Here is a 72089-nt window from a genome sequence, read left to right as displayed (position 1 = left end):
CGGTGCCTCCACCACCTCCCTGGGCAGCCCATTCCAATGCCAATCACTCTCTCTGTGAAGATCTTCCTCCTAACATCCAGCCTAGACCTCCTCTGCACAACTTGAGACTGTGTCCCCTTGTTCTGTTGCTGCTTGCCTGATTAATTCAGTTTTGATTAATTCATTTTTTTAATGTTAATAATGTCCATTTACATCCTCTGAAAGCACAGTTCTGTGTTTTCTCCTCCCTTAGGAAGTCCTGACATATGCAAAAATCTTAAGCAGAACAGCTGGAACAAGACAAATGACAAGGCTGTAATACCATTGCTTTCTCTCTGGTTCATAAATGCACCTCTCAACCTTAAGTCCCAGATCTCTTATATGCAGCTATAAAAACCAAGTATTTGAGAGTCACATTTATAGCTCACTTATACAATAACACAGGACTTGGATGAGGCCTTGAGCAAGCTGCTCTAGTGGGAGGTGTCCCTGCCTGTGGCAGGGGGTTGGAACTGGATGATCTTTGAGGTCCCTTCCAACCTAAACCATCCTATGATTCTATGACTTGAAGCTCCCAGGTATAGGCTGACAGCAACCAAACCAGCCAGGTGTTTTAACGTAGGTGTTGGGCTGCAGGAACAGGGCTGCACAGTTTCAGGACTGGCAAAAACTTGAGTCTGGCCAATGTGAATCGTGGGATAGAAAGTCTGTTGACAGCTCAAAGTGAAATTCAAAGCCAAGAAATTGTTTCCATGTTTAGCTGGAAACATCTTTAATGTTTGATGTGGAGGGACATCTAGTGGAAAGTGCTTTTGTTTGCAACAACAGCCCAAATACAGGCCCTGTTTTACAACGCTCTGAACAAAGGCATCTTTGCCTGTTAACATCTCCAAAATGCAGCTTTTCTTTTCAGAGGGAAGGCTTCCCTGCTGAGGCACTACAGCATCCACAGCAGAGCCTTTGGAACACAAAATCAAGTCTGTCTCGCCACAGGATCCTTTACAACAAAATGTGCATTTCCTACTGACCTCAGGAGGCTTTCCTCAAAATAAAGGGAAAAACAACCACAAACAAGCAAAACCCACCAAAACCCCAACACGATAAAACCAAACCAAACGAGCAAAAGGTCCCCACCAAACAACAAACCAAGCCCCCATTTTCAGTTTTTGTTCTTGTTAATACAAGTGCAGCACAAAGCTCAGTGATGCTCTCAGGCAGCATACTGTGGTGGTGCAGAAGGGCACGAGCATGTCCCTGCACTGTATCTCTGGTATTGGACTGGACTGATGAGACAGCTCTGCTGGCTGATACTCTGTATTCTTTTTCCACAGAAATAGCAAGTGTTCTGAGTGAGATTCTCTGGTCAAATGACTGTGATAACCTAGAAAGTACTGGAGTCACTTCAGAGATGTTTACATCAATTCACCCAGCTACCCATCTGTGCAGCAAAGAGGGTGAGAAGTAGAATTTATAGGAGTTGTAGCATTCCCTATAAACCCCACTGCAAATCTGGAAAACAATTAGGCTTTCCAAAAGCATGGAAAAATCTCTCCTAGTTAGGTTTTTATTGCTTTCTTATATTGTATTTCCTACTGCATTAAAGCTTATAGACAATGACTGCTTAGCAGAGGGGTTGTTTTCACCACATAAACAGTTCAAGCACTGTGACCAAGTCTATTTTTCTGGGACCTTGTAATCTGTGGTTGATCAACTGCTTCCAGTATCTAAGATGCTTACTTGCCTGCAATACTGCTTTTTTCTCCTGATTTCTAATAAAAATGGAGTTTCCTTTCCAGCATTTCCCCCAGGGAGGTATTTACATGCCTCGTCTCCCATCCAGTTTCATGAAGCCATTTAAAAAAGAGCAGTACTCTCTCACTAGCACAGGTTAGGATAAATGGCCAATAGGTGTAGAAGTTATTCAAAGGGAGAAGTGGGCAGGTATAAACAACAAGACTTCATAAATCTCACTGATTTGGAAATTAAACTGAGAAGAAGTTACAATATTCTTAGTAATTTTCCTGTCAAAAATTCCCTAGGAGGGTGCAGCAAATTACTTCATTCCATGAAAACTGACTTTGGATAATTAGTTCTTCTTTATTATGAAGCATGTTAAAATGCAGCCATCTGAAATATACAAAACAACAACATGCAGTTTCTGAGAGTGTAGTTCTTTAACCAACCAGCAGCTCTCTTATAAGCACAATAAGTAATATGTATCCCACAAGTCAACTAGCAAAAGGAAAGAGCCCAAAGAGTTAACGGAAACAGTAAATCCTCAGGTTTTTCTGTCTAGAAATATTTCAAATGCTTTTAAACCAAGAGCTACTCTTCCTGGCTCCTTTTGATTCCACTTCCCTTCCTCTTTTGCACAAGTGTCCCTATATATGCACTGTCCACAAGCCAGGGAAAAGTCAGAAGAGACCCTAGAGCTGATATGTGGCTGTCTGCAGCCAACTTGCTGCTGCACCAAACCAGGCAGCTCCTGCATCCCACAGAGGCTCCAGGTGTATAGGCAGCAGCTGTGCTACCCTTCCTTTGACCATGTCACCACACGGCTGGGCTGTCAGCAGTGTCACCCACAGCTCTGAGTGGGGGTGCTAGAACACAGACAATAATCTGTTGCTGGGACGCTAAAATGCTCTCCCTCTCCTCACAGAAAGTGCTGATGATTGCCATAGCCTGACAGGCATATCATCTCCACGGAAGGCTTTTGTCCTCCTACCCACAGCTGAAGATGAGACTTCTGAACTAAAACACATATTGCTGATCAGCTCATTCCACAGCCTTGAAGACTAAAGGGATGTGACAAGCTAGCACCTTAATAATCAGAAACACATCAGACATTTCAGGGGGAAGCAGCAGCACACATCAGACAAAAACCAAATTCACAGCTTCAAATGCCTGCTTAGGTGTTGATTAAACAGGAACATAATATTATTATCAAGGAATCTAAGAGCTCTGATCAGGTTGTCTTGGGAGCACTGTGCCTGGCACAAGGCACACACACACTCACCTGGGAGCGATTCCTGCCTAGTCCTCCCCTCCTTGCTGTGGGCAGCAGTGCTTGTGCGAAGAGGGCCACAGGAGTTCGGAGGTAACCTCCTCCCTGACTCATGATGCTTTGCATACTACCTGGCCTCTTCTACTACCTAGGCATTGCAGCACCTTGTTATTTTAGGTAATTTCTAATTACTGGGGCAGTGCTTCCCAGTCTGGAGAAGGCTAACCTGGGTTTGATCCATGCTGGCATTAGGGAAAAGACCTGTAACAAGAAAGAGCCAAAGGCAGAGAAATCTACCTCCTCCGGCTCCAACCATCAGCACTGGCACCGCTGTGACTGATTTGCAGAAGGTCCACCATAGAATTCCCACTCTGCACAACGTCAGGAGAGGAAGCAGTGTTTCTTGTACAGAAGGCTGTAGGCTAAAGCAAGAAATGAGGAAACCAAGGTCCCTGTCCTTCTGTCACGCTCATACCATTTCTGTGACAACACACACCTACGTGTGAATCCCAACTTCATTCTTGACCAGGCAACTCATTTAATGAGCTGAGAAAGAAGTTAACTTATTTTGTGGCTGCCTTTTGTCCATGTTTCACAGCACTTTTGGCTTTTAATAGACCAGGCTCTTTTAAACACTCTCAAGCTCCAAATGACTGGTTACGTAGCTATGACCATGCAGCCAGCAGCACTCCTCACTTCATACTCTTTCATACACCTTCCATCCAAGCTCTGCAACTCCTCTTAGCACAGTAACATCCCAGCATGTAAAGGCCTTTAAAGGACCTTAAGGTGTCTGATTTTTCACAAATATTTAGATTCTCTTAAGGTGTTTCAAACCAGGTCCCTAGAAACAGAAGTATTACAAAAACACTTGTCCTTTCCAGAAGGGCAGGCTGGAAGGTGAGAAATTACCATCTAAGTATTAAGGCTCAAAACCAGCTCTGAATCTCTTTTCCCAGATGAAGGCACCCTGTGTGACAAGTTACCACCCCTCTCAACACACTAAACCAAAGAACAGAGGGTCCACCCCATCCTAATACCACGCCAGTTGCATGGCCCCAGCTGAGCTCAGCTCCCAGCTTCCTGTCACCCAGCCACACCACCCTGGCTTGCACTGGCACTCAGCTCCCAGCTGGAAAAAGGCTACTGCACATTTGTAAGATAAACATGTAAGAGTTTAATATGCTTGAGTACTGTCCAGGCATATCAGATGGGTTAGGCACATTAATAACCACTCTGAGAAAAATCCAACAGCTGGGAGAGAGGGTTTTGTTGCAAAGCTATGCTGACAGCCAAAGCTATGAAAGGATAAAGCCCAAAGAGTAGTGCACAACAAATCAGCCCTCTCTAAATAGCCTGCCAGCTAGAAGACTCATAAAATGCCATATTTTAAACCTGATGGTAATTAGTGTAGCTACAAACCAAATGATGGCCTTGGCATTGTCAATACTCATGATACATTAATGGAGCACTTCTTGAGAAGCTCTTCTTTCAGTTTTACTGCTTTATTTACTGTAATTGTAAAAATATAGCATAGGTCATATTTCACTACCCTAAGAGTCTTGCCTGTAATGCCATACTCTTACCACAAACATCATTTAACAACTTCAAGGAACACAGTCAGAGGTTTCACCTTCCAGCTGAGCTGGCAGTTAAGGCAGCAGCAGGCAGTCAGCTTCAGCAGTCAGCCGCTACCACCTAGCACACAGGAGGCAGGAGAACAACACAACCACCACTAAACATTGCTACATTGCTTCTAGGTTTGCTAGGAAACTCCATTTTAAAGTGTGTCTTTTATTCTCTTCTGAGATGTATAACTTCACAGAATCACAGAATCAGGTAGGGTTGGAAAGGACCACAAGGATCATCTAGTTCCAACCACCCTGCCATGGGCAGGGACAACCTACCTTAGACCAGGCTGGCCACAGCCTCATCCAGCCTAATCTTAAACACCTGAACATGAGCCAACAGTGTGCACAGGTGGCCAAGAGAGCCAGTGGCATCCTGGCCTGCATCAGGAATGGTGTGGTCAGCAGGAGCAGGGAGGTCATTCTGCCCCTGTACTCTGCACTGGTTAGACCACACCTTGAGTCCTGTGTTCAGGTCTGGGCCCCCCAGTTTAGGAGGGACACTGAGATGCTTGAGCGTGTCCAGAGAAGGGCGACAAGGCTGGGGAGAGGCCTTGAGCACAGCCCTACGAGGAGAGGCTGAGGGAGCTGGGATTGGTTAGCCTGGAGAGGAGGAGGCTCAGGGGAGACCTCATTGCTGTCTACAACTACCTGAGGGGAGGTTGTGGCCAGGAGGAGGTTGCTCTCTTCTCTCAGGTGGACAGCACCAGAACAAGAGGACACAGCCTCAAGCTGAGCCAGGGGAGATTTAGGCTGGAGGTGAGGAGAAAGTTCTTCACTGAGAGAGTCATTGGACACTGGAATGGGCTGCCCGGGGAGGTGGTGGAGTCGCCGTCCCTGGAGCTGTTCAAGGCAGGATTGGACGTGGCACTTGGTGCCATGGTCTGGCCTTGAGCTCTGTGGTAAAGGGTTGGACTTGATGATCTGTGAGGTCTCTTCCAACCTTGGTGATACTGTGATACCTCCAGGGATGGGTCCTCAACCACCTCCCTGGGCAACGCATTCCAGGCTGTCACCACTCCCACAGTGAAGAACGTGTTGCTTTACAATGAAATCTGGCTGCGACATTGCCACTAACAACATAAATCCAGCACACAGATTTCTTTCCAAGATGTATGTTCCTCTGAGGAAATCAACTGTAAGCATTTCTAACTGCACTGTTACCAACTGCACTGGCGGTGATTTTGAAGGCTTCCCTTACCACCCATCTTCCAAATGTTCTTTTCTTTGCCTGCATGTAAATTCTGTCTGGCAGACAAGTGGAATTATCACAGTATCACCAAAGTTGGAAGAGACCTCACAGATCATCAAGACCAACCCTTTACCACAGAGCTCAAGGCCAGACCATGGCACCAAGTGCCACGTCCAGTCCTGCCTTGAACAGCTCCAGGGACGGCGACTCCACCACCTCCCCGGGCAGCCCATTCCAGTGTCCAATGACTCTCTCAGGGAAGAACTTTCTCCTCACCTCCAGCCTAAATCTCCCCTGGCACAGCCTGAGGCTGTGTCCTCTTGTTCTGGTGCTGGCCACCTGAGAGAAGAGAGCAACCTCCTCCTGGCCACAACCACCCCTCAGGTAGTTGTAGACTACGTTCAGCAAAGGGCTACTGGTTGCAGTTAGCTACCTGACTGTGCCACTCTTTTTCCTTGAGGTCCTTCCAGCTACACACTCAGAGGGGAGTTTTTCTTTCCTCCTGCATTTGGTTAGGTTAATTCTCCAGTCATCACAGCAGCATCTTCCTTAGCAGAAGCTGAAAAGCTTTTGTTTATAGGTTGCACTGACATGCCAGTGGAATATGCATTTGGGCCCATAGGCCCAAAATAGGCTTGCACACGCTTGGCCTTGCCTGGACATGTTTTTCTGCCCACACCAGAGGTGAGCACACAGACGGACAAAAGGGGCACAACAGACCTGGCGCCATGAAGCCTGCCCAGGGCCCAGGCTGTGTGACGCAGTAGTGTAAGCCCAGGCGCTAGCCTATGGCCCAGCGGGTGCAGGGCCCCTGCTCCTCCCACACCTGGGGCAGCCAGGCCTTGGACCCTGCCTAGTTTGGCATGTTTTGGCTGACTGCTGATCGGATGATACCGTGGCCAGAGGACCGTTCATCTCTGCCCACGCCTGATAAACAGGACAATCAAAGCAAACAAGATGCGCACTGCTCACCTCTCCTTCCTGCTGCCCGGGGCTGCTGCCTTGGTTTGCTTTGCGATCCAGCGGACAGCCGAGCCCCGCGCTCCCGGCCGGCCTGCCGCTCCGCCTGCCGCTCCGCCCGCCGCGCCAGCCCGAGGGCCAGCCCGAGGGCCGCCTCCCTGCTGCACGAGTGCGCTGCTCCGGCCCGCAGCCCCGGCGCTGCGCTGCCCAGTGGCTGACCGCCCGGAGTCCTCCTCGGAGCCACGGGAGACCCCCCTCGTGCCCGTGAGACCTCCTCAGGCGGCGTGCTCCAGTTTGAGCCGGACTGGCAGCTCCACGTGAAGCCAGCCACCTGGCTCTCACCACATCTATTGTCCTGGTTTGGCTTTCGGAGCACCGATGTTGAGACTTCCAACTCGGGAGTACCTGAACTCTCTTTGTGCGAGTTGCTAAAGACTTTCACTGACTGGGCCGGCAGCAGCTTGAGACGCAAGACTCTCTAATCAGGAACGTTTCTTTACCAAATGGCTTCGTTTGGCTGCGCACAGACATCCTGCAAAACAGTTCCACCAACCGCAGCACGGAATTTGTGTGGCTGAGTCGTGTCTGAGTTTGGGGCAAAGTTCTCTTTGTATATGTTAATAAATTATTTCATAACTTTTATGTCGGCCTCACTGTATCTCACCCCAAGCCCAGACTCAAACCCCTCCTTACCAGTCACCCCTCATGCTTTGTGCTGAATGATTATTTCTCCTTTGAGACAGGGAGCATGCCAGTGGCAGCGGCAGTTCAATAAACTGGAGGTGTTCTTGTCTCAGGTGGACAGGTGTCTGTGACACCTGGAACAGAAAACCTTAGGAAAACGTGCCTAGTATTTAAACATTTCTATAGCCTGGCTCCTGAGGCATCGTTTCCCTCCCAGGTGGTGCCTCTGATCTCTAGAGCACTGGAGTTCTTCATGATTTGGTGAACCAGCTCTTCTGTATCACACACAGTATCACACAGTATCATCAGGGTTGGAAGAGACCTCACAGATCATCAAGTCCAACCCTTCACCACAGAGCTCAAGGCTAGACCATGGCACCAAGTGCCACGTCCAACCCTGCCTTGAACAGCTCCAGGGACGGCGACTCCACCACCTCCCCGGGCAGCCCATTCCAGTGTCCAATGACTCTCTCAGGGAAGAACTTTCTCCTCACCTCCAGCCTAAATCTCCCCTGGCGCAGCCTGAGGCTGTGTCCTCTTGTTCTGGTGCTGGCCACCTGAGAGAAGAGAGCAACCTCCTCCTGGCCACAACCACCCCTCAGGTAGTTGTAGACAGCAATAAGGTCTCCCCTGAGCCTCCTCTTCTCCAGGCTAAACAATCCCTGGAGTGGTTCTTCACAGCTGTTAATGCAGCTCATTTTCCCCACCTTGATTTCATAGGTAAGCACTTATCACCTGAGAGCCTTTTGTTTAAAGGACAGCGGCAGCTATTTATTTAAGGGCAGCCACTATTCTTACAAGCTGATGGAGAAAGGTCCTCACCATTTTCTTTTTTACTTAAAATCTCTTTTCTTCTTCCTTCTGAATAACAAACAGTTCACCAGCAGTCATCCATAGAATCATGGAATGGTTTAGGCTGGAAGGGACCTCAAGGATCATCCAGTTCCAACCCCCTGCCATAAGCAGGGACACCTCCCACTAGAACAGGTTGCTCAAGGTCTCATCCAGCCTGGCCTCGAACACCTCCAGGGAGGTTGTGGAGCACAGAGGCACCCAATGTGATCTTCGATCACATTGGGTGCCTCTGTGCTCCACAACCTCCCTGGGCAACCTGTGCCAGTGTCTCACCACCCTCACTGTAAAGAACCCTTTCTTAACATATAGTTTGAATCTCCCCTCTGCCAGTTTAAATTCATTGCCCCTTGTCCTGTCATTACAAGACCTTGTCAATAGTCCCTCCCCAGCCTTCCTGTAGGCCCCCTTCAGATACTGGAAGGCCACTATAAGGTCTTTTCTCTTCTCCAGGCTGCACAGCCCCAGCTCTTGTAGCCTGTCCTCATAGCAGAGCTGCTGCAGTCCTCTGAGTATCTTCGTGGCCTCCTCTGGATTCACAGGGTCTGAGGAGAGCAGAGCCAAGGGGCAGAATCCCCTCCCCTACCCTGTGCCCACACTGCTCTTGCTGCAGCCCAGCACAGGGTTGCTGTCTGGGCTGCACTCACACTGCAGGCTCCTGTTGAGCTTTGCATCACCCCAGACCCCCCCATCCTTTTCCTTAGGAATGCTCTCAGCCATTCCCCACCCAGCCTGGAGTTGTGCTTGGGATTGCACCCACCCAGGTGCAGGACCTTACACTTAGCCTTGTTGAATGTCATGAGGTTGGCCTGGACCCACCTCTGCAGCCCGTCCAGGTCCCTCTGGATGAATCCCTGCCCTTTAGCAAGTCAACTGTGCCACACAGCTTGGTGTCATCTGCAAACTTGCTGAGGGCCCCAGAACAAGCAATACTGAGAACATGAATAGTCCCATCCTGGAGGCATTTGTCACTCTTCCTGCCCTCAAGGGCATCAGCATTGGCATTCCAAAGGCTGGCTTGCAGGACAGCCAAGCATTTTAATACCAGTAGTGGAAGGGGCTCTTGCAGCCTTACCAGCTCCACCTCATCCCCTTGGCAGCAAATAGGGCAATGGAGGTGCTCCACAGACAAGACAGGCACATGTTGTTGAGGTGGAATCACTTACAGAAATCTGTGAATAAAAATCCTTCTATTTCCTTTGCTAAATTGTGATGTTTGCAATCCTAACTTTTGCAGCAGAGACTAGCAAACCAAGTAACTGGATAGAGTGTAATCAATTAACTTAATGTAAGAGCTGAGAAGTAGGCAGTTAAGCAGCAATAATTGTTCCCTTCAACCTAGGGCAGTCTTTTGCTAGCACTCTGGAGAGAAAAAGCCCCATATCCCATTACCAATTCTCTGCAACACAAACCCAAGGAATACTGATAAGAATCCATAAATAATTAGGCTTAAGCTGATGTTAGCAGAAAGCTCAACTGGACTGGGGATGTTAGATTTATCCTTAGCTCACTGGTAGGAAATAGCCTGGGTCAAATTCATTCTGCAAGTGCTTCCTTGGAAACAAATAGAGCTATCCTAGCCAACAGTTCTGTTCTGAGCAGGGTTAAGGAATCTGCTACATTGCTCCATGACAGAAAATAAGAGAGAATTTTTCCTTTTTGTGGGTTGCTCATGTTAATAGTTTGTCTTCAGTCACTCAATTTAAACACTTGCTGCCCACACTGGGGAGATGCAGGCTTCCAAGTTACAGTATCACAGTATCACAGTATCATCAGGGTTGGAAGAGACCTCACAGATCATCAAGTCCAATCCTTCACCACAGAGCTCAAGGCCAGACCATGGCACCAAGTGCCACGTCCAGTCCTGCCTTGAACTGCCCCAGGGACAGCAACTCCACCACCTCCCCGGGCAGCCCATTCCAGTGTCCAATGACTCTCTCAGTGAAGAACTTTCTCCTCACCTCCAGCCGAAATCTCCCCTGGCACAGCCTGAGGCTGTGTCCTCTTGTTCTGGTGCTGGCCACCTGAGAGAAGAGAGCAACCTCCTCCTGGCCACAACCACCCCTCAGGTAGTTGCAGACAGCAATAAGGTCACCCCTTCCTCTAGAAGTAAGGGCCTACTTCCTCTAGAAACTCTTTCCATACTGCCCCTTATGTGGATTTTCCTCCTCTTTTCCCCAGTCCTCCTCACTGGATACTAAGGGTCCCTGCTGCCCTATCTTTGCCATGCCAGTGACTGTACACTCCTTAGCCCTGCTTCTTCTCTTAAGGACACTCTTCTTATTCCCCATGCATAGGGCTGTGTGCTTCTGAAAAACAGATGGCAGCTGTTCCATGGGATCCTCATTTACAGTTTTTCTGATTTTTCTTCCCTTTTATGCCCAAAATAATTCTGGACAGACCAAATTAGTCAGAACTAATCAGCGAGGATGAACCAATCTTTGGAACTATTCAGAAGAGAAAAAACCTCTACTGCAAGGCATTAACACTACTATGGCTCAGCTGCTATTTGTGACACTGTGTATTTATCAGTGCATGCAATGAGACTGGGATTTAGGCCATTGCAGGCTATGGCTATGAATTACTACAGCCATGGATAGCTTATGGATAGCTACAGCTATGGGTGGTCAATGGATTTCTCTTGATGAAGGGAAATAAAAGGCCCTACAGATGGAAAGCTTTGTTCATATGAACATCTTAAAGTGAATATCCTAAATCCTGGAGTTCTTGCATAGCAAAGGCTGCTTCAGCTGAATCACCACGAACCAATTTAAGGCTAGTTTACCTGAACCACCATGAGCTGGCTTGGGTGTTTTATCCAGGTCTAGAGTGATCTTCTCTAATTCTTCCAGTAAAGAGACACTAGGTGCCATTTTTTAGAACAGAGATATGTAGAGGAAAGCTTTCTCACTTCCTGAGGAGCAGCCAAAGCCTACCCTAGAGACAGCAGGTGCAGGAACTACCTGAAACACTACTGAAGCCAAGTGATTCTCCTGGCCAAGTCTCTCCTCTAGATCCTTGGGGACACCCTGTCTTACTGAGCTTGAGTGAAGTAGGCATCAAATGCAATTTTAGGTGTTACCTGTCATCTGTTTCTTTCTCCACATGCCATATTTTGGTACATCTTTTCTGATGTACCTTTAATGCCTACACTTCAGAGTTCAGAAACTCAGCTTAGAAATTGTGTGCACAAATAATTTTCAACTAAAAAAAATCAGCCCCCTAGTTTTGCTAGGTTTGCTCAGACAATGATCACACCAGCCAGCAGGCTTGAAGCAGCACCAGAAGTGACCCTCTTTCCAAAACAGAGTGCAGAGTGGAGGTTGTGAAAAGTGAGATCACTGCAGGCCAAGTACTACCCCAAAAAACTTGGTGGCTTCACCTACCCAGCATGGATAACAGCTTCCTCCTATATTGATACAAATACAATTTGAGCTTTTAACCAACTAAATGCCAAGAAAACAAAACCAGACCAGAGCAATGCACCAACCAAATACAATAGCTGCTTGATTAGCTTCATCTTAATTCCCAGAGCTAATTTCCAATCACTCCAATATATCTAGCCCCACGTTGGGAAAGCCAATTAAAAAATGTGATGGTTTGGGCTCTTACCCGCCCCCCCCCCCACTTTGAATTTGCCCCAGCTAACTCAGACGGACCCTGGGAATATAGATGAAGCAATTTATTTACAGCTAGCAGAATTTACAAGCAGCTATTTACAATCTATACAGTTATATACAATTATATACAGAAATATACAAAGGATAAACAATATAAAAGCACAACTCCCCTCCCAGAAACCTGAGTCCCCAGGAGGGGCTCTCAAACCACCCCAACACCTCCCCCCGGTCCTCTCAACCTTACCCCAGTTCTCAGGAAGAAGAGAGGTGCGGCCAAGAGGTTAGGGAGCAAGGTTAGTGGGAGCAAGGTTAATGAGATGTGACCAGGTCTGAAGGCAAAGGCAGAAGAGAAAGACAAAATGGAGAAAGTTTACTTCTTCTTCCCAGAGCTCTCAGCGAGACTGTGAGAGAAGTTGACATCAATTGTTTTCATTTCACTGCCTGTTATCTAGTTCTTTTACCAAAGCATTCCAGCTTGCTTCTAACTAGCACAATATTTCATGCAGAATACAGTTCATTCTAATTAATGTGTTTTCTCTCATGATTGGTCTTAATCTACTTGCCTGAGCTACTATGATTCACCCACAGCTTGCTCATTCCTCCCACCAGTCTTTTGGTGAAGGCACACAAAGGCTTTCTACGTTTTGCAGGTTTGACTGAATGCAGGGCGTTTTGCAAGATGTAACTTTCCAGTCTCTACCACCAGGGACACCCGGGTGGCTTTAGTGGCTGGCACTCAGAGCAGGAGCACTCTGTTCTGCCTCTTCTAAGGCTAGCTGGCTGGTTTTTCAGATTTAGAAGTTTAGACAAGACAAAAGTTTAAGCTCCTTCCCTCCCAAATCTCCAAGGTTCAGCTAAAGCATGCTGTGAAAAGGAAGATGAGAGCAGGCAGCAGGTTGAGGCTTTTGTTTCCTTTCTGCTGTCATGTCAGAAGAGATCAGCACTCTGACTGGTGCACCAGCCCCAATGGGGAGGGCAAGCTTAGCTTTTTTCATACCGAGTTGGAGGATTTTCTAAACACCTGAACAAGCTTGCTCTGTCTCAGTCATCTAAGAGCTGCTTGTTCAGTACCTTAGAGCCACCGTGATGTCACCCCTGTGTCAGAAGGGTGAACTGCCCACGGATACGTCATTCTGTAGACAAGCCACTGCATTAACCCAGATACAGCTCTGAACTGCAGCTCACAGGAGAGCTACAGAAGTGGATTAAGCCACTGCCTCATGGCACACACTTCTGCTTTTCAGAGGCTCCTATTAAACCCCCAACAAAGGTGTTCCACCAAGCAGAAAGGGGAAGTGTGCTAGTTTGAAGCTAGCTACAATGCTTTGCTGAGAAGAACTAGATTATAGGCTGTGAAAGGAAAACAATGGTGATGTCAACTTCCCTCAGAGTCTTGCTGAAGAAGAAATGAAAACACTAGGTAACACTCTTGCCATTTTTGTCACACTCTGCCTTGAGCTTCTGACTGAGCTGCATCTCCCTAACCTCACCTTCCACTCACCTTTGCTTCCTAACCTCTTGGCTGAACCTCTATTCTTCTTTAGGACTGGGGTAAGGTTGAGAGGGGTAGGGGGAAGGTGCAGGGGTGGTTGAGAGCCCCTTCTGGGGACTCAGGTTTCTGGGAGAGGAGCTGTGTTTCTGTATTACCTTTTACCTTGTCTATTTCTGTATATAACTGTATATACTGTAACTATCTGCTTGTATATTGTGCTAGCTGTAAATAAATAGCTTCATTTATATTCCCAGAGCCGACTGAGACTAGTCTGGGTGATTTCCAAAGTGTGGGGGGGGCAGGGAACACCCAAACCATCACAGGAAGACGTGAGCTTTGAGAGGCTGAGGTAAAGGACTCAGAAGAGAGGTAATGGGGAGAAATAATCAAGACATGATCAGGCTGGAAGCCTTCAAAGGGAGAGGGCTGGGGCAAAGCTTCATGCTTTTGTGACTTTACTGCTCTGGTGTTTGCAGTAGTAACAAACTCATTTCTATAACAAAGAAGGGTGTGAGATCAGATGTTAGCTTCACTGCACACTGAAGCAGAAGCCAGCCTGAATGTCGGGAGAATACGGTAAATTGTGTCTGTTGAAGGCAATAGGAGGCTAACACCAAGCACTCTAACTCTGAGCAGCACAAGCCTTCACTCTCTCACTTTACACCACTTTGTTCCCACATGCAATCCCTTCTGACCTCAGCATTAACAAAAGCCCTACAACGAGTGGCACAGTCCAATAATTTTGCATACACTGCTAGCTTGAGAACATATTAGGACTCCTTTTCCTGAATCCTAGTCAGAAACAAAAAGTATGTGAGAAACAAAATGAATCTGGAAGTATTCCTTCCTATTTAATAAGCAGTCATACAGAGAAAAATGCTGGCTCAGGACTCCTAAGCTTACCTTCTGAGCTTTTTATTCCTTAGCAATGGAAGCATTTCCATGGCATCAGGCAGATGGCTGAAATAAGCATCTTTCCTACATCAAGTTACATATGCAAGCCTAGAATCTATGCAAGGTACGAAAAAGCTACAAGCAGGAGAAATGAGGGGGTGGGGATGAAGGAAGGAGGAGGAGGAAAAGACAGGGGGTGGAGAGTAACAGTGGAGAGCAGCAGTAGTCCAGCCCCTCAGAATCCGAAAAGCATCACAGCAGCCTCTGGATAAAGATCAGCCTCAGCAGGAAGGCTAGGAAACAGGATTCCTGCTCAGTGATAAAAGATGGTGAGTAAGATTTTTGTGATCTGCGTTATTCTTTGCTCTGGCACTCGCAGCTACTGCAAGGGACTGTTATTTTGGGGTGACTGCTCATTTCTGAAGCATTGTTTTTCACTTGTTTTTCCTTGCAGCTGACAAGAGTGTGCCTGTATTTATCTAAATGCACACCCTATTGCCTTTTAAAGCAGTACCTCACTGCAAACAGCCAAAGCTGCCAGCATTAACACTTTGCTGCCTGGTACCAACAGGCTGCTGGACAGGGCAAGGAAAAAAATGCCATGTTTCCTTCTCAGGTCCTTAGCAGAAATTTCTGTTCAGCTGCCTTCTCCTAGACATGGAATGATGCTTCCACAGCTCCCTGCGCCCGAGTTTATGCTGCCCTTTCACACGGTATAATTGGCAGGTTTCAGGCGGTTCCATTTCTTTCAGCCTCAGGTACAGAAGAAAACTGAATGAGGGGTGCAGGGGTTTTGTCAGAGAGGGAGCCTCCTTTTGTCATGGTCTCAGTCTCCTGCCGCACATCTCAGATGGGGCTGGGGAAGCAGTGAGTGCCCCACACGGGTGGGGTGCCGCTGTTCCCGCAGGGACCCCTCCTGTTGTCACGCAGCAGGACAGTATGCGGGGAGTAAAAACGTGGTTCATTTTACTACGAAAAATCCTGAGCTCCACCGAACAGTTGGCAGGGCTTGAAGGAAGGTTCAGGCTTCTCTATAGCACATTGCTAATAAGATTAATCGTTTAACTGCACATCCTTCTGCCGGGGAGTGTAAGATTTTGGTGGTGTGCTCAGTGGAATGCAGGTTGAAGCACAACACACCAATGTGCTTGCTTTTGCCGGTTCTTCCTGAGAAAGCCATCGCCTGACCTAAATGTCTATGCAAATAATTAGTCACCCCGGTTTACTCAAGAGACACCGATGATTAAGGGGAATGATAAGATCCAGCCATGAACGACGACGAGAGGAGTACTCCCAACAAGAGGCATGATCTCAATGCAGGTTTGTGTGTCACACAGGCGGCTTTAAAAATAAACACTCTGCTGTTTCCTGAATCGTGACTGTCCCCGATTGCATCCTCCACCCTTCCCACTCTGCTCTTTTCTCGTTTCTAATGGAGATGAAACGCTAGCAAGGTAATCAGTGTAAGTGAGAAGATGAGCCCTGCTTTAAAATCCTTTCATTTTCGACCTAAGAACTGTTAGGTTTGTTTGCTTACTAAAAACTGCGTTCCCATAACCGCAGGCAGGATATCACCACTCTCTAGCAGGGAAGCATTTTATTGCTTTGCAATTGAAAATCCCATTAATAAAATGGAGTATGTCCCCCTGATTATTAGTAAATATTTCCATTATTAGCTTTGATCATCTGAGATAGACAATTAAGGGGTTTGACCATAAATAAAGAGTCCTCTTTCAAAAAATACTCCCCCTCCCCATGCTTTCCTGGCAGCACCAGCTGTTCTGTATGAATTGCTAATTGATTAGATCCTAAGCATTAAAAATCAGTACTGTCCACTGACTTTACAAGTAGCTGCCACCTCATGCTTGCTTGTTTTTGCGTTTTAGGATTTCCAACTGGTGCCCAGCAAAAATCGTCCCGAGGCTAACCAGACATTGGAAGGGAGAGCCTCCTGCAGCATTCCATTCTTTTTCTCTATCCCATTATACAATTCCTGCTTTAAATAGAAACATTCCACCTTAAAGTGCATGCATTAGCAGTGCAATACAGATCCAAATGCCCAAACCAGATATACCTTTTCAGGAAATGTAATTATGCTACCATTTTTGTTAGGAAGAACAGGGATAACATTCTCAAAGAGAACTGCAACACTCAGGAATTTAAAAGCCTGATTGATATGAAGCCACTTGTGGAGAAGGTATTTTGGACTCACTCCAAACTTGTATTCTAAAACATAAAAGCAATCCAAAGGGAGGGGTTTTTTTCCCCTTTCTTTTTAAATTGAAATAATAATAATAATAATAATAATAATAATAATAATAATAATAAAGAGTATGCAATGTTTATCAACTCTTCCATTTAGTAAAAGATGAACACTTGGAGGGAGGTGAAATGAAGGCTCCAAGTAGCATGCTGAATTTTGCTTAGTAAAACATCTTAGTAAAAATCCCATCCCTGGAGGTGTTTAAGGGCAGGCTGGATGAGGCTGTGGGCAGCCTGGTCTAGGGTAGGGTGTCCCTGCCTGTGGCAGGGGGGTTGGAACTAGAGGATCCTTGTGATCCCTTCCAACCCTGACTGATTGATTCTATGAAAAGACAGCAAGGTACCATCTGTGTAACCTGCCACTTTCTTTTAAGAGCTGCCTAAATGTAAAGAAGCAGAAAGAGCACTTCCACTTCCTCTGCAAAACGACTCTATTCTCTCTTTTGCATATTTCCATCTCCAAGGCAGGACAACCTTAAATAAATTACACATCCAACAAGCAAGAAAGAATGTCAAGCAGACAGCTGATGAGATTTTGAAAGAAATTAACCTTAATGATATTTTTTCCTCCTTAAGCAATAGTCAACCAAATCTTAATGATATTTTTTCCTCATTAAGCAATAGTGAGCCAAACCTTAATGATATTTTTTCCTCCTTAAGCAATAGTCAGCCAAACCTTAATGATATTTTTTCCTCCTTAAGCAATAGTCAACCAAATCTTAATGATATTTTTTTCCTCATTAAGCAATAGTGAGCCAAACTTGCCAAAGACAGAGATTTCATCTAAATTTCCTCTTCATAATACTGTTATTTCTGTCCATGAAACCTCACTAAAGCAGATACTTCTACTTTCCCAGTAGGATAGTTTTCCTAGAGTTACATCCAGGAGGTCAGCTCTTTTAGCTCTTGACACCTACAGCACAATCTGTTTTGCCTTTTCTTTGAAGATAACCTAAACAAACCTTTCTACTGTGAATTAAGCTAATAAAATATCAGATAACAACTTAGACACCGACCCAAAACCCAAAGCATTTGTCCAGAGAGGGAAAAATTGTAGACAGCTCAGCCTGGAAAAAAGCTGTGGAAAGACAAATGTGACTCCTTTCTTCTCTGACCCATGTGACAGAGGCAGCATTTGGACTGTTTGCATCCTCCCTCTACACATCTTCCTCCTGCTTCCTAATAAACATCCAGTTCAGCAATACTGCACATTTCTTTGGCCACCTTGCCTGTTGACCTGTACTTAGGTAGAATTTAGGCCATCTGAATACACCTCTTACTAACCAGAACAGTTACCTAACTCAGTCATGTTCAGGTTCTTTTAACCCAGAACTAAAAGCAATTGCTTTCCATTCAAAGTCTTCCATTTACTTTCAGATGAATCACAGACACAGCAAACCCTTCTGTTTTTATGAGAAGTCTGTCAGACACCCTGCACAGATGGTATTTGTTCAAGCACGAAGCATCTCTGTGTTTTGTGAGCAATATTACACAAATTCAAACCAAAAACCTTATTACCATTGCAGCATGAGCCTGAGCTCAGGATCTAATTGTAAAATCCTAAAAAGGAGCAGCTCATGTGATCAAGACAGGTAGAAGTACTGTTTACTGCAAATGAGAAGTCTCAGCACTCCTATATTGAAGATCACAGTAGATGATAATTACAATGTAGCCCAGTTTAAGATTTAAGGCTGTCCTCTAATTAAGCATTCATTCCATAAGCAATTTCACAGATAGTTAAAAAAGAGGTCAAGTTGCACTATCAAAGAAAACATCTACAGCCTCTTGAAAACAGAACCTACCCTTGGTCGACTGCTACTTTTCACAGGTTTCTGCTCTTTACAGTGACTTAAACTGCAAAAGAGATTTCCTTTGCAAAGGTGGAAATCCCTCCCTCAGATAACCTTTATCCCTGCAAATTCAGTCCAGGAGAAGAACAATTAGAAGCGAGCAGAGACAGGCAACAGTGAAGCTGAGTGCATGGGTAAGGAGATCCCAGAGCAAATGTGCCAATTTTTTAATGCCTGGAATAATTTTTTTTTGATCATTTTTATTAGTTGTATGTAGCCACTGGAAGGTAACTTACCCTTGTAGCACTTTAATCTGTTCTGACTTCACTAATACAGTCTCTGGGGTTGTAGATATAACTTGGGGCCCTGTAGAGAGAAAAAAGAAAGTATAGTGGTAGAGTTCATTACAAACAAAAGTGCTAGAAGTATTAGTAGATACAGAAAGGCTGCAGCATTGCATGGGTATTTCTGTTCTCTGTGTGCAAAGAAACTTATGGAGGAAGAAGAGGAACTCACAGAATGTCAAGTTACATAACAGCATCTACAATGACTGTTTGCCAAAATCTGCAGGCTCTGGTTGTCTGCCCCTAGGGCTCTCCAAGAGCTGATTGAGGAGATCTTCCCTTTCTTGGTGTTCATTTTTAATAGGGAAGATTCCCGAAGCTGTGCCAGTGTTAAAACAGAATAGGCAGGATGACACAATGAACTAGATACTAATTAGTCTGGCATGAATGCTGGGGGGAAAAGAGAAAAGAATATATGAGATTAAATAGAGCTGGTGAGGGGCCTGGAGCACAAATCCTATGAGGAGAGGTTGAGGGAGCTGGGCCTGTTTAACCTGGAGAAGAGGAGGCTCAGGCTTGATCTTATTACTGTCTACAACTACCTGAAGGGGCATTGTAGCCAGGTGGGGGGTGGCCTCTTCTCCCAGGTAACCAGCAATAGAACAAGGGGACACAGTCTCAAGTTGTGCCAGGGTAGGTCTAGGCTGGATATTAGGAAGAAGTTCTTCACAGAGAGAGTGATTGGCATTGGAATGGGCTGCCCAGGGAGGTGGTGGAGGCACCGTCCCTTGAGGTCTTCATGAAAAGCCTGGATGAGGCACTTAGTGCCATGGTCTGGTTGATTGGATAGGGCAGGGTGATAGGTTGGACTGGATGATCTTGGAGGTCTCTTCCAACCTGGTTGATTCTATGATTCTATGATTAAGCAATTAGAATGCAAAGTTGATGCTTATATGCATAGCAGATCTTTAAAACAAGCAAACACACAAACAACAGCAAGGCCCAACCAAATAACACCTAACATTTTTTTTCCTCATCAGAGAAAACTGGAGAGGTAGCATCAGTGTGTCTGATGTTACTATGCCACATGTTTTCTTGGTAGAAATATTATTTAGTCCATTGGTGCTTTCACATTAGATCTGTTAATCCAATTGGAAAAAAAGGACAGAAGAAAAAAACTTGAAGTTTCCAGACTCAGTTATCAAACTGGTAGTCCACTGTGTTTTACCATGGAGATACAATTCAGATCAAAGATTTCTTTATTCAAAAGGTTATCAGATGAAATCCTGAATTCTTAGCTTTAGTAAGTTTCATACTTGACAATAAAGCAAATCCACCACTCTGAACATGAGCCAGTAGTATGCCCAGGTGGCCAAGACAGCCAATGGTATCCTGGCCTGGATCAGGAGCAGTGTAGCCAGTAGAACAAGGGAGGTTATTCTGCCCCTGTACTCAGCACTGCTCAGGCCACACCTTGAGTGCTGTGTCCAGTTCTGGGCTCCTCAATTCAAGAGAGATATTGAGATACTGGAACGAGTCCAGAGAAGGGCAGCAAGCCTGGGGAGGGGACTGGAGCAGAGCCCTGTGAGGAGAGGCTGAGGGAGCTGGGGGTGTGCAGCCTGGAGAAGAGGAGGCTCAGGGCAGACCTCATTGCTCTCTACAGCCACCTGAAGGGAGGCTGTAGTCAGGTGGGGTTGGGCTTTTCTCCCAGACAACCAGCAACAGAACAAGGGAACAGAATCTCAAGTTGTGCCAGGGGAGGTCTAGGCTGGATGTGAGGAGGAAGTTCCTGCCAGAGAGAGTGATTGGCATTGGAATGGGCTGCCCAGGGAGGTGGTGGAGTCGCTGTCCCTGGAGGTATTCAAGAGAAGAGTGGATGAGGCACTCAGTGACAAGGTCTACTTGACTGGATAGGACCAAGTGCTAGGTTGGACTGGCTGATCTTGGAGGTCTCTTCTAACCTGGTTGATTTCATGATTCTATGTTACTATACCAGATATTTTCTTGGCACATTGGGGCTTTCATTTAAATCTGTTCATCCAATCATAAAGAAAAGACAGAAGAAAAAAACTTGGAGTTTCTGGGCTCAGTTGTCAAACTGGTAGTCCACTGTGTTTCTTAGCATGGAGATACAATTTGGATCAAAGATTTCTTTATTCAAAAGGTTATCTGATGAAATCCTGAATTCTCAGCTTTAATAAGTTGCATACTTGACAATAAAGCAAATCCACCACTAAAAGCCTTTTTAATGCACCCCCAGAAAGACATCCCAGATATGCAATTTCCTACACAAATGACCTTTGCCTGGTGCTCAGAATGGGCAGAAACTGCAGGATTTCAAAGAGTCCTACATAACACTGCTGTAACAGTAGCATCTGCCACATCACAGCCCTCTGAGCAGCTTCTCAGCAGCAAGACTTCCCCCAGGGACACAGTACCTTCTTGCAGAGGACTGAGATGTCAGACACCTTACTTTGGGGATATAAATACTTGGCCTTGTGTCAGCTGCTTCTAATCATTTTCACAACTCCGCCGGAGTTGTGCGCACTGAGTTTCTTCTCAATCACACCTTGCTCTTCAGAAGAGGAGTAAAATCATGTCCCAGTGACCTATTTCTCAATATGCAAAACAAAGTTTCTCGCAGCATCAGTGAGTGCAATACTTGGCAGTGTAGTAAAACGTTGACTGGCTTCCATTAGCAATGCTCTGCAGTGCTGGTGTGCAGCCTCAAACACAGACACGTGTGCCAGCATCGCAGTCATACTGACAGCTGCCCAGCGATCGCCACCCACCGTGTTTGCCACAGCATTTATACTCCTGATGTCAAATACTCCCACTTAACCCATGTGTTTGCTGCCTTTTGGCACTGACCTACAACTAGTTGTAAATACTGCTAATCACAGGGTAGTTAGCAGTTTCTGTGAGAAGCAGGCTGTCACTGACGTGCCCACGGCAGAAGTGCTGCAGGTGACACAGCTTCCAGATACACAGAGCCTTATTTTGTCAGGTGTGGTCAGTGTTGCTGATCCCAGCAAGCCCTGGCAACTGAAAAGTCTCTGGAGGCTACAGATAGCTGTTCCTGGTCAAGGTAGACTAAAGACTGCTTTAAGGTGTATTTTAAGAGTATGCAAAGTCTAGGCTTGATGCTGAATTTAAAATCTCCTTGGCTGTCTTTGCCCTGGCAGCAGTCTGGGGCCACCAATCTGATGTGAGATTGTTCTCAAGGGAGTATTGGCAGCTTTTCACTTCATGAGAGCCATTACTGTGTAATGGTTTGTCAAGGAGCACTAGAGACAGCACTGTGTTGATTTTGTGTGTTGCAGAGTTTAGTGGCTCTAAGAGGTTTTAGTTATATCTAAACAATTGTTTAGCCTTGAGAGGAGGAGGGTCAGGGCAGAACTCGTTGTTGTCTACAGCTACCTGAAGGGAGGTTGTAGCCAGGTGGGGTTGGTCTCTTCTCCCAGGCAACCAGCAACAGAACAAGGGGACACAGTCTCAAGTTGTGCCAAGGGAGGTCTATGCTGGATGTAGATAGTAGGCTGAAGATGAGCCAGCAGTGTGCCCAGGTGACCAAGAGAGCCAATGGCATCCTGGCCTGTATTAGGAACAGTGTGGCCAGCAGGATGAGGGAGGTTATTCTTCCCTTGTACTCAACACTGGTCAGGCCACACCTTGAGTGCTGTGTCCAGCTCTGGGCTCCTCAATTCAAGAGAGATGTTGAGATACTGGAACGAGTCCAGAGAAGGGTGACAAAGCTGGTGAGGGGCCTGGAACACAAACCCTATGAGGAGAGGCTGAGGGAGCTGGGGGTGTGCAGCCTGCAGAAGAGGAGGCTCAGGGCAGACCTCATTGCTGTCTACAACTACCTGAAGAGAGGCTGTAGCCAGGTGGGGTTGGTCTCTTCTGCCAGGCAACCAGCAACAGAACAAGGGAACAGAGTCTCAAGTTGTGCCAGGAGAGGTCTGTGCTGGATGTTAGGAGGAAGTTGTTGGCAGAGAGAGTGATTGGCATTGCAATGGGCTGCCCAGGGAGGTGGTGGAGTCACCATCCCTGGTGGTGTTCAAGCAAAGACTGGCTGAGGCACTTAGTGCCATGGTCTGGTTGACTGGATAGGGCTGGGTGCTAGGTTAGACTGGATGATCTTGGAGGTCTCTTCCAACATGGTTTACTCTATGATTCTATGACTCTATGAATTCAAAACAAGATAAGGTCTCATTAAGGAAAGATGCATTCATATTCCTTCAAGAACAGGACTTGGAGGTTTTGTCTTCCTTCCCATCCATTAAAAATCTGGTTGCTCTAACAGCTTTTAGGAAGTCCATGCTTCTTTCCTGGCCTACCCTGATGTAAGATCATTGATTTAATCAGTGTTCAAATAGGTATAGGGCAGGAAAGGATCAGATGCATCCATGAAATAACTGCTGGAAAAACAGAAGTGTCCTGGCTAAAATGAAGAACAAGTAATCAGATGTACAGTAACATAAACCAGATGCAGTACTAAACCATAGAAGCAGAGACCAAAATTAGCCCTGACACAGAGTATTTTTAGAAATAGCCAATCAATGCACAAGGCAGATCCAATGTGGCAATGCCTCAGTGGACTATGCTGTAGTCCACTGTAAATCAGAAACTGTCATAATTAATGAGTGACTTTCAGTGTGGCATTTTGGACCTTCTACAACAAAAGTAGCAGTGCAGAAAATGATACATGATACTCAGGAGGAAACTAACCCAGAAATTCAGTGCCAGTGTGCTTCCCAGGGCAGTACCAAGGTTTATGGATTGTCTGTTCACAGGTAAGGATTATTTTAATGTAAAGTGAGCATCATGTGTCAAAAGTTTGATCCATTTTATCAGGATATTTCCCACCCTGAGCTCTTTAACCTCCTCAAAGGCACAGACTTAAGAACTGCTGCTTCCCTGATGCACACACTTGCATGTTAAAGCTTCTCAGGTATGGCTTTTCACTGATGGCTCTTCTGCTATCAGAATAGAACCTCTGTCTTGTTTAAAGCCATAACTGTGGTGAAACACTGAAATGGGTTGCCCAGGGAGGTGGTGGAAGCCCCAGCCTTGGAGGTTTTTAAGGCTGGGCTGGATGTGGCTCTGGGCAACCTGATCTAGTGCAAAGTGTCTTTGTCCAGGGCAGGAGGGTTGAAACTAGACAATCCTTGAGGTTCCTTCTGATCCTGACAACTCTGCAATAATCCTAAATCCCAACTCCCTCATTTCTAACAGATAAAACATTCTCTGAGCCTTAGCAGCCAACCCATAATATGTGTTGTCTTCTCCTTGCTGGACCTTCCAGTCATAGAATCATAGAATGGTTTAGGATGGAAGGGACCTCAAAGCTCATCCAGCTCCAATCCCCCGCCGTAGGCAGGGACAGCCCCGACTAGAGCAGATTGCTCGAGGCCTCATCCAACCTGGCCTTGAACACCTCCAGGGAGGAAGCAGCCACAGCCTCCCTGGGCAACCTGTGCCAGTGTCTCACCACCCTCACTGCAAAGAACTTCTTCCTAACATCCAGTCTAAATCTGCCCTCTGCCAATTCAAACCCATTACCCCTTGTCCTGTCATTACTAGACCTTGTCAGCAGTCCCTCCCCAGCCTTCCTGTAGCCCCATTCAGGTACTGGAAGGCCACTATAAGGTCCCCTCGAATCCTTCTCTTCTCCAGACTGAAGACCCCCAACTCTCATAGCCTGTCCTCATAGCAGAGCTGCTGCAGCCTTCTGATCATTTTGGTGGCCTCCTCTGGACTGGCTCCAACAGTTCCATGTCCCTCTTGTGTTGGGGGCTCCAGCACTGCACACAGGACTCCAGGTAGGGTCTGAGGAGAGCAGAGCCAAGGGGCAGAATCCCCTCCCTTGCCCTGCTGCCCACACTGCTCTTGATTGCCAACATACCTTCAGTATCACTTGATCTGTTTCTCCTCAATACCTTGACTCAGCAATAGAAGCTTCTGGTGACAAACAGACTCAGTTGGATGATGCTTACTCTCTGTCTCTCTGTTCTCTGGTTGTTTTCAGTGTTCACCCGTGCTGGCCACTAGCCTCACAATGTTTTTATTCTGCTGTTCCCATTACAGAGACAGATGTGAGGAAGCAGCATGGAGCTCAAGAGAGGAAAGACCTTCATAAAATACAGTGTGCAACAGGAGAAAGTGCCCCCAGTACACACAGCTCCTATCAGCAAAGACAATACAGGGCAAGACAGGAAGGCAGCTCCGGAGGGAAGCCGAAGTGTAGCTGAAGTCCAGCTGGCATGTTTGGCCACGCACAAGAACTACAGCTTTCCTACCAGAGCAGCAAGGAATGGAGCTGGTGGTCACAGCCTGGAAAAATCATCTGTGTCCTACAAACTCGTAAGGAAGAGTAAAACCCATGAGTGTGTTGCTGAGGCTGACAAAACGGAGCAGTGCAGCCCCAGCAGCAGGGCTCCTGAGGAAGGCTTTTCTGGAAAGAGCAAGGGCCGCCTTGTCAATAGCCTCAGCTTCTCAGGCATGTCCAGCTCCAGCAGCAAGAGAGAATGTGTGGTCAGCCCCAGCCAGTCTGCATGCAGCAGTCAGATGATTGATTACAGGAACTTTGTGCCACAGATGCCTTTTGTACCAGCTGTTGCAAAAACCATTCCCAGGAAGAGGATTTCCCTCAAGAGATCTAAGAAAGGGCTCAGAGATATATTCCACATTAAAAAAACCAAACCAGAGAGTCTCACATTCCTGGTGGAGAAGGACAAGAGTCTGTCCTCTCCGGGCTGCAAGAGCGAGTTGTCTGCGCGGCTTGCGAAGTACCTTTTCAAAACTGGAGATGCTTTTGCAGCTGATTGCTTGTCACAAGAGTGCTCAGACAGTGAGCTGCAGTCTGACTCCTCCTATGACTGCTGCAACACGCTGTGTGAAGACGTTGCCTCCCTGAAGAGCTTTGACTCTCTCACTGGCTGTGGGGAAATCTTTGCTGATGAAAGCACTGCTCACCTGGAGCTGGAGAACAGCAAAGAAATTCTGCTGAGACGAAGCAAGCACAAAGACAGCCCTGCCATGGGCTCTTTCCAAGGGGGGGTGGAGCAGCTGGCCTCTCCTGGCCAGAACGAGACTGCTGAGTTTGCAAAGTTTTGGGACAACATCAACAAATCAGTGAGGCTACATCAGAGTGCTCTGTTTGATAAGAAGTTGCAGAAGATAACAAGTCCTGATGTGGAAAAGCCTAGAAGCCAGGCTGCTGCATCTGTGACAGACCCCCAAGTGCCACCTGATAAAGATGGTGATAACTCCAAACAGGGCTCCACAGAAACAGAAACACCAAAAAGTGACAACCAGGAATCCACATCCACAAGTGATGAAGGCTACTATGACTCTTTCTCTCCTGGACAAGAGGATGAAATGAAGGAAGCACCAACACCTGGGGTCCCAGGTAAATTTCCAAGAGACAGCTACAGTGGCGATGCCCTTTATGAGCTCTTCTATGACCCAAACGAAGTCAAAATAAACCCAGGTCTAGATGATGAATTGTGCACATCTGAAAGCATTTCAGAACAAGCCATTGAAATCCCTTTGTCCATTTACAGCTTCCATGTTGGAGCTGAGGAGAATATGGCCTCCCAACCAGCCCTAGACATTATTAGCCAGGGTTTTTTCCACAGCACATGGAAAGGCAAAGAATGTTTGCTAAAGCTCTGTGATACTGAGATTTCACTGACCATGGGGATAATAAATTGGCTGCGAAAACACTCAGGACTTGTTTCCTCTCCTGATTCTCTTCAGAGCCCTCAGCCACAGGCAGAAAAGTCTAACAATTTATCAATCCCACCCAGCCCCAGTACAGAGCAAAAAGTGAGCACAGAAGCTCAGCAGGAGAAAGTAAGCAAGGAAGAATCTAATACATTTAACCCACAGGTGTCTTTGGATGAAAGCAAGCACACAGCTCAGGCCTCTTGGGTAAATGTTGCTGAAAGAGATCACAGCCTGGACTCTTGCTCTAACACACCTAATTTGAGCTTCCCAGGAAGGGAAGGGAGTCACCACACGGGTTCATCTACGATGCCTGAGACTGTGGAAACCACCAGAGTATCAAGTTATGCACCACAGCCACAGGCTAATGGAGACAATCTGCTGATATCTGTGACTGAGGATGAGAAGGTGACAGTTTCAGAAGAATGTGAGACATCCAGAGATAAAAACCCACTGCCAGAAAAGCTGAACAAAGAGAGTGGCTCCCAGAGCTCTGAAACTCCTTTGTTGGATGATAATCATGAAGTAGAATCGTGTTACTCCTACAAGACTGCTGCAACCTCACTCCTGGATCCCCTGGAGAGGGAGGACAGAAATAAGCCAACGCATCACTCTCTCTCGACGTCCTGTGACGAGCCGCTGCAGCCTCTTACCGTCGGGGGCTTCCAGAGCTACATTAGCCCCACACCAACAGAGAGCAGCACCAACATAGTGCAGCTCCTGGGGCACTGTGTAACACAGGTGGCATCACTGAAAATCAGCTACGAAAACAAGCACCTGGGAGACAAACGCATTGGGAACGAAATGAACAGCATCATTCAGAAGATGTCTCAGTACAAAAACAAGTTACTGGTGCAAAATCAGCACAACTGCATTGCTCAAAACCCAGGCTATGCCAGCATCACTAGCACAAACCAACACAACTATGAGACAAACCTCCACTCTAGCAGTCTGTATCCCTTGAAGGAAAATGGGGAGGGAATTTGCTCTGAAGATCAGAAAAGTAGAGCAAAAATCCTAGACGAAGTCACCAGAAGCAAGATAAATTTTGAGTACTCCCAGGTAAATAATCAAGCACTCTCCTATTTGAAAGACTTTACCCTTGATCTTGGGCCAGCTGACTCTGTCCCTGCTGCAACTCTTAGCAGACCAACATTTTTACCTCTCTTTAACAATGTCTGTGCAGACATACCTGCTGCTTTTTCACAAGCTCCAGACAGCGCCACAGCCTCTCTGGCTGACTTCCTGCAGCCCAAGGAGGCCAAGCAGTGCAGCCCAGGGCCCTGGAGTTACCCAGAGACCCCGTGCAGGGGCATGGCTGGAGGGATGGCTCTGTACCCCCACCCGGAGGCAGCGACCCTGGACACGGCAGTGACTGGGAGGAGCCAGCACTAACACACCGGCACTGAGAAGGTGAGTGCTGGTGGGAAGTCTGTAGTGAGATATGACCTAAGTGCCCCCTGTTCCCTTTTCACAGAGGGAAGCTTACAGCAGTGAAGTCTGATACATACTGGGGGATTCTCAGGTTCTAGTTTCATTATCCTTCAGTTCAGTAAGGTAACCAGAATCTTAATTACACAACTGCCCACGTATAGCAAGTGGCACATTCACGGAGTATTACAATTCCCATGAAAGGATGGAGCCCCTCTTCCACCCGGGGGCACCAGTCTTTACCTGACTGAAGCAGGGAAAAATGCTCCTCCTGCCGCTCACGGATCTGCCACGTTTGGCATGATGTGGTGGATGTGGCTGCCTCGCCACACACTGCTAGCAGCATTCAGCTCAGATTCCTCACTATCAGGTCATTAAATCCCCTTGCTGCAACATAATGACAGCGTAAAAACTATGCCCTGTGTCTCTTCTGGAGTGATAACTGGGTATCAGAGCTCTCCACTGAGGGCATCACACAAGGAAGCCGTGCTAAGTCATAGGGCCAGCAGACAGAGCCTGCCCTGCAGTCACACACATGTGGTGTGCCCTCAAGCACAAGGGAAAGCCCAGAGCACTCTGCTGCTGCTAAGGCTAAGGCTAGACCATGGCACCAAGTGCCACGTCCAGTCCTGCCTTGAACAGCTTCAGGGACGGCGACTCCACCACCTCCCCGGGCAGCCCATTCCAGTGTCCAATGACTCTCTCAGGGAAGAACTTTCTCCTCACCTCAAGCCTAAATCTCCCCTGGCACAGCCTGAGGCTGTGTCCTCTTGTTCTGGTGCTGGCCACCTGAGAGAAGAGAGCAACCTCCTCCTGGCCACAACCACCCTTCAGGTAGTTGTAGACAGCAATAAGGTCTCCCCTGAGCCTCCTCTTCTCCAGGCTAACCAATCCCAGCTCCCTCAGCCTCTCCTGGGATTGGTTGTGGCCAGGAGGAGGTTGCTCTCTTCTCTCAGGTGGTCAGCACCAGAACCAGAGGACACAGCCTCAGGCTATGCCGGGGGAAATTTAGGCTGGAGGTGAGGAGAAAGTTCTTCACTGAGAGAGTCATTGGACACTGGAATGGGCTGCCCGGGGAGGTGGTGGAGTCGCCGTCCCTGGGGCTGTTCAAGGCAGGACTGGACGTGGCACTTGGTGCCATGATCTAGCCTTGAGCTCTGTGGTAAAGGGTTGGACTTGATGATCTGTGAGATCTCTTCCAACCCTGGTGATACTGTGATACTGTGATACTGTAAGGGTGCCCAAAGAGTGCCCTTCCTTCTGGCAAGCCTGAAGTCTCTCTGCAGTAGGTGCAGTTGGTCTCTGGCCAAAATTGAACCGTGGCAGAGCAGAAGCTAAAGCCAAGGCATGCTCCATGGGCAAGACCTGACAGGCTTCTCAAGAGAGGGATTATGAGGTCTGTGCTGCACCTAGAGCTTTTGCAAGTCCTTAAGCCACACTTACACAGCATAGGGAGATCTAGAATTTGGTCCCTGACACAGGATGAGGAACACCTCTGCTGTAAACCAGAAAAAGCTGGTGTCCAGCCCCCATGCTGGCTCTGATTTGCCTGTCAGACAAGGCTTTAGGCCAGAGCAGGTACTCTGTGCAGACTGCTCTAACTCTGAGTAATCCTCTATCCTCCAGCTGCTGAGAGGCATCTGCCATAGCAGCACAGAGCTTCCATAAATCCTCTATCGCGTGCCCTGCCAAACCTGACAGATTGGCTGGGCTCTGCCCAGCCCTGACACTCTGAGAAGCCACCTTTGGAAGTGATGGAAGATAGAGAGCAGGCGGCAGCAAGGGCCAGGACAGAGAATTAGGGAACAGCTTATTACTGAATGGAGTGACAACACAATGTTTCTCTAGCTCTTGTTGCCCAGTGTGACTGCTTTCTGGTCATCTCTAAAAGGCTTCCCAAGCAGTACAAACCAAACAGCTCAGTCTTTCTCTCTGCATGAGACAAATACACACTTGTATTTTCAAGTCTTAGATGATTCAGCCACCCACTTTGCTAAGTAAATCTTTGGGAGAGTGCCCTTCCTCACTAACAGGTCTCCCATTGCAAAGAGGGATATCTTTTCCTGGGTCTGTGTGAAGTTACAGGCCAGAGACTGTCAATCTTCAACACCCTTTACTAACACATTGTCTGGTAGTAACCTTCTCATCAGTGAATGGTGTCTTCCTCTAGGGAAAGAAGTGATCTTGGTTTTGTCTTTTTTTGCTGTGAACAGTGTTGCAAACAGTGCTGACTAGCAAGCCACCTTCTTTCATCAGCAGATTTTGGGGCAGAACTTCCTTTCCAAGGACATGCCATAGTCCTTAGCTCTACTCTCCCCTTTTAGATTATTTCTGAAATTACATTTTCAGTACAGCAAGGGAAGCTTTGTGGTCCCATTCAGTATATGTAAGAAACCACTGCCAGGCACATCTCTTTAGAGTTAGAACAGCAGATCAATATTTGCATTGCCCAGATATTTTTGGTTAGTGGAGAATATAAATTCACAGGGTACTGCTAAGAATATCCTACTGCCTTTGCAGGCTCAGAACACAAAGGAGCCTAATTCTGGGGAGTCATTTTCCACTAGAAATGGAGAAGGGAGCATAGCTGTCATGACTGTCATAATCATAGAATCATAGAATCCAACCTCCAAGATCATCCAGTCCACCCTATCCCCCAGCCCTATCCAGTCATCTAGACCATGGCACTAAATGCCTCATCCAGTCTTCTCCTGAACACCTCTAGGGACAGTGACTCCACCACCTCCCTGGGCAGCCCATTCCAATGCCAATCACTCTCTCTGGCAACAACTTCCTCCTAACATCCAGCCTATACTTTCCCCAGCACAACTTGAGACTCTGTCCCCTTGTTCTGTTGCTGTTTGCCTGGCAGAAGAGCCCAACCCCACCTGGCTACAGCCTCCCTTCAGGGAGTTGTAGACAGCAGTGAGGTCTGCCCTGAGCCTCCTCTTCTTCAGGCTGCACACCCCCAGCTCCCTCAGCCTCTCCTCATAGGGTTTGTGTTCCAGACCTTTCACCAGAGGTGGTACCAGACTGTATCTTTGTACTGCAAAAGCTATAGCTGGACCCAGGGCACTTTCTACTGCACCACATCAAATTGCAGCTGCTGTATGCCACCAAGTGTGTCAGCACCGACAATACCTCTGACATCAGGAACATGCAGTTCCCATGCCAGGGAGGAGACCTAAAGAGATCTGCTGATCTTTGATTGAGGTCTCTCTAAGAGTAAAAAGGCATTTTAAAATACAGAGGGGACTTGCAGATTCATAAAGTGGCTTTGAGGGATGGTCCCATTCAAGAGCTCATTTCACATCAGGCTTTGCTGTTTGTTACAATTCCTTACAGAAAAATAATGTAGGCAATAATGGAAATGGCATTTAACATGGTTAAAAGAAGTGGCTGGGGGGGCAGATACAAACACTGCCATGGGATTGAGTTTTCCTGCTCAGTGTCTTCTTGCCTGCCCACATTAACAGATGGCCTACAAATCTGCAGGAAATGTTAATTCTTTTGGAGGATGACTCAGGATCTTTGCCTGAGATGGCATGGGGGTGGCAGTGTAAGAGAGGCAACGTACACACGTGGTGTCACCTCTGAATCCACCGAGACAGACACCATCGAGAAGCACTCCTATGCTGGACGTGACTGTGCAAACCCCAAGAGCTTATACATGAAGAATGCCCAGAGGGTCACTGTTCTAAAGTGCCACACTTGTGAGCCATGAGAGAAATGACAGATGCAGAGGTAGCTCCTGCTTTGTCCCTCAGAACAAATGCAGCATAAGCGGCTCCAATGCAGCTCCTGCTCCTCCCATGAACTCCTAGGCTTGATCTGGAGAACATGGGAAGGAGAAGGTCAATTTTCTTGTCATTTATCATGGGGCAGAGGAAAAGCTGATATCAAAACCCATTAAAATCTCCAGGTTTTGTCTTGCCATCTCCATGTGTCCCAGTACCTGCTGTAACAAATGAGCCCATCCTCTGTGTTCCAGCTACTGTGCCATGTTCTGAGACATGTCTGATTTTCAGGGTTTCTCTACCTTGCTGACCACAGACACAGCTGTTATGGTTCAAGAAGCGTCAGGTCCAGATCCCATTCCATTCCTGGCATTTTAGAGAGACAGATTTGCAGAGGTCTCATCAGAAAGTTGAATCCTAACGGTAAAGAAACCTTACTGGCAAATGGTATCCTTACATGTGGATATAGAAGGGTTATGTAGAAGGTGAAAATTAGCAGTAGGAAGTGCAATAAAAGGCTTAATTTTCAATTCTTCAGTACTGAAGGGCTAGGACTTGAGAAGTGAATGAAGCCCACCCCCCTGTATAAGCAGAGGGTTCCTATAGCCATGAACCACAGCCAGCAAGCTACAGAGGTTTGTGCTTTTTGATCAAATGTTTTGCAGTAGCAAAGTCTTCATCCTCAACAAGAGAACACTGTGCCAGAGCAGTGAGTTGAGACATCTTTTCCTGACCACGAAAATCTCTGGATTCTCAGCAGACAGACAACACTGCATGTCACAACTGGACACAAGCAGAGCAAAGCACTCTCTGCATACAACAGCATTTCAGACCACTGAGCCATTCCTACCACATGACACAGTGTGAACTGCATCTTCTATTAACTGTTAGACATGGTAGAGCAACTAAATCCATGTGTGCTCCCAACAACACGTGCACCTAATTCAAATGCTGAACCATCACAGCATGCACCAGTTGAAGCTTTTGGACGTTTCAGCAGTAGCACTAAAAGGAGTGCATTGCAATAAGCTTGCCCTCAGGTCAGGGAAAAATAGATAACTGTCAATCCAAGAGGGATTGCCACAATAGATAGGGCAGCTGGAGATAAAAGAAAACAGTATGGCATAGGGGATTGCTGTCATCAAGGAATGGAGATTCAGCAGCAGATAAAATACAGCCCAGATACTGCAAAGTGACAGTGAGTATCTGATCCTCACCAACTGAAAGGCTACTCACGGTCTAGGCAATTTCTGTAATGCTTTTTATTCCTTCCCAGTTCAACTTTATTCCCTCTCCCTTGAATTTCTCCCAGGCAGCTATTTCTCTGTGCCACACACAGGGGTGGCAGACTGCAGTATTTGGATTTGATATAAAGGAGAAGCAGAATGGAATCTCAGACACATAGAGGCAACTTTCTGACAAATGAGGGTATTCTTTCTCAAAATGGCCAGAGAGCTCTGTGGTAAAGGGTTGGACTTGATGATCTGTGAGGTCTCTTCCAACCCTGATGATACTGTGATACTGTGAGAGATGCCTTCATAGGTGAAAAAAAAAGTAAAAGCAAAATATCTCTGCACACAGCAGGGAAAAGAGTACTGAACACATTCAAAGCCTAGGGTAAGGAGTCCTTGTACTTCCATGCTCCTTCCATAGCACAGTAAAGAGATCTTCTCTCAAGTCTCATATGATGAAATGTATAAACAATAAAGTGCAGAGACAGCCAGCACATGTTGTGCATAGGAAATGCCTCTGGCTCTGAAACATACACCTTGATAATGCAGCTTGCACTGAAGCAGCTATTGAAATCTCATCTGACAGTCCTGCAGCCACACACAGGGTAAGCACACAGACGCAAGCTCCTGTTTAGACTGCATCACAAAGTACCAAGGCGCTGTTTGTCACATAGTGTACCAGGAGAAACAAAGAGCAGGGAGACAAAGGTGACAGGTCGTTGCCCTTGCTGATACATTTGAGTATTAGTTACCATGCTCCCAGATGCTTGGGCTAAATGCTAAATTAAACAATTTTCTCTTTCATTAAACACTGTTGCTTCTGGACTTGGCTATGGCTCACTGTACTGTCTTCATAGGTCTTCGTCATCGATGCTTACTCTACTCCAAATCAGAATTCTATCAGGAGGAATCATAGAATCATAGAATCAACCAGGTTGGAAGAGACCTCCAAGATCATCCAGTCCAACCTAGCACCCAGCCCTATCCAATCAACTAGACCATGGCACTAAGTGCCTCATCCAGGCTTTTCTTGAAGACCCCCAGGGACGGTGCCTCCACCACCTCCCTGGGCAGCCCATTCCAATGCCAATCACTCTCTCTGTGAAGAACTTCTTCCTAATATCCAGCCTATACCTACCCTGGCACAACTTGAGACTGTGTCCCCTTGTTCTATTGCTGGTTACCTGGGAGAAGAGACCAATCCCCACCTGGCTACAATGCCCCTTCAGGTAGTTGTAGACAGTAATAAGATCACCCCTGAGCCTCCTCTTCTCCAGGCTAAACAGGCCCAGCTCCCTCAACCTCTCCTCATAGGATTCGTGCTCCAGGCCCCTCACCAGCTTCATTGCCCTTCTCTGGACATGTTCCAGCACAAGAAGTGCTCTTGGCAGCTTATTTCCTAGAGAAGGGGTTTTCAACACAGTTATCAGCACAGCTGAGTTCTCCAAAAGGCAGATGAACTATCATGTTGTTAAATGTGTTTCATTTTAAAACTGAAGAAATTGATTTGCTGCTTTACTCGCTACTGCAGTAGGGTGGTTTCCATGGATACAGTCTTATAGGGACTCTATTTTTCCCCTGTTGACAACAGTACAGAAACCTAAATTCTCCTCTTTATTGCACCAGCAGAAATTTGAATTCTTGAATTTGAGATTTTCAAGGGGGTGGTGACAGAGAGAAAAAAAGAAAAGGAAAGCAGTTTCTGTGGACAGTAGCATGGGCAGAGGGATAGGACATATGGAGCAGAGAAATGGGGAGCAGTCATAGCTGACTGCTTATTCAGAGGCTGACACTTAACTGCAAAAATACCAGTCAGGTATCGGCTATAGAAGACCTTACAATTATCTGCAGGAAATTGGGTCAAATATCATCCCACTTGTTTAACTGAAGGGAAGAATCAGTTACTATCATTCTGATGACTCTTTGCTGTGATAGTCAGGAAGGGGCAAGGGTGGGAAGAAGGGGAAAACAAGAGGCTAGTATCCTGGTACAGACCAGGCTTCTCCATTCAGACAGGAGGGAATCATGCCCCATCTGGAATACAGTCATGGAGACACTGAATGCAAAGCAGACCCTCAGCTCAAGAATGTTCTGTGCAAATTTGATGGCATTTATACTCAGCAACCAGCAAGTAAAAGAAACGAGTAGGAAGGAAGAGCCTGAAATGAGTAGCAGGAAGAGCCTGAAATGAGTAGCAGGAGGAGCCTGAAATGAGTAGCAGGAGGAGCCTGAAATGAGTAGCAGGAGGAGCCTGAAATGAGTAGCAGGAGGAGCCCATCAGCCTCAGCTTTTTGTACCTCAAGTGAAACATTTTTAGTTCTGTTCCCCCTGTCAGAACATGCAGAGAGGGCCAGAACTAGAGTCCATCAAACGACACTAGATCCTACCTCTGGCTGTGGCAGGCTTGTTCAGGTGAAAAGATCTTGCACCCCTTAATGATAGTGGCAGGTGGTGATAACAACTGCACAAATGATACCATGATATTGCAACCAGCAGGTTTCTCTATCCCACAGCCAGCTATCCTCTCCTGTGAGGGGAAACTGTCAGTCTGCACACCAAAAAATGGGAGATTACTGGAAATCCAAGAAAAAGGGAAGTGCTCTTTGTCTTTATTTCTGATTGAACCATTCTCATTTTGCAATAGATAACAAGGTGGGGAAATGCATATTTTATTGTCCTGTCTTCTATTTACTAGTTTTCTCTAACTGAAACTCTCCTTTCCAAACCAACCTCCTTTTACTCTCATCACAACTTTCCCTGTAACCTGCCCTAAAAGGCTCAACTCTTTCCTCTCACATGCTGTACATTTCTTCTACTCCCTACTGGCCACCAAATCTACTTCAAAATCCTTTTTCCTTTTGCACATGCCTGCCAAACCGACATCCCCTCACAGCTCCCAGACAATCCTTTCACCATCAGAGGCTTGGAAACTCCTCTTCACATAGGCAGCCTCCTTCCCAGACTCATAACATCCCTGCATCCTTACCTCACTGGCTGAATTTGAAGCAGTGGGGAACAGCTGGGGAAAGAATTTCACCCAAAAGCAGCAAAGCCATAATTTAGAACTATCCCTTTGCTATTACAGGCTTCTCTCCTCCTCCCTGTTTCACTCTGTGAAGGAAATGTGCTGAGTCTACAGAATCCCAACCTGCAGCATGTTGTAAATAATTGTGCACAAAATGAAAATCCAGTGCTCAGCACACCATGAGAGCAGACAGGCTGGCACAGCACCCACATTGCCATGGCCACAAAAGCCAGTCAAGCTCTGTTTAGCTCCAACAGCAGCCACACAACTGAGGCTTGGGTTCTGTGCTTCGGCCACATTAATAGAGATGCAAACAGTGGCCACATTAATAGAGATGCAAACAGTGACTGAAGAACACTGAGATGGGAAAAGCATAATGTAAGATTAATCAGAATTAAGGACTTTTGTCCTCTCCCAAACCCCTTTGTTATGTTTTTCCACCTCATATTCAATGGAGGTGAAAAATACCAAGCCAAGCTGGCTTCTAGGTTATGATGCACAAGGGAGATGTTTGCAGAGGAATCAATGACACAACAAATCCTATCTGGCTCCAGTAAAGATGGAACAGGAGCCTTACACACAGCAGGAGAAACTAGATGAAACACTGCCTCAGAAATATTCACAGCTCTAGATTTTCAAGAGAGATTGTGCCCTCTGTTTTCAGCTGCACTTGTAGGAAATATTTGATTGGGTGTTAGCCTTAATTAACCCTGGTGCCATTTCATTTTTGAAATAAGGGATAGTTGTATTTTACACAAACATCAAATGAAGCTTGTCAGCAGTAGGAAAAACACCAAGGAAAAGGAGCAGCTCTCCTGATTTATCCTTTAAATAAAGGATGTTTTAATTTGTGGTTCTTGGAGAAATATCAACTCAATTTCCCTTCCTCTTCCATGGAACATACAGGCAAGTTGGATTTTGTTCTGCTAAAAGCAGTAAGTAGACTGTTGCTATAGTAACCAACTCCCTGAAACCCATTTCTAATTAAGAGGGTGGTCTAGCCACCTACAAAACACAGCTTGTAAAAACCCCAAGTTTACAGCTTCTTGAGAAGCAACCAAATGTTTTTACCCTGAATCTCTCTGATCAGAGCAAGATTGGTTAGCTTAGTCTGCAGGATTGATTAGGTAATTGGAAGTAGTTTGCTACTGAGATGGTAAAAAAATGCCAGGAAACAGCAAGGCTGCAATTTAAGGCTTCTTTTTGGGTTAGATTTCTTACAGCTTCAATCAACAGCAAGATAGTGCTTGAGTCATCTCAGCTGTCAAAGTCCTCTTCAACTATAATCTCTGAAATTTCAGAACAAGTAATGATGCAGACTCACACATTTCAAAATGCCCTTTGCTTTCTTTCACAGTTCAAAAGCTGCTTTACTTTTTTCTGTTAGAGAAAGGTATGTTAGTTCTCCCTTCAATGTTTCTTAAAGGAGATGACAGCAGGATTGAGTGCAATCCTGGAAACACAAATTTAGAATGGGTGAGGTTCCTTTTAAAATGGCCTTGATTGCAGATTGGAGGCTGCATGGTGTGGATGGCAGAGATCGTAGACAGAATCACAGAATGGTTTAGGTTGGAAGGGACCTTTGGATCATGCAGTTCCAACCCTCTGCCATAGGCCACCTCCCACTAGAATAGGTCACTCAAGGCCTCATCCAACCTGGCTTTGAACACCTCCAGGGAGGGAGCAGCCACAACCTGTGCCAGTGTCTCACCACCCTCACTGTAAAGAAATGTGAAGGCTTCATGATAAAAGATTTTATAAAGATAAACATATGCACAGGCACTTAAAAGGAAGATTTCTCTCTCACTCCTTTTACCTCTGAACCTTACACATGTTCTATTATTGAAGGTGGTGTACCATCCATGTCTCTAGAAATTATATCACAGTCTCACTGCCAGGGGAAGTATAGGCTGGATGTTAGGAGGAAGTTGTTGGTAGAGAGAGTGATTGGCATTGGAATGGGCTGCCCAGGGAGGTGGTGGAGGCTCCGTCCCTAGAGGTGTTCAAGAAAAGCCTGGCTGAGGCACTTAGTGCCATGGTCTGGTTGACTGGATAGGGCTGGGTGCTAGGTTGGACTGGCTGAGCTTGGAGGTCCCTTCCAACCTAGTTGATTCTATGATGATGATTCTAGATTAAGATTCTATAATGCCTTTCACCCACGGTGGTTCAAGCAAATAGCCATCATACAATACCATCTTTAAGTGCTGGGGCAGGTTATTGTTTCCTAAGAGCAATCTCTATTGCAATGTGTTTCAAATGTACTTCATTGAAGAGGCCAATTCTCTTCTTTGAAATAGTAAAAAAAAATCCAAAGATGAAACAAGCTTTCAAAAGAGGTCCAGAAATCAGGCAACTTCCATTTAATGTTTTCTAGACCAGCAGTAACCTCTGAACCCCCAACTGCAAACTGGTGCTCTGCAGTACACTCCTGAGCCCTCCAGAAATTCTAGATTTCATGGTCATAAAAGGCAAGTTCCATGTTTCTAGTCACCCCACAATAAAAGCTTCCTCTTTCTAGCTTGGTTCTACCCTTTATCAGTCACCATTGCCTCCTATAACACTGTTCCCATCCTGCTGTCCCTCTCTATGACTTAATAGTGTTTTAGGGAAGCTATATTTTAGTAAGGCCAAATACTGTAGTTAATTTTCAGCCTAACAATTAGTAAACACCATTCAGAATTTTGGTTGATTTAAACTGATAGGATACTGCTCTTAGTACCTGTGGGACATCCACATAAATCAATTTCACTGATCCCCACAGGAACCATGCTGCACTGAGCTGTGCTCTACCTCCCCAGAGCAGCAGGTAGGATTGGATTCTCCCCTGAGCTAAAATGTGACCTTTGCCAGGAAGGAAAAAAAAGAACAAAAAGGAAAATCCATAATTGCAGTGACTATTATTAGATGCTAAGAGTTGCTGGCCTAAAAGTGACTAGCAGAGTGACCTCAGCTGTATTTTGGCCTCTGCAGAGGTAGATGATTGAACTTGCAGAGTGAGGCAATTCAAATGAACATGGATAATTCACCTGGCTGGATGCAGACTGCAATTTTTCATCTACCAACATAAAAATCTTTATGTTGAAAATCAACAGCGAATAATAACCCATTACATTTACCCTGGTTATAGACTTCAAGCTTTGGAGAGAAAGTCTTGCAAGGTACAACCAATCTATCTAAAACTATGTGCTTTACTCAGGTCACCCAGAAAAAGACTGCAGGCTAAGGGTAAGAGACAAGCATGACAGAAGAGCTGAGTTACTCTTTACCTGCTCTAAGAAGCAAGCCAGCAACGAGTGATATGCAAAAGGAGGAACACAGCTCCCTGCAAGCCAGCACCACTTGGCTTGGGCTGGATGAGTGTTGCACACCAGATGGCATTTTTGGCAATTCAGGAACCCACTGATACAATTCCAAATGGAGGTGGTGGCCTGACCTACAGTTAGTGTAGCTGAGATGACACTGAGAGAAGTTAAAGGAATGTTGCAACCTCTGTAATCTTAAAAAGAGCAATGAAAATTTTGATCAAGTCCTGCTACCTGGGAAATCTGCAAGTGAAACATTGGCAGCAAGCCAAGAAGCACAATTTAATTACCCTATAGATACTTCCCCTGTTATACTTTTCCAGGTGACATACCTCCTCCCAGCATATGCCTGGGATACACAGGTGGTGTGCAAGACAGATGGTTCTCCCCAGTCAACACATCTCTTTCTGTGATCCTATGAGGCACAGATTTCCAGTGTTGACAGCTCTCCATTATTTGGGCTTTTCAGTGCTCTGGGAAGACCCAGACAGTGGGAAAAACATAGGTAATATGGTCTCTTTGAAGGGCACTGCAGTAGAACTAAGTATCTTTTGCATGGAAGAACTTCCATCTGGCTATAGCAGCCGAGACACCCAGAGAAACCCACGCTCTGGGAGAGCACAGCATCAGACACAGCAGGTTCCCACGTGTTTACCCTGTGAGGCTCCTCAGCTAGCCCTGTGTGCACTGCCTGCTTAGCCCACAATCTGAGTGCCTGCCCATGGATCACAGAGCATTAACTGTAATTGCAGCCCCACTGGTCACCTCTGACTCCATGCAGTGGTTTGCTGAAAAGCACTGTTCCCTGCAGTGCACAGACCATGCACCATCCTTCCACATCTTCTTTTCACAACCTGCTCTGCTGCCCAGCCATCTCATAGCTCCTTCATGCTAGCATGTCTGTGGGATAGAGTGGGCACAGGCTTTGGCCCAAGAAATTGCCATGCTCAAATCAGCCCAACTGTTTAGTCTTTGAGGCTGGTTCTATTAACAAATGCACAGTGAGTCAGTCTGATTTGTGATGGGATGCTACATGTGTTAAAAGTTTGAATGCTTCATGTAGCTTCCAATTAGCTTGGAAATGTTTTCTGGTTCTTTGCCTAGAAGGACTTAGACAACAGTAGCATTGTTAGCAATGAACTGCCATCTCCTAATGTTGAGTTACAAGAATGAGTGGGTTAGTAAACTGCCACTGACCCTCTCCTATTATTTTTTAATTACTTGTGGAGCTTTTGAAAAATGCTATTAAAAAGATAGTTTAAATTAACAGGAATTGGGACATTTGGTATTTAGAATACATGAGTTTATTTGCAACTCTATGGCACCACATTATTCCAAGGGGGAAAAAAAATACAAAGATAGGACTCCTAAATATGTTTTAGGAGTCTTCCTCACTGGTTTGTAACAAATGGGTTCAGCAAAATCAGTCTATTGTGAAGAAAACAGCCTTTGGGGATTTGTAGACCCTAAGCACTCTCCATGAGAACGTGGTGCCAAATTTTCTTCCTTCTAATGGTCACACTCAACCTCTTCACAATTCTGTGCTACTGCCTCATTTCTGCTGCCTTTTTCCACTTCCTTAGCACCAATTCCTTTTTGCAGGAGGGGAAGAGATGCAGGTTTGATGCAAGGAGTGCTAGAAGCAGCATTAATTTATGTGCTTCCTCCAGGAAACAGGTTGCAGAGCAAATGGTTCCTTATCCACCTTCCTCTGTCTTTTCTTGTATGTTCTCTGGACAAAAAGCCACAAGACTTCCAAGATCTTCCCAAAAGGAACTTCCACACACCCTGCTGCTGCCACTGGTGCACCTGCCCTCTTCAGCTGTACGGCTGTTTGCCTCAATGCACAGAGAGCCCCTCACCCTTAACCTGATCTGCAGGCATTGTGACATTGTCTCAGTCCTCATTTTGTTTAATCAGCTCAGAGAAAGCATTCTGTTATCTAACAGGAACGTCACATGGCAATCACCCACAGAACACTCATCAATAAACTGACCCAAACAGCAATTTGTCACTCATTGTATCACACAGCAATCCAATTGCTCTTAGAATTAAAGACATAAAAAAATAAATTGAGCACAACACAATAATGAATAATCATCATAGAATTATTTCATTTGGAAGAGACCTTTAAGATCAGAGTCCAACCATTATCTAACTCTGCCAAGTCTGGGGCTAAACCATGTCCCTCAGCACCACATCTCCATGTCTTTTAAATACCTACAGGAATGGGACTCAACCACCTCCTTGGGGAGCTTGTTCCAATGTTTAATAATCTTTTCAGTGAAGAAGTTTCTTCTAATACAGAACTTAAAGCTTCATTGGTGCAACTTGAGGACATTTACTCTTGCCCTATCACTTGTTAATAGTGAGAAGAGACCAGCAACCACCTCACTAAACTTCTTTCAGACTTGCAGTAAGGTCTCCTCAGCCTCCTCTTCTCCACACTAAATTCCCTTCTACTGAACAGTGCTAAAGATCAATCCAACAGTAGAGAAAAACATAAACCAACCAGTACCAGCTAACAATGGATCTGGTTTTCACAGGATCACAGGATGACAGGATATTAGGGGTTGGAAGGGATCCAAGGAGATCATCAAGTCCAACCTGCCATAGCAAGGCCACACAATCTAGCACAGATCACTGAGGAATGCATCCAGACAGGCCTTAAAAGTCACCAGAGAAGGAGACTCCACAACCTCTCTGGGGAGCCTGTTCCAATGCTCTGTGACCTGACAGTAAAGAAGTTCCCCCTTGTGTTGAGGCAGAACCTCTTTTGCTGCAATTTACACCCATTGCTCCTTGTCCCATCCCAGGGAGCAAGTGAGAAGAGCTTAAGCCTTTCTTCAAACACAGTCTCTTAAGATGAGATCACTGGTGGGACTGATCAGTTTCTGGTTTGTACACCATTGTCAAACACCCTCCAAGGTGGTAACTTTGTGTTAATTTAAAACTTGGTCTATTTCTGGGTATCTATTTTTCATGAACATGAATACCTCAGAGTATGATGTTCCTGAAGCCTTGTGTGTTTTATGCCATGGGAGCTAACTGAAAGCATTCACAACATCTCTGTGTTTTGTCAGTGTTTCAAATCTGGAAAACCTCTGCTCATCCCATCCATGCTGTCAGTGATGTTCACTTCAAAGGGTTTTACAGAATAGCAAAGCAACCAAGGCTTAGACTCAATTTGTAACCAAACCAAACTAAAACCAAACAAAGAAAACCAGACTAAATTCTGGGATTTTGCATTTGGCAAGGCTGAATTTATATTTTCCATAATTCAAGACTCTTTCTGAGGAAGGCTGTTCTCATAAATCAGAAAGGAAGTTATGATACTCAGACACTTATGACCAACAGACAGATTTTTTAGGATGGATCCTTTTACAGATTTGACATGAAACAACTGCATTTATGTTAACAGTCATGCTGGAGCAAGAGACAGAGAAATCTGGGGCTGTTTAGTCTGGAGAAGACTGAGAGGAAACCTTATCAATGTATACAAGTATTTGAAGGGTGGGTATCAAGTGGATGGGGTCAGCAGCAATAAGACACAGAACAATGGCTACCAACTGGAACATAGAAGGCTTCATCTCAACATGAGGAGAAGCTTCTTTACAGTAAGGGTGACAGAGCACTGGAATAGGCTGCCCAGAGAAGCTGTGGAGACTTCTTCTCTGGAGACTTTCCAAACCTGCCTGAATGCGTTCCTGAGTGAACTACCCTAGGGGATCCTGCCTTGGCAGGGAGGTTGGACCCAATGATCTCTGGAGGTCCCTTCCAACTTCTAAGGTTCTGTGATTCTGTGAGCTGTTCAAAGCCCCATTTTACCTCGTGAGCACTGACCAGGAGTGAATGTTTATGGAAGAGAATAAAAATAGGGTAGCCAGTGGTATTAAGCTATCTAATCTATGAGCAAATAGTATTCATGCCATTGTGTTTATAAATAGACCTATCTTCCCTTAGCTATTTAATCTCATTTTTCACCAGTACATACTTTTGGCCTCTATGCCATTCTCTGCTAACAAATTCTGCAGTTTACTTCTGAATCATAGAATCATAGAATCAACCAGGTTGGAAGAGACCTCCAAGATCATCCAGTCCAACCTAGCACCCAGCCCTATCCAATCAACCAGACCATGGCACTAAGTGCCTCATCCAGGCTTTGCTTGAAGACCCCCAGGGACGGTGCCTCCGCCACCTCCCTGGGCAGCCCATTCCAATGGGAAATCACTCTCCTTGTGAAGAACTTCTTCCTAATATCCAGCCTAGACCTACCCTGGCACAACTTGAGACTGTGTCCCCTTGTTCTATTGCTGGTTGCCTGGGAGAAGAGGCCACCCCCCACCTGGCTACAATGCCCCTTCAGGTAGTTGTAGACAGTAATAAGATCACCCCTGAGCCTCCTCTTCTCCAGGCTAAACAGGCCCAGCTCCCTCAACCTCTCCTCATAGGATTTGTGCTCCAGGCCCCTCACCAGCTTTGTCACCCTTCTCTGGACATGTTCCAGCACCTCAACATCTTTCTTGAATTGAGGAGCCCAGAACTGGACACAGCACTCAAGGTGTGGCCTGACCAGTGCTGAGTACAGGGGCAGAATAACCTCCCTTGTCCTACTGGCCACACTGTTCCTGATGCAGGCCAGGATGCCATTGGCTCTCTTGGCCACCTGGGCACACTGCTGGCTCATCTTCAGCTTACTATCTATCAGCTCACTATCTGCTTTGTATGGGAGAAAAATAAAGTGTTCTTTACATCTACTGATTCATCAAGATTTGGAAGTCTGTTAGTCCCTGTATTCCGTGAATTGAGGAGTCATCCTCTTTTCACCAGCAGTGCACTGCTCATGGATTATCTTCACATTCCTAACAGTTATCTTTCCACAGTAATCCACAAACATGCATACCACAGGAACATTAACTATTCTCCTCAAAACCTGCACAACCTACTCATACAAGTATTTGCTATCAGGGTGTGAAAGCAATAGCAGTATGCCAGGTACCAGTGTAACTGAGGTGGCATTTGGTACCACTTTATCTTCTTTCTTGTCCAACTTTTTATCATAATAGTCATAAAAGATAGAAACCTTGACCCAGCTCACTGTGTCCTTCTGACCTTCCAAGGAGTTTTCTGCAAGGGGTGTAAATGAAAACTTGAAAACACATCAAATGACTCAGTTGTGATGTCTAAGTACCCATTTTTCTTTTTTAAACCCACATACAGTTCATTTAACTGCTTCATTTGCCAGACCACAAATGCTTACTAAACACCAATGTGTAACACTCTAGAAGTCATCTGCCTTTACCAAGTAGATTTTTCCTTCCCTAGAAGGAGCAAGAACAACGCCATGCTCAGCTGATTATGTTGCAGTTGGGCCCCCATAGACTTAATTTCCAACCCATTCTACTTTCACATCATTTAATGGACATGCAAGTTAACAATAGACTTTGTCCTAATTTTTAGACATGGTGGGGAAGGGTAACAAAACAGCCTGGGTTGTGGTGAGGAGATGAAAACAGGTCAGTGATTCAACAAGTGCTGGGTAAGCAACCTTAACAGGCAGTCGAGATGATTGTAAATCACAGGACAGGTTCTTAGGTTTGATTAAGAACTGTAAATCCAGTGGATCCTCTCTCCAAAGACTGCCTGTGGAAGTATCTGGGTGGCTAAGAAAAAGCATTCAACAGTATTATCAAAAATTGGCAACATTTCTGGGTTGTATATTCATATTGGCTCTTTTCCAGTTGGCAGAGCAACTCTGTAGGATCTGAAACAAGAGACATTCAGAGCAGCCTAAAGCAATAACTGGAAAGAGGAATGAAAAGATGACACAGAAACACTCTCTTCCCTATCCAGTGGAGTGCTGGGTACAGCTCAAGTGTTCCTGCAGAAAACACAACAGCATAGTACTTATATATTGTCATTTATCTCTGGGTTGAGCCTGCTTTTAGAGCAGGTCCAGCAACAGGCTGGATGGGTGGGCAGAAGCCAGTGGGATGAGATCGAACAAGGCCAAGTGCAAGGTTCTGCACTTTGGCCACAATAACCTCAGGCAGTGCTACAGGCTGGGGACAGAGTGGCTGTAGAGCAGCCAGGCAGAAAGGGAACTGGGGGTACCGGTAGATAGCAGCTGAACGTGAGCCAGCAGCGTGCCCAGGTGGCCAGGAGAGCCAATGGCATCCTGGTCTGGATTAGAAACAGTGTGGCCAGTGGGATAAGGGAGGTCTGCCTGTGTACTCAACACTGGTCAGGCCAAACCTTGAGTGCTGTGTCCAGTTTTGGGATTCTCAATTCAAGAGAGATGTTGAGGAGCTGGAAGGTGTCTAGAGAAGGGCAACGAAGCTGGTGAGGGGCCTGGAGCACAGCCCTGTGAGGAGAGGCTGAGGGAGCTGGGAGTGTGCAGCCTGCAGAAGAGGAGGCTCAGGGCAGAGCTCATTGCTGTCTGCAGCTCCCTGAAAGGAGGCTGTAGCCAGGTGGGGTTGGTCTCACCAACCTGATCTCCTTTTATGATCAGGTTACCCACCTGGTGAATGTGGGGAAGGCTGTGGATGTAGTCTACTTGGACTTCAGCAAAGCCTTTGACACTGTCTGCCACGAGAAGCTCCTAGCCAAGCTGGCAGCTCATGGTTTGGACAGATTCACTCTGTGCTGGATCAAGAACTGGCTGGATGGCAGAGCCCAGAGAGTGGTGGTGAATGGTGCCACATCCAGTTGGCAGCTGGCACCAGTGGTGTTCCCCAAGGATCAGTGCTGGGCCCAGTCCTGTTCAATATCTTTATTGATTATCTGGACAAGTGGATTGAGTCCAGCATCAGTAAGTTGCAGATGACACCAAGCTAGGAGCAGGTGTGGATCTGTTGGAAGGTAGGAGAGCCCTGCAGAGGGACCTGGACAGGCTGGATGGGTGGGCAGAGGCCAACAGGATGACATTTAACAAGGCCAAGTGCAGGATTCTGCACTTTAGCCACAACAACCCCAGGCAGTGATACAGGCTGAGGACTGAGTGGCTGAGAGCAGTCAAGAGGGAAGGGACCTGGGGGTACTGATAGATAGTAGCTGAAGATGAGCCAGCAGTGTGCCCAGGTGGCCAAGAGATGCCAATGGCATCTTGGCCTGTATTAGGAGCAGTGCGGCCAGCAGGACAAGGGAGGTTATTCTGCCCCTGTACTCAGCACTGCTCAGGCCACACCTTGAGTACTGTGTCCAGTTCTGGGCTCCTCAATTTAAGAGAGATGTTGAGATACTGGAACGTGTCCAGAGAAGGGCAACAAAGCTGGTGAAAGGCCTGGAGTGCAAACCCTATGAGGAGAGGCTGAGAGAGTTGGGGTTGTTTAGCCTGGAGAAGAGGAGGCTCAGGGGCGACCTCATTGCTATCTACAACTACCTGAAGGGAGGCTGTAGCCAGGTCGGGGTTGGACTTTTCTCCCAGGCAACCAGCAACAGAACGAGGTGGGGGACACAGTCTCAAGTTGTGCCGGGGGGAAGTACAGGCTGGATGTTAGGAGGAAGTTCTGCACAGAGAGAGTGATTGGCATTGGAATGGGCTGCCCAGGGAGGTGGTGGAGTTGCTGTCCCTGGAGGTGTTGAAGCAAAGCCTGGATGAGGCACTTAGTGCCATGGTCTGGTTGACTGAATAGGGCTGGGTGCTAGGTTGGACTGGATGATCTTGGAGGTCTCTTCCAACCTGGCTGATTCCATGATTCTATGAACACGAGTAGCACCTTGTGTACATTTACAGAATCTAGTCAAACACCTCTGCAGTTATCTGCCTGAATTCAACATAGAATCATAGAATCAACCAGGTTGGAAGAGACCTCCAAGATCATCCAGTCCAACCTATCTGTGGCTCGCTCTAGCAGTCTCCTGCTAAAATCTGTTAACAAACAGATGTGTCAGTCTTCACATAGAGATGGTGTGCTTAACATTTAGTGTTAGGAAAAAAAAGCATAGTGGTGAAAAAGAAGTTAAACTACATAAGGATTTCCAGAATATATAACTTGAGGTTTTCACCTAATCAAAAACCCAAGGATGGTTTAACTTCCTTAGCACTCTATAGGAGTCTGCAGCAGACGCTCATTCACATTCAACAGGAAGAGAAATGAGCTCATCTCTCAGCATTAAATCTCCTCCACAGTTCATAGCCCTTGTGATCTGTTGTACCTCATCACTAGCAATGCAAGTTATTCAATCTGGCAGGAACCTAGAAGTTATAGAGCCCAAAGGAAATGATTTGGGCATTTGCCCCTTGCCTATCCTGAGGTGTTACCCAAGGCTCATCCTAGACTGACTCAGTTTTTTCACTTCCTGTTTTCCTAAAAGGCTGTTATTAAGTTAAACTCATCTAGCCACACAGACAGTTTTAAATAACAGGGTCATATACTACAGTCCAGAGCAACTTCCGGTTTTACATCATGAATGCAGCTAAATATAGCACAGGAATACTCCTTTCTCCCTTTCTCTTCACCCCACGCATGGCTGACAGCTACATTTATCAATTCCCATCCCTGACAGTTAAAAAAAGAAGTCAGCTTTCAAAATTAAAATCATCTCCTGCAGCAATGTGAACAGAGTCTCTTACACTAGTTAAGATGCAACTCTGTATATAAAATCTTAGGACAAGGAGCAATGGGTGTAGATTGCAGCAAAAGAGGTTCTGTCTCAACACAAGGGGGAACTTCTTTACTGTAAGGGTCGCAGAGCACTGGCACAGGCTGCCCAGAGAGGTTGTGAGGTCTCCTTCTCTGGAGCCTTTCAAGGCCTGTCTGGATGTGTTCCTCTGTGCTCTGTGTTAGATAGGATTGTCCTGCTCTGGCAGGTGGGTTGGACTGGATGATCTCCTTGGGTCTCTTCCAACACCTATCATCCTGTGATCTCTGTAGTTACCTGCATGACAGCTACTGAACATAAAAGCAAGTTCTGGAAAAATATCTTCTTAAAATATATCTTTAAATGGAACTTGTAGGATAAAATCTTAGTTTCACTTGGATCATCATTTGCTTTTTTAGCTTGTCAGAGGCCACTGAGTTTCTTTGTCTTCATCAGTTGCTGTTACTTTAAAATGTAATATAAAATAATATAAACAGCAGGAAAACAAAACAAAAAAAACCCAACACAAATACTTAAGAATCCTGCAGAAAGTGTCTTCTAAAATACACCTACCAAGTGGATGGGTTCTGAACTGCAAACTTAAACCACAAGACTTTAGCACCTTTACTGCTTTTCATTATAGCCTTTATCAGACCATGCAGACTAAAATTTAGTCTTGTGTGCCTAAATTTAGCTTTTAAAAGCAGATCCAAAATTGTGACTCAGCTGTCCCTATCCAATTGGGTCAGACTATCAGGCTATAAACCAGGGAAATTCTAATTCCATTGGCCCAGAAATGGAAGAAGAGTTGAAATCATCTGCCACCAAACTAACTGCAGGCAACAAGGAGGGCATTAAGTAGATCAACTCATCAATAATGGAACACGGAGACTTTCAACACTAAGTAGGTCAGTGGTACATATTTTTGTTTTACCCTTGGATAGTCACTGAGCTGCCTTCTTCTTTATCTTCTTTTTTGGCTTCACAGAATTTACTAAACCTCCCCATCTCTGCTGAGAAATGATCTGAAAATGCCTGGGGATTGAAGCTGGGTAGCTCTCATGCAGGAAAATTGTACTGAGAGGTGCATTGATATTGCTTATTCTGTATCAGCCAAGGGTGTGTAAGGAAACCAGCCTGAGTGGCTGCTAAGAGGTACAACTCTACATAAATGTAACCCTGATTTGCTGTATTAAATGGAACACATCCATCAACAGGCATTGCACAGGCTGGTGAAAATCCATGGAGATATCTCTAGAGATTGGAGTAGGTTTTAAATCAACAGCTGACGTGACTAAAATGCAACGCTTGTGGTACTTACATGAAGCAGTACTGTCAACTGCCTTCTTTTGGTTCTTTGGCTAAGAAATGGGATAATCAGAAGAATGGAAATGCACTGTTTTGCAAGTCTCTCTTTTCCATGGAGGATGTAACCAATGGACTTGACTAATTTCAGATAAAGGAAACTTCCTCTCCCTCTTCTTCAAATTGTTGGGAAAGAGATATAAATAGAAAGCTGCCCAGGCAGCCTACCACATACTTGCTGAGTCTGTGCTGAAAAAAATTCAACACTGGTAGAAAAGGAGCTGTCTAATTCATAGTCAGCTTAATCCAGCCCTGCAGGAGAGTAGCTCAATTGGAAATGCAGAAGCAACTCCCTGTTCAGAATTCAGGGCAACCAGGATATCTAAAACCTTCAGTAATAATATTGTGGATTGACTAACGGAAATCTGCAAAGAGAGTCATAGAATCATAGAATCAACCAGGTTGGAAAAGACCTTCTAAGATCATCTGTCCAAACTAGCACCCAGCCCTAGCCAATCAACCAGACCATGGCACTAAGTGCCCCAGCCAGGCTTTTCTTGAACATCTCCAGGGACAGCAACTCCACCACCTCCCTGGGCAGCCCATTCCAATGCCAATCACTCTCTCTGCCAACAACTTCCTCCTAACATCCAGCCTAGACCTCCCCTGGCACAACTTGAGACTGTGTCCCCTTGTTCTATTGCTGCTTGCCTGGCAGAAGAGCCCAACCCCACCTGGCTACAACCTCCTCTCAGGTAGCTGTAGACAGCAATGAGGTCTGCCCTGAGCCTCCTCTTCTGCAGGCTGCACATCCCCAGCTCCCTCAGCCTCTCCTTACAGGGCTGTGCTCTAGGCCCCTCCCCAGCCTTGCTGCCCTTCTCTGGACATGTTCCAGCATCTCAACATCTCTCTTGAATGGAGGAGCCCAGAACTGGACACAGCACTCAAGGTGTGGCCTGAGCAGTGCCAAGTACAGGGGCAGAATAACCTCCCTTGTCCTGCTGGCCACACTGCTCCTAATCCAGGCCAGGATGCCATTGGCTCTCCTGCCCACCTGGGCACACTGCTGGCTCATCTTCAGCTACTATCTATCAGTACCCCCAGGTCCCTTTCCTCCTGGCTGCTCTCAGCCACTCAGTCCCCAGCCTGTAGCACTTCCTGGGGTTGTTGTGACTGAATTGCAGAACCCTGCACTTGGCCTTGTTAAATCTCATCCCACTGGCCTATGCCCACCCACCCAGACTGGCAAGGCTTCTGCAGGGCTCTCCTACCTTCCAACAGCTCCACACCTGCTCTTAGCTTGGTGTCATCTGCAAACTTACTGATGCTGGACTCAAATTCCTGGTCCAGATCATCAATAAAGTTATTGAACAGGACTGGGCCTCAGCACTGATCCTTGGGGAGCACTACTAGTGACTGGCTGCCAACTGGATGTGGCACCATTCAGCTCCACTCTCTGGGTGGTACACTAGCAATCAGCCAGGAGATCTGATAGAAAAGGCAGAGCAGAAAGCCAAACAGATATTAATCCCTGATAAGACTTAACAGGCATTATTTTTACTGCAACTAAATAAGAAATCCAAGAGGAAATAAATGTCTTGTCTAGGTCAGGCTCCACAGATGGCAACATCTCACAGTGTGGCATACCACACAGTGGAAGACTGAAGGATTCAGTAACATAATCATTTTAAAGACTAGACATTAGTCAGTCTGCTAATTTCAGCTTCTAAATAACATTTTTTACTTAGGTTAGAATGGGGACTAGCTGGTACAGAACATATTCATTGTTCTCTATTGATAAAATGTACTGAGAGTAGCATTCAGATAAAACAAAGTATATTCCTATCTCCTAAATTATACAAACCAACCTTCATTACCTCTCTTAAATCAAAACATTTACTGGAAAATACATTGAAGATTAATAAATTCTCTAGAACATCAAAATTTTAACATATTTGTCACTCCAGTGCACTTTTCATTTGTTCTCCCCCCTCTTCTTAACTGAGCAAGTAATTTACACAAGTAATGAAAATAATCTGATTGTGAAGCTTTTAATCTATTATTCAACAGTTAAAAGGAAAGTAAAAATCACCCTTACTATCAATAATTCAGCTTCAGCACTAATGCAGACATTCAGCTGCTCCTCCTCACCAGGGCTTCATGCATTTTTAATGCTTAGGCTCTTTGTTAGGAGGTCAAATGTGTGACATGTGGTTTAGAAACAGTTAGCAGGTCCAGGAAGGTCGACTAAAGAAAATACTCTTGTTGCAAAGCAAACAAATTAGATTGGTAGGACTGTAAAGGAAAAGAGCATGGTAGAGTCCTCAATGCCTGACTTCCTTGAATGCTAGAAAGATCAAGTCCATCTGCCAACACTGCCCTGACAGCCGTGGCTGGTAAAGAACCTGGAGCTTTTGGCAGTCCTAGTGAAGAGCTGAACACAGTTCAGCCAGCTTTGTCTGATGGCACAGTACAGTACATGTCCTGTTCTCCTGGGACAGGTGCCTTCTCCAGAGCACTGGAGACAAAGGCCAAGGATCATAGTCAAATTTTTGCTGGTTTGAATGGTACCATAGTTTGGATACTTGCTACTGAACTTCAAACCTGGACTGCATGGAGCAGATCTCCACATGTAATGAGTCTGCCTGGTCTGTTTAGCTTTATTGCCACAGTGGCCCTTTCAGAGAATTGTTCTTTAAGCACTACATCAGTTTCTAAAGCTCCAGAGGGACAGATGGCTTCCTCAGGCCACCTTTCTTGCAATGTGTGATTGCAGACTTTCCAAGGAAAACACAACTTTGCTAGCAAGGCTTTTTAATCTACTAGCAACCCCTGCTGAGAGTACAGTTTTCTCTAATAGCAGAGTTATCTTCAGAAGAGATTAGCATGTCAGAAAGTCTCTCCAAGAGGGTTTCATAACCTCTGAGCTCAAATAGGCACCACATCTCCAGGGCAGCACAAAAAGCCCCTCTTAGTTGACTCTAGAGAGACCTATGAACTTTTAGACTTCTCTTATGAAGCAATACATATGAGCCTGACATCAAGAAGCTGCCATTATTTTTGCATGCCCTCCCATTCTGTCAGATGGAGGAGTTTTGCTACAGAGATGGGATCCTTCCCATGTGTTCCTAAAATAAAACATTCTTCCCCCACTATGAGAGGTTGCCTCAGTCAGTCTTACTCCTGTGCTGAAGAGATGACAAGTTAGCTGACAGTTCTGAACTGGAAATGGCTCCATTTTATTTTTACCCCTTGAAAGGTGCATAACCCAACACTTTTTTTATGACAGAAAAAGTGAAGGTTTTGCCTTGCTTCATCATGACTCAAAATTAAGCCAGTAAAATTGTATGCAAGACTTGGCAATTTCACTCTAGCTCTGTTTGTTGCTGTCTGGCTATCTTCAATAAGAGGAAGGAAAAATCATTTGTTCCTGAGAGCATAAGCATTCATTTTAAATCTGGATTTGTTCCAGATGGAAAACCAGGCTTGTTCCTCTGTGTGCCACATCACTGCTTCAAGTAGATTTCCGTTCCAGCAAAGCTTAGCAAAACCTCACACAGATATGCATAGTTACTGCTTCCTACCAAAACACCACCACTACAACTGGTGTGATAAAATACACAGATGAGGTAAAAATGAGCAGGACTTTGTAAGCTATAATATCAATATATACAGGGAAGATCTTACTGCTCTCTACAACACTCTGAAAGGACGTTGTAGTGAGCCTGGTGCTTGTCTCTTCTCTGAAGTAACTGCCCAGATGACAAGAGGAAATGGGTTTAAACTGTGCCAAGGAAGGTTTAAATTGGGTATTAGGGAAAATTTCTTTGCTGAAAGAGTGGTCAGGCTTTGGAACAGGTGGGGCCATCATCCCTGGAGGTGTTCAAGAAGCATGAAGATGTGACACTTCAAGATATAGTTTAGTGGTTATGGTAGTTCAGTTATGGCTGAACTTGATGATCTTAAAAGTCTTACCAATCTTAATGACTCTATGATTCCATGTCATCATATGCCAGATCCAGATGTCTGACTTTATTCCCCTTTACCTTCCTTCTACCCTCCTGTTCAGGGCTGTAGAAGCACAGATGAGGTTTTGAGTCTGAACTCTAAAGAGCTATAAATGATGTCTACAAATTCCAGGGTAAAGCAAATGCTCACAGATGGATACAGATGGAAGCATACAGGAAAATGAAAGAGTGCCAGTCAGCCCATCAGAAAGGGGAGTGTCATCTAGTGCTATCCTAGCTTTAGGGAAGGATTTCCAAACACAAGAATCCCCATGGGACAAAACAAGGAATTTCTCTCTTGGAAATGTGAGACAGACACACTGCAGCTCAGTATTGTTGAGTATTCACAAACAAGAACCAACGCTTAGAATACAACTGATAGGAAACAGAGTGGCCTTCAGAAGCCTTGGAAGAGAGCTCACCTATCAAATGATGGGTACTACAGAGTGAGAAATGAGGGAAAACATGCAAAGTGACAGGTATTTGGGTTAGCATCACCAGACAGAAAAAAATCCATCTTTGTGACAATGTTCTGAGTGTATACAAGCAGGCAAGACTGTGCTTATCAAGGCCAGAGGAAAGGGAAATTTTGATACCTTGGAAGCAATATAAAAAGAACATGAATTCCAGCCTCAGTCATATGGCTAAAAGGATTATATGCACAGAATACATCAGATGCAGCCATGGTCTGGATGCAAGAACAGAGAGAATTCTGACTCAAAAAGCACTGCAGTGACTTGTAGGACAGTGGGCTGTACCCAGCAGAAATGGAGCTGGCTCAGGACAACTCACTGCAAACCTACTTAGGCAGGCTTGTACTTACTAACGATTGCTAGGGTCTTGTTTGCTGACCCCAGCTTCAGCAAGTCAGCAGATGTACCACAGGTGTGCAGCACAAAGATGACACAGGATTCACTGCAGGCAGCCTGACTGTGCCTGGCAGACACAGCCAGCTTGTACTCAGCAATCAACGAGCCAGATGCAACTGTGACACTGCTAACTGCCTATAAATGATATCTTTCTTTTAAAACGAAGAATTTGGGAGACTGTATTGCATTCATTACCATTTCAATCAACAGCAGCACAATGCAGCACTGACAAGATTCAAATGACTATCCAATATAAATAACCTGAAAGGCTCATGGTAGCTAGGGGAAGGGATTATTTACAGACTATTTTATTATAGGCTTCCTATTTGGCAAAGATTTTGCACATGCAAACTTGCCCCATGCATCAGACATAGGTCTCTGCAGGCAGTTCTTTCATAAAGAGAGATAAGAAACAAAATGAGGCTGAGGAAGGCGTAATGGAGGCATGGAAAATTGATTTTCAGTCTGTGACCTTGACTCAGAGGTTGAATGTGAGCTGTGAAGCAGACAATGAGGATGGGAGCAGGCTGCAGACAGCAACACTGCAAACTTTAGAATCGGAGAATACAGACAAATCCTGACAGCTTGACCCTGCCTCCATAATCAAGTGTACTAAGCGTGGGATGGTATTTTAAGCACAAGAGCTCAGGCACTATTTCACCCAGAGATAATGTTTTATAATGATGTTATTCAAGTCACTTGTGATTAAAAGTAAAATTAAAGGAAGAAAAAATTCTATACAATGTATCAATTATTTTATCACAGTGTGATAACCTCATGTCATAGAATCATAGAATCAGTCAGGCTGGAAGGGACCACAAGGATCAACCAGTTCCAAACCCCCTGCCATGCCCAGGGACACCCTACCCTAGAGCAGGCTGCACACAGCCTCAGCCAGCCTGGCCTTACAAACCTCCAGGGGTGGAGCCTCAACCACTTGCCCCAGCAATCCATTCCAGGCTCTCACCACTCTCATGCTCAACAACTTCCTCCTCATGTCCAGTCTGAACCTACCCATCTCCAGCTTTGCTCCATTCCTCCCAGTCCTGGCACTCCCTGAGAGCCTAAAAAGTCCCTCCCCAGCTTTTCTGTAAGCCACTTCAGATACTGGAAGGCTCCAATAAGGTCACCTGGAAGCTTCCTCTTCTCCAGACTGAACAGCCCCAGCTCCTTCAGTCTGTCCTCATAGGAGAGGTGCTCCAGCCCTCTGAGCATCCTCCTGGCCCTGCTCTGGACACACTCCAGCGTTTTCACCTGCTCATTAAATACTTCCACTAGCATAGAATCATAGAATAAGTCAGGTTTGGGAGCAACCACAAGGATCATCTAGTTTCGACCCCCCTGCCATGGGCAGGAACACCCTACCCTAGATCAGGCTGGCCAGAGCCCCATCCATTTTCTGCTCTGAAGTTCTTTAGGATGGGTCTGCAGACGTGAAAAGAGCCAAAGAAGTTCGTAGTCATGAAGGCAGAGAAAAGCACTGCTCTCTGGTAGACTACAGGTGACACAGTGAAGAAAGGCAGGGAAGTGTGGCTGCCTGACAGCTGTAGTTTGTCACTGAATTATGAGAACAGATAGGAACTGATCTGAACAGCTTGCTCACAACTGCAGAACAACCAGGGACCACATTGCAACTACATGAATAAGTTTCTCCAGCAATAAATGGTTAAAGAGACTTTTTTCTGTGGGGTCATTTGGAGGTTTTTTGTTTGTGGGTTGGATCTTTATTTTTGTTTTGGGGGGGGGGAATTGCTTTGGGTTTTTTTTTGTTGGTTTGAGGTTTTTTGGTGTTTGGGGGCTGGGTCTTTATAGGGGAGGGGGGATTTCTTTGGGGTTTGGGTTTTTTTTGTTGTTGGTTTGTTTTTTTGGGGGTTGTTTGTGGGTTGGATCTTTTTTTGGGGGGGATTTCTTTGGGGTTTGTTTTTTTTTGTTGTTGTTTTGGGTTTTTTGAGGGTTTATTTGCTTTTTGGGGGGTTTTGGTTGGTTCATTGGTGGGTTTTTTTCTTTAGTTTGTGTATCTTTTCTGTTGTGTAGCCAGGGGGGAGCTAGAAGGTTAGGCTGGTCCACTCTCAGACTGCTTTGTCAGCACAGGTGTTATGCATTATAATATTATGCAGTATGCTCTGCTGCCACAGCATTCTAAGGAGATGCAGCTTATAACAGCCAACAAAAAGTTTTCTGCAGTATCACTTTGTGATTCCCTGGGAGTGAAGGGTCAGGTTTTTAACTAGAGTGGCTTCTAGAAGCATCACTGTTTGTCAGGTTGCATCCTGGTGTGATGATCTGTGCAGAACTGTGTCATAGCTAAATCTGTAACACAGTCCTGGCCTTTGAGGCCTATGGAGGAACCTTTACCTAGAAAACACTGCTTTAGCTTCTTAAGACCTTCATAGTGGCCTGTAAAGGCAGGAGGAAAGTATGAATTGGATTTTTCCCTTACCTACAGTTTGTTCTGACACAGGTTGAAAATTTGAGGTCTCCAAGCAAGCAAAAATGCAGAGTGTTCAGAGGTACAATACTTCATAAAGGACTGTTTTACCACATCAATATCCTTTGGCCCTTGTGCAGAATTCCTCAATTCATGAGGCCCCAGCATGGTTGCACTCTTTCCATGTAGGTGGTCAGTCTCCAGGAAGACTGACAGCCAACCTACTATGGCCAGTACTTTCCTACAAGATAAAAATCATAACACTTATTTCTGTTGGTGTGCAACAGTGTGCCCAGGGCACTGCCCTGAAATAAGACATGCCCTGAGAAACTGAAGTGACTGAGAAATGAAAGTCCTTCCTGCTATATATATATATATATATATATACACACACATATGTATATAAAAGCTAATTAATGGTGATAGTATTTTAAAACTATACTTTTCAGGGCAAGTGAGCTTCTGAATATCTCCACAGGGGTCTTCAAGAAAAGACTGGATGAGGCACTTAGTGCCATGGTCTAGTTGATTGGATAGGGCAGGGTGATAGGTTGGACTGGATGATCTTGGAGGTCTCTTCCAACCTGGTTGATTCTATGATTCTATGAGGGAGGTTATCTGTCTGTTTTGTGCATGCTGCTTACGATCAGTTTTGTTGTACTAACTGGCAAATCTACAAGTGAGGCCTTTCCCTCTCTTTTCCTGAATGAATTTTCTTATTCCAGTAAAGCTGAATTTTCATAAAGAATCTTTACACTTTTGAGGAGCAGTGCATTCCCCATCTGAAAACAATTCTGCCAGAAAATTCTCAGCTAACTTCTAATCTATAGGAACAGCTTCAACAATTAGCTCTGCGTGATAGCAGAGCCATTAAATAACCTTGTCATCAAGGTTACAGTAATTCAATGGCCAGGCTAGACAAAGAAGGCTTCAGGGCATTCCCTCATGGTAGAAAGAGCTCCTGCAAAGAGCTTGCCTCAATTTCCCTTTCCCAGTGTCTATCTAATTATGTTAATCAGCTTGCTTGCCTTTTTTTTGGCAGCGAGGAGGGGAGAGGAGCATTGAGGTCTCTAATGATCTCTAACCAGTATTAGCCCAATCTTCCTTCAGATACATGGTTACTGTTACTCATCTAATCACTCTCGGTTCTGAGGCTGGTAAGACAGACATATCTTTGTCCCAGCTTAGAGAAGGAGAAACCTTATAATGCCCTACCACAAAACTCTTCATTCCAGTCTCTTAAGGGACCAGTGTGCCTGACTTTAATAGCTCCCAAGACACTCTTCTCTCTAGCAAAGGCTACATCACACATTCTTAAACAGATTTCCTTAGGCACATGAGCAACTGATCTTGTGAAACATCCCTTCTGGCCTTAAAGAGACAGTGTTCTGTTGCAGCGAATCTTTTGTTAGGCAGCCTCTAGAAGATGGTATGATGCAAAAAGAAACAGAACCAAAAAATTCAAAGCATGTACAATGAGGCTTAGAAATTCAACTGGAAGAAGAAAAAAAGTCACACCACAAACAGTTTAAAAAACCACCAAATGTGCTTGTAGGAGGAAGGAACTGAGAGTCAGGACGTCACTGAGAATACCCCCTAGCTCTAATTGCCAGGTACTGCATCATAAAAGGGGAGCTGCTAGAAGCAACTAATCAGCTAACTAACATCAGTAAAGGCTGAGCTCATACTTACACACGAATTCCAGGGAATCTGCAAATTAAGGGACTGAGCTGCCTGGGAAATAGTAAAATGACAGACATCCTACCAGAGAAGTCAACTTAGCAGTGAGGATGGCAACCTCTGAACCTGCAGGCTGCAGAGCTCTCCTGCACTGCCAAGCTCACCGTCAGGACCTATCAAGACCTGTCCCCTTCTAGGCACCTTTTCTCGTTCAAGCGCCGGGCTCCTCCTGCGCTGCTCTGCCACCTTCTGCTCGCCAGCTGACACCGCTCTGCTGCTCCAAGTAATGCGCCAGGATCACAGACACTGAAGTCCCGCTGGCTTCGACTGTCGGGTACCATACTGATGTACACGGCAGTCCCTGCCAGGGGACGCGTGGAATGCTCGACCATCCAAATCCCTCCTGCATTCTTGCGAGGGCCAAGATGCTCACAGTTGCCTTCCTATTTCTCACTGACTACAGGCAGAGCTTGGAGTTTGTGGCAAGAGCTCACTTCTCACAACTGGACATGTGGACATTGCCCACCGTTGCTACCAGAACCATTGCACTGTGTCCTGTGCATATCCTCTGGGCTGTTCAGAGGCATGTTCTGGGGCCCACAGCAGGGGACACACATGAAGAACTTCCCTATCCTATTATCAGCTCAGATGCTGGTGTGTAGTATTTTAATGCAAATCATCACTGTGAGTCTTCTACTGACCTCACTGTAAAATGGAGATGACATTTATTTCACTGGGACGACAGGGCTTGGTGTGATTTTTCACAGCAGATGGGACTTTAGACATCTACAAACTATGTTACTTCACAAGCTGACAGAAACATCTCTCTGAACAGAGCACACATACTGTGAGCTGAGCAGAGTACACTCAACAGAAGAGCATCACATAGACCAAATAGCTCACGAAGGGCTTTGCACTCAGTAGCTTCTTGTGTCATTTCTCCAGGCACATGCCAAACCACTTTGCTTTTTTCAGTCTGACAAGATCCAGGTGACATGGGGATTTCCAGGTGCCAAAACTCTCTCCTTTTTGGCAAGCACCCTGAATGACTTGGGGCACGGCAAAGAAACAGTGCTTGTCAGCAAAGCATCTTAGGAAGGACACAGCTTGGGAGTCAACCTGTCAATTCCTCACTGCAGTCAAGTTGGCTTCATCAGTCTTGGCACATGAAGCCCAACCACAGAAACACATCTGTTACCTCAGATACTGCAGCAAGGACCCACTACCTGAGGCTGCTACAGCCTCAGAGGCCACAGAGGCTCTGCACCCAGAGCTATAGAAGTGTCAGAGCTCCACGGGCAGTCCCAACGCCTCACCTCCCATCGGTAATCCTGCACTACACTGGGGCTGGGCACATTCCGGCAGCTCCCAAGCTGTGCTGCACAACACTAGAGGGGCAAACTGGTCCATCAGTCCCTTTAAACTGTGGAAAACCAGCCTCAGATCAAGGAAAACAAACTGTAGTAAGCCTCTGAATAGTACAAATTCCTGTGCTGGCCTGACAAATGCCACTGCAGTGCTTGTGCTGGAGATTCTCAAAGGATTAGCCTCCTCCCTGCTTGGAAAGAATGCCTGGGTCAGGCAGCAGGCAGGAATCAGCTATTCCCAACCACTCAGAACATGGGCACAGACTGGGGACCATTTAAGCTACTGCCTAGGGAAGCTGACAGACTGGTTGTATACAGGACACCCTAAGCATCACAGTAAGAAAAACCTTGGAAGTACCAAAGGAGCACAGAGGTGTCATTCAGTTATAAAAATGGGAACACAAACAAAGGTATGAAGAGGGCAAGAACTGCTTTTTACTGAAGTCAGTCACCTACAAGCACATTTGAAGAGTTTTCTTGGTTTTGCTGTGGCTTTATCAGTTGAATTTCTAAGCCTTGTGGTGCATTGTTTTTACAAGCTTGCACTGAGAACATGTCAAGAATGAGCTCTTCCTGATGCAGGAGTGACCTGGTGAACTCAAAATGTGCCCTCACTGTGATGCCTTGCCCTGCTCACCAGGCAATATCCTCCTCTCTCTACCCAGTCACGTTTCTGACACCTCCTCCTTGCAATGAGGCTTGTAAACTGAACTCTGAACATGGTACATGGTACATAACAAGAGTGAGAACAGGCACCTGGCTGAGATGTGGGGCATGAGCCTTGCATTTCTTGTGCCACAACTCAAGGCAATGACACTGTCACAGCATTTGCACCTTCTGCTCTGTAAATGTATTTTCAGCATGCTTATAGCAGTAGATACCTCATTAAAGAACAGATTTAGTTGAGTTCCTGGAAGAGGTGAGTTTTGATGCTAAGCAGTGCAGTATTCTGTGACAGAAACACAACTTGGAAGCAACAAAACAAGAAATTCTTCTGTCATTGCTAACCTGGCCCTGATGGCACTGATGGTAGCCACTTTCTATTTCTGGCTTTGGTTACTTTTCCTTTGTCCACTCTTCCAATAATATATTGTTAAATAAAAACCTGAAATAAAAATGTGAACATTTAAGATGTTTTTGCCTCTGTTGCAGGTGCAATGCTGAAGATCCCTGTGTAGATACAGATGCAGCTCCCACGTGTAACACAGCATGACATAGCTCCCTGAGTCGTATTGATAGCAGAATCAACAAGAATTCCTCTCTGGAGATCCCAGCAGAGGAGCTGCAGCAGAAAATCATGCTACTTTGACTAACACAGTTAGGACTCTTTGACAACCACACAGCCCTGAAGCCACTTTTGCAGATGAATGGTAAACAATACTCTTTGTTTTAAGTTTTTTTTAATAAATCCATCCTTCAGCAGGATATTGAGAGATCATTCCACGACAAGAAGGTTTAAGGAAAAAAGATAATATATTTCTGTCACATTGTGCCACACAACACACAACTTCTGAAACTACCCCTATAGTTTTAAATCATAGAATCATAGAAACAAGCAGGTTGGAAGAGACTTCCCAGATCATCCAGTCCAACCTAGCACCCAGCCCTATCCAGTCAACCAGACTATGACACTAAGTGCCTCATCCAGGCTTTGCTTCAACACCTCCAGGGATGGTAACTCCACCACCTCCCTGGGCAGCCCATTCCAATGCCAATCACTCTCTCTGACAACAACTTCCTCCTAACATCCAGCCTAGACCTTCCCCAGCACAACTTGAGACTGTGTCCTCTTATGCTATTACTGGCTGCCTGGGAGTAGAGACCAACCCCACCTGGCTACAGCCTCCCTTCAGGTAGTTGCAGACAGCAATGAGGTCCCCCCTGAGCCTCCTCTTCTCCAGGCTAAACAACCCCAGCTCCCTCAGCCTCTCCTCATAGGCCTTGTGTTCCAGACCTAGGTGCTTTGGCAGAGTGGTTGGACTCAATGGTCTCCAAAGCTTCCTTCCTGCCCTCTGGGTGAGCCTGCTTTAGTGCTCTGTCATCCTTAAAGAAGTTCCTCCTCATGTTTAGATGGAACTTGTTATGTTCAAGTTTGTGTCAGTTACGTCCTGACCATGAGTAGAATAAGCATTTATTCTGAAGAGGTAAAATTGTTTTCTGTTGGGTGGTGTTGTTGTTGTTAATTTTACAGAAATGCTTTATATATTTTCTGGCAACTGTTTAACCACCTTAAAAGAACAAGGTTCTAAACTCCAGAATACATTAGTATGGCCAGAGGTACTGCCTGGGGAAAGGGTATTTTGTAAACACACTAATAAAGCTATCAGGAAGCAGAATATAGTATGCCCTATATTGTCCAAAGACATGTACATAGTATGAAGTAGAAGTGGTGGCCAGGATAAAGAAGTATGCTTGAAAATCACCATCCCAAAAGAACACTTTTTGGATTGTGTTGTAAAGGACAGGAAAAGTAATGTAAGACTCCACCTTGAATACTTCATCCAGTTCTGATGTCCTCATAGTAAGAAGGACATCTTGGAGGTGTTTGAGTCCAGCAGAGGGCCGCAAGGATGATCCAAAGGGTGGTACAACTCTGTTGTGAGGATAGGCTGAGCACACTGGAGTTGTTCAGCCTAGAGAAGACTTTGGGAGGACCTTATGGTTGCCTTCCAATACCTGAAGGGATCTCACAGGCAGAGAGTGGAGAGGGACTTTTCATAACAGTGTCCATTGACAGGACAAGAGGGAATAGTTTTAAGCTGGGGGAAACTAGGTTTAGTCTGGCTCTTAGGAAAAAAGTTCCTTCAGTATGAGGGTGGTGAGACTCTGAAATAGGTCACTGAGGGAGACTGTGGATGTCTCCTCCCTGGGGTCATTCAAGGCCAGGCTGGATGAGGCCTTGAGCAGTCAAACTCTAGTTGAGAGGTGACCCTGCAGGGAGGTTGGAGTAGATGATCTCTAAGGTGTCTTCTAACCTACACCATTCTATGATTCTATGATAATGGCTGTACTTAATCTTACATAAAGTCTTCTTTTTCCAACTAAAATACCCATTGGAAAGTACTTGGTAGGATACATTGCTAACCTAGGGTTTGGGGTTTGGTTGGTTGGTTTGTTTCTGTTTTGGTTTTGGTGTTTTGGGTTTTTTTGGTGGGGTGTTTTTCTCTTTAGTGGCATCCTTGAAGTCAGTTTAACAGAACAGTCACTATTTTCATAAGCCAGTTCAAATTTGGTCTTGGCTGTCTTACTCTGAGAATAGGCTGAAAAAACAATGAACTGTGCTTTGTAGATAGAACCAGAAGATCAAATAGTCCCATCTGGCCATGGTATGTTTGAAGAGACCTTAACAAACTCTTCATGTAGTGTCCCATCTCAGACAGTATTTACAGACAGTATCTTTGTCCTGAGGTTTGGTGTCTTGAGGAAAAGCAAAAGGCTGAGGCTGGGGAATGAAGCGATGGGAAAACAAAGTCCTTCCTGACTCAACCAGTGAGCTCAGACCTTGCTACAGAAGGTGGTAAACTTATTCCTAAAATTGAGTGAAGTGGGGAGGAATTAATCTCATTTAGCTTTATTCATCAAGGTAGATGTGTATACTGTGTCTGTAGTGACCAGAAGGTGACAAATAGCTAGAGAAGTTGAAGAAAGAATGTCTGAAAATATTCCCCTCTCCCTGCTGACAATATAAAGCTCCTATACAACTAGCTTAGAACAGATACCTGGATTTTAATGTCTAGAGTTAAGAGGATTTACACCTTAAATAATTGCTATATAACCCCAGTATTTAAAAGACTTCTGCATTTTGCAGAATCTGAATTTTGAAAAAAGCATAATGCATCAAGTCTGTGCCATTAAGATGAACTCACACCCCCTAGGCATGGTATACACTTTCTTAGTATTATGACTGCAAAGGAGAGAAGCCTGTCAACACAAGTTAACTTTAAAATGAGTCCATTTACTACAAGTACCCCCTGAAAATACAGATCATAGGTGTCCAAAACCTTCCTCCATGGCACAAAACCACATATCTGAAGACTGCTAAGAATTTGCCATTTAACCTGTAACAGCCTGGAGTGGTGAGCAGTTCACCATACAGACACCCTTGCCTGAAATGCTAAAGGGCACATAAGATTTGGGCTAAGCAAGAATAAACATTGGACTTAACATTCTAGAAACAGAGTCTGTACAAGAAATAGTTGTTCCTCACACAAGTGATCCCTTTCCTTTGGTAATTGCTACACTAGCCTCATTCACTGCTACACTAGCCTCATTCACTGCTTCCACTCACCAGCACTCTCTTATAATGAAGCACACAGAATCCCAAGGGAGCAGCAGTAGAATTTCTCAACCCTGTAGCATATGGCACATCTTCTCCCTGGATTTCAGGTTGAGTAATCAACACCATGGAGGCAACAGAAGAAGAAAAGTCACTTTGCTGCCATCGAGCAAAGGAGACAGTATTTCAAAGGAGACTATTCTTTCTCGACCCTTACAGGCACAGAGCAACAAATGATTTGTCTGACATTATTTATCTCCTAGGTTAGTGTTTCCTTTCTCCTGCTGCTGTTTGTCTCCCTGCAAGTCCTATTCACTTGTCAGAGCTAGCCACTCCCTGCTTACATTCGAAATATCCAGACCTCCTCTGCTGTGCTCTGTTTTGTGGACCTGTTTTGTCCACATGTAAGATCAGAACAATAATAAAATGAGTAACAACAATTTTGGGCTCAAGACAACCTCAAAAGAGGTTTTTTTTTATCCCAAACTTTCTGGAAAAAATATTTTTTTAATATACTATTTTGCTAAAGACATCAACCTTTGACATTCCTTCTTTTTAAAGCAGAGTTCATCAGGGTTTCAGAGGTGTTTTGAGAACTGCTGTGGAGCAGGTACCTAAGTACCCTAATTAAAAGCCCATTCACTGCTTTGAATGGAGAGGGCACTCACCATTTTACACAACTAGAGTGCAATTAATCTCATACTAGGAAAAAGGTCTAAGAGAAACGCAGGATGAAATATGAAGCCCATGTGAACTGTCAGGTAAATGCACCTCCCAAAAGCAAAGTATTAAAATGGTGTTCAGGTACTTGAATCAGATGTTAAGTGATGTGAACTTGGCAACAAGCCCTAGAAAAATCTTTTGCTTCACTTAATGGTTTATTGTTCTAAGTAAGGTGTAAGTGCTTACACTCTGCAGCAAATATACAGGCTGCACAATAAAGCTGCAGCCAAACTGAGGAATATTTAAGAGAGAAGGAGGTTTGTCTTGGGTACAAATGCAGGTTCCCAGAGACTCTAATAAATTTAATAGACCCAATGACAATTTAGAGAATTTATAGAGTGCCCTCCCCTCTTCCCCCTCCTTTTCCCAAAAGACAGGGAGAGAGAGAGAAAGGTAGGGACACCCAAATAAATCAATCTCACTCGATTTGGAAGTAAAAAAAGGAAAAGTTTAACAATAACTTAGAAAAGGGTATTGGAGGTAGGGGAGTTTACAAAGGATAAGGAAGGGAAAAACAGCAAAATACAACAAGGGATGGATACAACCCGAGCAATGTGATGGTGTCTCTGCCTCGTGGCTGCCACGGGGTGTGCTGGTATGCAGTGTGAGTGTGTGTGTCAAGAGGAAGCGAAGGAAAAAGAGAATGAGGAGCAGGAAGTGCTCCTCTTTTATACCACATGAAGTGGGGGGAGTGGGCTAACCATCACCTGGAGTGTGGCCCACCCCTGGGGAGGGGCCAAGACCCCTAGGGTCAGGTTCAGGGTTACTCCCCCAGGAGTGTTAACCCTATACAAGGTTATACATTCTGGCTCCTACTTAATGGAAAGTCCAGTGGGACTCAGATAGATAATGTTTGTGGCACATACACGTAACCATGCATAATCTGTGTGTATATGCACCCAAAAAGAGAGTTTGTGCAAACTTGTTATGGTCCAGAAATGGGAAGAAATCTAAAGCAGATACCACTTAAAAATCCAAGTAACAGGTAAAGAAAAATGTCAGTAGATGTATGATTTATTATGTAACTAAGGTACCTGCATTTATATACTCTCTAACGTATTTTGTTAACTATTTTTCATATATCTCATATCTGATGTACATAAGCTTTATGTATTATACTTTAGTTATGCTATTCTACATTACATATTAAAGTCCCTTGGATTCTGGTATGTTTGGTCTCCAATGGACATAGCTTTGTTGTTTTACATGACGTTAAGGAATGCCTGTTTGCCAGCACTGACAATATGTTGCACAGCAGAAACCCTACTGCTTATCACAGTATCACCAAGGTTGGAAGAGACCTCACAGATCATCAAGTCCAACCCTTTACCACAGAGCTCAAGGCCAGACCATGGCACCAAGTGCCACGTCCAGTCCTGCCTTGAACAGCTCCAGGGACGGCGACTCCACCACCTCCCCGGGCAGCCCATTCCAGTGTCCAATGACTCTCTCAGGGAAGAACTTTCTCCTCACCTCCAGCCTAAATTTCTCCTGGCACAGGCTGAGGCTGTGTCCTCTCGTTCTGGTGCTGGCCACCTGAGAGAAGAGAGCAACCTCCTCCTGGCCACAACCACCCTTCAGGTAGTTGCAGACAGCAATAAGGTCTCCCCTGAGCCTCCTCTTCTCCAGGCTAACCAATCCCAGCTCCCTCAGCCTCTCCTTGTAGGGCTGTGCTCAAGGCCTCTCCCCAGCCTCGTTGCCCTTCTCTGGACACGCTCAAGCATCTCAATGTCCCTCCTAAACTGGGGGGCCCAGAACTGAACACAGGACTCAAGGTGTGGTCTAACCAGTGCAGAGTACAGGGGCAGAATGACCTCCCTGCTCCTGCTGGCCACACCATTCCTGATGCAGGCCAGGATGCCACTGGCTCTCTTGGCCACCTGGGCACACTGCTGGCTCATGTTCAGGCAGATATCAATCAGCACCCCCAGATCCCTTTCTGTCTGGCTGCTCTCCAGCCACTCCCACCCCAGCCTGTATCTCTGCATGGGGTTGCTGTGGCCAAAGTGCAGCACCCTGCACTTGGAGCTATTGAATGCCATCCCATTGGACTCTGCCCATCTGTCCAGGCGGTCAAGGTCCCTCTGCACAGCCCTTCTGCCCTCCAACCCAGCCACATCTGCCCCCAGCTTGGTGTCATCTGCAATCTTGCTGATGACTGACTCTTATGAAGAACATATTTTATTTCTTTTAAATTCCCAGCCTGTACTGGCAGCTTACAGAGGCAAAATTCACTACTTCCCTATTTGTTCTCTGTATAGGAGAACCTGGCTTATCAGTCACTTATCAGCACTGCGAGAATCAGAGTCCTGAGATCAAAAGACTACCTCCTGTAATCTTCTCCTGAGGAAGTCAGTAGACTATCAAGGGTGTGTCATTTGGCAAGTGGATTAGTTTCAAAACACAGACACTAACTGCTTTGAAAAATATGTTTAAGAAGAAGGGAAGCTGCGGCCTCTGAGGATCTAAATGTTTAACAAAAGCTCATTCCTACCTTTTACAATGTGCTTTATAAAGTAGCTGGTCAACTGCTGAAAGGAAGTATTCACCTCCATGCATATCTGGAACTGCTGAAAGGAAGTATTCATCTCCATGCATATCTTGAAGTGTCCCACCTTGGTAAGTCTGAACTGTCTGAAGAAGTAACAGAAGTATATTAAATCTCCATAAGAGAGCACAGACTAGGGTTTGAAGGTTAAGTGTATATGCACATTATGTTTGCCTTGCCTTTCTAACTGTGGGAAACCACTCATGTAAAAGGGTATTTACAAATACTTCCCAACTTGAGTGAGATACAGGGACCATTTTTTAAACTGAAAAAACACACTTCTGAATTTTCCTATCACTTAACAATCCAAGTAGCCATGCTTGCTGTAGCCATGCTTTAAATACATCTATACAGCATAAATACTTGAATACAGTGCAACAAGAGCTAGCAAAGAAGTTCCTTCAATTGTTATCAGAGAATTGTAGAATCATAGAATGGTTTGGGTTGGAAGGGACCTCAAGGATCATCCTGTTCCAATCCCTTGCCATAGGCAGGGACAACTCCCACTGGAACAGGTTGCTCAAGACCTCATCCAACCTGGCCTTGAACACCTCCAGGGAGAGAGCAGCCACAATCTCCCTGGGCAGCCTGTTCCACTGTCACACCACTCTTAATGTCAAGAACCCTTTCCTAACATCTAGTTTGAATGTCCCCTCTGCCAGTTTAAACCCATTACCTCTTATCCTGTCATTAAAAACCTAGTCAGTAGTCCTTCCCCAGCCTTCCAGTAAGTCCGCCTCAGATAGTGGAAGGCCACTATAAGGTCTTCTTGAAGACTTCTCTTCTCCAGGCTGCAGAGCCCCAACTCTTGGAGCCTGTCCTCAGAGCAGAGCTGCTGCAGCCCTCTGAGCATCTTCGTGGCCCTCCTCTGGACTGGCTCCAACAGTTCCATGTCCTGCTTGTTCTGGGGGCTGCAGAACTGCACACTGTACCCTGGGTGGGGCCTGAGGAGAGCAGAGCCAAGGGGCAGAATCCCCTCCCTTGCCCTGCTGCCCACACTGCTCTTGCTGCAGCCCAGCACAGGGTTGTGTCTGGGCTGCACTCACACTGCAGGCTCATGTTGAGCTTTGCATCACCCCAGATCCCCAAGTCCTTTTCCTTAGGAATGCTCTCAGCCATTCCCCACCCAGCCTGGAGCTGTGCTTGGGATTGCATCCACCCAAAGAGACAAATCAAAAGAAAATTGTTACACTACTACAAAACTATGGCAATGTGCATTATACCCTAATTTCAGATTCACTTGCATGCAGACAGACAACGCAAGTGCCACCTGAACCTCTAAAGCGTTACAGTGCATTTTCTAAGCTGGGAACTCCAATCTGTCAGTGTGTGCCACTGATCACCACTGCACTTCCACTGGACAGGCAAGGAGTGCTTTGCAGTGAGGGTGGTGAGACACTGAATCAGCTTGCCCAAAGAGATCATGGATGCCCAGTCCCTGGAGGTGTTCAAGGCTAGGTTGGACGAGGCCTTGAGCAACCTGGTCCAGTGGAACGTGAGGTTGGCAGGGGGGCTGGAATCAGATGATCTTTAAGGTCTCTTCCAACCTAAACCACCCTATGAATCTGTGAGTACTCAGAATGCTACACAGGTCCCTGAATAGCAATCTTAGCCTTTTGTTAAGTATTTAAATGCATTCAGTCACATTTACCTGTCACAAGGGCTTTTTGAAGCAACAACTTGCTCAATATCGATATAATTGCACCAATGCTCTTAAGAAGACGACTGCAGACTGGGAATGGAGCAAAGCTGGAGGTGGGGAGAGTCAGGCTGGAGGTGAGGAGGAAGTTGTTGAGCAGGAGAGTGGTGAGAGGCTGGAATGGGTTGCCCAGGGAGGTGGTTGAGGCCCCATGGCTGGAGGTGTTCAAGGCCAGGCTGGATGAGGCTGTGGGCAGCCTGGTCTAGGGTAGGGTGTCCCTGGGCATGGCAGGGGGGTTGGAACTGGCTGCTCCTTGTGCTCCCTTCCAACCGTGATGGTTTCTCTGACGATGCACAAGCGATGTCAGGTAACCACCCTCAGTGTCCTCAGGGCTGCTGGGTGAGCGCAGGTGCTGAGGGCAGCAGACCACAGGGAGGCTATAGCCAGGCGCTTTGTGTGGCGGTGAAGGTCGGCACAGCCCCACACAGTTCGCTGCCTTGCAGTGGGCTGCTATAGCGCTACAGGACCCAGCAGGTATCAGCCCGGAGCCAAAATCGAGACCTTTCCATGCGATTTGCCTGCGCGTTCCTGCCGCCGCCCGCCCCGCTCCAGGCCGCCACAGACCTGCCGCTCCCGCCAGCCGCCGGCCCCCCGGCGAGCGCCCGCCCTCGCTCACGGCTCAACCACCGCAGGCGCGGCGAGGGGCGGCGCTCGGGGGATTGTCCCGCCTGCCTAGCGGCAGCGGCCACAGCCCCCGTGCGGCGAGGGCGGCGGAGGCTGGGCCCCGCTGGCTGGTGCGGACCGTACCGGCAGGGAGGCCGCAGCCCCGAGAGGGCGACGCCTGCCACCGAGCAGATTGGCTGCCGCCTGCCGTACGGGAGCCGGAGCGGCCCGGCGGGGGCTGCCGCCTGCCGTACGGGAGCCGGAGCGGCCCGGCTGAGGCGGCGCTGGCAGGAGAGGGCTGGAATCAGCCCTAGGGCTGCAGTTCACAGAGTCTGCTGGCAGGGTGCACGGAGACCCTTCAGTAAGGCAGAGCAGGATCGTTGTGGGAGGACGTGTGAAGCTCTCAGGGTGCAGGGGACATCTATGGGGGCACTTTTTTTGAGGGCTGCATAGGAATATGCCAGCAAACTTCAGGCCCTTGGTGTTGGGCAGAGGGCCAGCAGCACGTGTGAAAACCTGCTGCCTTCCCCCTCTCTTCTGGCGTACATGCAAAGATTTCAAGGCTGGCTGGGACAAAGAACAAGACCTGTATTTAACGTCACACCTGCTCATGAAAGCTCCGGGGGCTCTCTAGTAAGCCAGCGCCCTGGAGGAATGCTAAAGCAGGCAGCCAGAGGTCTCCCAAGGAAGAGCAATGGTCACAGAGAATGTTTTCATCTGCTGTGAGCTGGAACAGTCTCTTTGGTAATAAGGCACAAGACGCTGGTTGAAACCTGATCCGAACTGGCTTGCTGGCCAGAGGAGCTCTGTTAGCTTTCAGCAGAGCCACTTTTCGTTTTCACACCTCTCCAAAGTCGGTGGGACAAGAACCCGATGTAGAACACCATGGACTCCCAGTTCGTGGGACTTTGCTGACCTCACCCCAAGCACCATGTGTCAGAGAGCACACTACAAAAAGGTTGTTTTCTCTCAAAGATTGCCTGCTGTCGTTTTTCTTTGAGGCATATGTGGGCTGTGCTTCACACAGTGATGATGTTTTTTGTCACCTATGTTTAAACCAAGGCTCTGAGTCACAGTATCACAGTATCACACAGTATCATCAGGGTTGGAAGAGACCTCACAGATCATCAAGCCCAACCCTTTACCACAGAGCTCAAGGCCAGACCATGGCACCAAGTGCCACGTCCAGTCCTGCCTTGAACAGCTCCAGGGACGGCGACTCCACCACCTCCCCGGGCAGCCCATTCCAGTGTCCAATGACTCTCTCAGGGAAGAACTTTCTCCTCACCTCCAGCCTAAATCTCCCCTGGCACAGCCTGAGGCTGTGTCCTCTTGTTCTGGTGCTGGCCACCTGAGAGAAGAGAGCAACCTCCTCCTGGCCACAACCACCCCTCAGGTAGTTGTAGACAGCAATAAGGTCTCCCCTGAGCCTCCTCTTCTCCAGGCTAACCAATCCCAGCTCCCTCAGCCTCTCCTCGTAGGGCTGTGCTCAAGGCCTCTCCCCAGCCTTGTTGCCCTTCTCTGGACACGCTCAAGCATCTCAATGTCCCTCCTAAACTGGGGGGCCCAGAACTGAACACAGTACTCAAGGTGTGGTCTAACCAGTGCAGAGTACAGGGGCAGAATGACCTCCCTGCTCCTGCTGGCCACACCATTCCTGATGCAGGCCAGGATGCCACTGGCTCTCTTGGCCACCTGGGCACACTGCTGGCTCATGTTCAGGCGGGGATCAATCAGCACCCCCAGATCCCTCTCTGTCTGGCTGCTCTCCAGCCACTCTTTCACATATAGGCCTTCACGTGAGAAAAGCCTCACGTTTCACACACAAAATGCTGCTCAGTGTGCACAGAGGCTGCATAGCACTTTGTGGGTAGAGCTCTGCCTGTCCTGGCTTTTCTTTCGCTGCCATCAGTGATGCACCTCCATGCATGCTGGCTGCCATTTTAATGCCTAAGCTTCATGGTGGTTTTGTGCAGCTCAAGCTGCAGTGCACAGCTTTACCCCTCCTGGCATGCAAGTGAGTTAACCAGCAGTGGCTTGAGTGCACTTACATGTGCACAATCACACCTTCGGCTCCAGTGCAGAGATCTGTCTGCTGTTTATATCCCAGTGGAGGTCTTAATGGGTAGCCAGCCAGCAATGACTAAATCAGGCAAGAAATGGCTTTAAGTACTGTGGTGCATTTGTGAATTGAAGTATGTCATGCTGCACAGCTCAGAGCAGTGTGCTGGGAAACAGTCCAGCCCGATGGAGTAGTCCATCAAATGCTGCAGGAAACCCAGGGAGGCTTTTCTGTCTTCTTAGATGCTGAATTAATCTCTAGGCACTAATCCTCAGCCTTATTTATCCTGTCCAATTGACAACACAGATTGGATAAGATGGTCAGAGAGATGGGGAGGAAATGGACTCAAAGGCTCTGCTCAGAGAGTGGTGATGAATGGTTTTGACTCTACCTGTCAGCCTGTCCCAAGCGGGGTCCCCCATGGGATTGATACTGCACCCCATGCTGATCAATATCTTCATAAATGATCTAGGTGATGGGGTTGAAGGCACCCTCATCAAGTGCAGTGGTGACAGCAACCAGGGTAGTGAGGTAGACACACTGGAAGGAAGAGCCATCTTAGACATGGACAGGCTGGATGAGTAGGCTAGTGAGAACTGACTGGAGTAGAAAGAAGACAAGTGCAGATTTCTGACCCTGGGACACCTTGAACCAAGAGCCTTGAAGAAGCTGGGACCTATGTGGCTGGGAAGCAGCCTTGCTGAAAGGGACCTGGGGCTCCTCCAAAAGAAAAATTACTTTGTGATAAGCACACTGCAGAATCGGCCTCAAAGTTGTATTCCCCAATTGGCAAGAACTGAAGCTACAGGGAAAGGTCACTGAAAGCATTCATCTGCTGGG

The 72089-nt window shown here is 46.2% G+C and overlaps 1 protein-coding gene across 4 annotated transcripts; it reads left to right on the top strand.

Moving 5' to 3' along the window:
• Window positions 1-14544: 14544 nt before the first annotated feature.
• On the top strand, window positions 14545-60763 carry AMER3 (APC membrane recruitment protein 3). 4 transcript variants are annotated; one of them, XM_064165365.1, is made up of 3 exons: window positions 14545-14634; window positions 24732-27785; window positions 60491-60763. In XM_064165365.1, exon 2 carries the CDS (start codon window positions 24753-24755, stop codon window positions 27765-27767), a length of 3015 nt encoding a protein of 1004 aa, XP_064021435.1. In that variant the 5' UTR covers window positions 14545-14634; window positions 24732-24752; the 3' UTR covers window positions 27768-27785; window positions 60491-60763. The 4 variants fall into 4 exon arrangements, with proteins under 4 accessions (XP_064021435.1, XP_064021437.1, XP_064021436.1 ...); XM_064165367.1 differs by having other exon boundaries at window positions 60470-60763; XM_064165366.1 differs by lacking the exon at window positions 60491-60763 and adding an exon at window positions 56325-56709.
• The last annotated feature ends 11326 nt before the right edge of the window (window positions 60764-72089 follow it).

Source organism: Pogoniulus pusillus, chromosome 26, assembly GCF_015220805.1.
Source record: "Pogoniulus pusillus isolate bPogPus1 chromosome 26, bPogPus1.pri, whole genome shotgun sequence".
NCBI classification, from domain to species: Eukaryota; Metazoa; Chordata; class Aves; order Piciformes; family Lybiidae; genus Pogoniulus; species Pogoniulus pusillus.
Note: the sequence above shows the minus strand (reverse complement) of the source record. Positions and strands in the feature narration are given on the sequence as shown.

Coding starts and splice junctions, on each gene's coding strand:
- AMER3 (XM_064165365.1), top strand. CDS start 24,753: ATGGAGCTCAAGAGAGGAAAGACCTTCATAAAATACAGTGTGCAACAG.